This window comes from Vombatus ursinus, unplaced genomic scaffold (assembly GCF_900497805.2).
Source record: "Vombatus ursinus unplaced genomic scaffold, bare-nosed wombat genome assembly UNPS02014180.1, whole genome shotgun sequence".
In the NCBI taxonomy this organism is placed as follows: Eukaryota; Metazoa; Chordata; class Mammalia; order Diprotodontia; family Vombatidae; genus Vombatus; species Vombatus ursinus.
In genome coordinates this window covers 777,604-849,692 of record NW_020953958.1, presented here as the reverse complement: position 1 = coordinate 849,692, position 72,089 = coordinate 777,604, and the positions used below count along the sequence as shown (strand labels likewise).

Sequence of the window (72,089 nt, the reverse complement as noted above, 5' to 3'; positions counted from 1 at the left end):
AGTATTGCAGATTTTATGTGCTATAAAAAGTGAATATTGTCCAAAAACAATGGTTTTTTTTTGTTATTGTTGGTGTTTGTTTCTTTTTAATTGAGATGTTAGCACAAAAAGTCACAGAATTCTAGGGAATTATTAGCAAGAAAAAATGTTTTGCATGTTACCAATTTTATTATATATATATATATATATATATATATATTGCCATTGTATGGGTTATTTCATAGTTATGTTAGGAAAAGTACATATCATCAGAATTTATGTTTTGTTAAAAGAATTATATGCAGAAAAGTATATTTTCAGTAATCTCTGTGACAGATTATAGTTTTTGGTGGTTACAGGAGCCTAACCCCCTATTTCCCGTTGGTTCAATTAATCAACATTCATGTTTTTTTACTTTCTCTGTTTTCTAGCAACATTACCCCCACAAAAGTTGTGGATTGACTGTACATATATATGTGTATTGGGCAGCTAGGTTGCGCAGTGGATAGAGTACCAGATCTGAAGTCAGGAAGACTCATCTTCCTAAGCTCAAATCTGGCCTCAGACACTTACTAGCTGTGTGACCCTGGGCAAATCATTTAACCCTATTTGTCTAAGTTTCTTCATCTGCAAAATGAGCTGGAGAAGGAAATGGCAAACCACTCCAATATATTTGTCAAAGAAAACCCTACAAGGGGTCACAATCAGACATGACTGAAACTATTGAATGACATATGTATATTATATATATATATGTATGTATGTAGATATCTAGATAGCTCTCCAAGTATATATGTGTTTATATATGTATGTATGCATAAAATCTGTATGTACTCCCTGCAAGGTTCTCTTTCTGAAAGAAACTAACAGTAAAAACCAATAAACCCTCTTTAATTACATTTCTGATGATGTGTTACTCGCTTAGTTTTGCTTCGTTTTATATCCAAATAAATGTTTTATCTAGCATGAGAGAGTAAGTACTGTAATTCTGGATGGGAATAGACTGCTTTATACTCAGTGGGGAGGTTTTTCCAATGGAAATGGAAGGAAAAGCTGCTGGGGCAGTAATACGCATAATGTACCATTTCCTTAGAGAGCCTCCTGTGTAATTCACTGCTCTTATCTTCCCTAGAAGAAACTGCTTCCAATTATCTGTCAGCTTCAGTTATCTGAAATACTTCTCTGTCACCTATTCAACTCAGATAATTGAGTTAAACCTTTATAATGGGTTTATAATGGGAGAGCTAGGCAGTGGGGAATAAGCCAGACAATCAAAGCTAGGATAATTAAGGCTTGAGTACATATGTGAAAAGAAATACTTTTATGCTTTACTCTAAGTAAGCAAATACCTTAATGACACATATTTTGGTACACATTTACACATACTCACAAATATATACATATATACATATGTATGGGTGTGCATATATATATAAATATATATATGTTCATACAGAGCTGTATATTATAACACAGGCTACATCTAATAATCATAAGAACCATATATGGCCTTGACATATGTGGAGACTATTCATTTAGTAAAACATAGGGTAGCATAGTCAGTTGAATGCTGGAGTTGGAGATCTGATATTAATTCTTGCTTTGTCAATTACTAATCTGCCAAGTCATGCGAACTCTTTGAGATTCAGTGTCCTCACATACATAATATTTGTAGTACCTACCTCACAGGCTTATTGTGAAGTTCAAAAGATTACTGTATTGTGAAACATTTTAAGAATTTTCAAGTACTATGTAAATGCCTGCATTATACTTCAGTTACTTGTGGCGCTAAGTGGACCAAAGCATGGATCACCATTCCCAAGACTAAAAGAAGGGAGAGTGCCACTGTATTAATTGTCCAGCAAATAAGGGCAATAAGTTAGTTGTCCACATGATGGCTCTCTACTTGAGCCTTACCTCAAATAGTCTCACCAATCTCTGGTTAATGAATGGGATAGCTTTCCTAAAAAAATTTAATTTAAACAAAATTGCAGTGCTTCCTTTTGCCATTAGAGAGCATGCATTCTGAAGACATGGCTGAGTCATAGCTTCAAGTGGTGCTAGCTTGATTGAGAATTTAATCTATGTGATAAAATGGAATGATATTCAAGATTTGAAACCTGAGATCTATACATAGTTATAGAGTCTCTATGCCATATCTAAATGCTCCTTTCTCAGGTCATGATGTCCCTTTATCAACAGGGCTCTGATAATTAGCACACTGTGATCATATATTCTAAATAATAGAGAAAAAAGGAAAGGAAATGATTACATACTTCCATAGGAAGTATCTATTCTGATCATTACATAAATGCTTGCCCTCTGAGTTGTTTGGGAGGGGTAGAAAAAAATTCATGAGTCTCATATTCTTGTATGGAATCTCCGCCATGCAAATTGACAGTTCAAGTCTCTCTGATGGAAGCTCCATAGTCCCGCGTAAATAATAGCCGTCTCCAGCTCCAGATGACTCTATGGCAATCACTAAATGTGTTTCAATAGCAGCCTCCACTTGCCACAGATAATTACATGTTGACCAGAAAATCCAAATTTCAAGGCCAAAGGAAGAAAATAAAGAAGAAAATTCTGTCTCTTAGCATATAGTTCTTGTCTCTTCTACTGCACAAGTTCATGCAACCTGAAGTCCTTGGTAAAAAGAGATCAGTCTTTCATTTGGATCAATATAATAAATAATATCTAACAGTTATGTAGCACTTCAAGGTTTGCAAAGTGATTTATATTATCTCATCTGAGCATCACAACAACTGTAGAAGGTAGGTGCTAAAATTATCCCAATTTTACAGAAGAGTAAACTGAGGAAGATAGTGGCAAAGTGACTCACCCAGGATCACAGTGTCTGAGGCTGGATTTGAGCTCAGGCCTTCCAGAAACTCTTCCCCAGTTCATCATGACCATGTACCCAAGATAAAATTGTAATTTAGATAGATAAGAGGACAAGACCTGAGTATGAATTATATCAGTTATTGCTACTGAGAATGAAAGCTAACAGATGGACAGCCTGAGGGCTACATGAGCACTCAGGAGAAATGAAAGGAACCAGTAGGCCCTTTATGAAAGATGCATAGAAAAAATAGACAAGTAGAGAGATTGAGAAGCAACAGAGGGATTAATATCTAAATCAATAGAGAGAGAATCCATGCCCCCCAAAAAATCCTTGATCCACCAAAGTTCAATTCAATTCAATGAGCCTTTGTTATGTGCCCACTGTCAGATATTGTATTAGTTACGTGGACATAGAAATAGAAATGCAAAAATTCCTACCCTCAAGCACCTTGATTTCTACTAGACAGAAACAAAGGAATGTATGTAAAACACATCAAAATGAATAAGAAATAATATTTAGGGGGATCAGGAAAATCTGGGTGAATTAAAAAAGGTTTCTTGTAAGTGGTGGCATGAGCTAACACTCAAATAAGGATTTTGGTGCTAATAATCTAGTAGAGCCTTGAAGATCAACTCTTACAGTCCCTTCTGATGAGCTTAGATTTAGAGTTACAAGGGACCTCCAGCACCATCTAATAAAACTCCTTTATCTTACAGAATGAAAACAGAGGAAGACTAAAATAACTTGTTCAAGTATATGCTGGATGTTGGGATGAGGGCAAGTCTCCATGCTCATTACAAATCCTCTTTGACCTTACGATAATGGATTAGATTTTATGTGCAGTTTTATAGCCCTTTGGGCTTTGTCCCAAATTGTACTCCAGAATGGTTAGACCAGTTCACAATTCCACCAACAGTGCATTAATGTACCTATTTTTCCACATAGCCTGCAGAATTTTTCATTTTACTTTTCTGTCATGTTATCCAATCTGATAGATGTGCATTGCAATGTCTGAATTGTTTTAATTTGCATTTGTCTAGTCAATGATGATTTAGAACATTTTTCTTTCATACGACTATTGATATCTTTGATTTCTTCTTCTGAAAAGCACCTGATCATATCATTTGACCACTTATGAATTGGGCAATGGAGCTTATTTTTATAAAGTTGGCTTAGCTCCTTATATATTTCAGAAATGAGGCCTTTATCAGAGAAACTTGCTGTAATCCCCTCCAGCCCAGTTTCCTGCTTTCCTTTTAACTTAGGCTGCATTGCTTTTATTTATGCAACCCCTTTTTAAATTTTATGTAATCAATCAAAATTATCCATTTTACTTCCTATGATCCTCTCTATCTCTTGTTTTGTCATAAAATTTTTCCCTTTTCCATAGATCTGAAAGACATATTTTCCATGCTCCCGTAATTTACTTATATCACTTTTTATATCTAAATAATTTACTTATTTTGATCTTATTTTGGTATAATCTGAGATGCTGGTCTTTGCCTAGTTTCTGACAAACTGTTTTCCAGTTTTCTCAGTCATTTCTGTGAATTGTTGAGTTCTTGCCCCAAGTTTGGATTTGGGGGCTTATCAAACACTAGATTACTGTGGACATTTATTTTGTGTGCCTAATTTATTCCACTGAACCACCATTCTATTTCTTAGCCAGTACCAGATTGTTTTGATGATAACTGTTTTGCAATATAGTTTAAAATCTGATACTAGTAGGCTGTCTTCCTTCACATTTTTTTCATTGATTTCCTTGATATTCTTGACCTTTTGTTCTTCCAGATAAATTTTGTTGTTATTTTTTCTTGCATTATAAAATAATTCTTTGACAGTTTCATTGATATAGCACTGAATAAATTAATTAACATAATAGTGTGTGATCTTTGTCATATTTGCTATAATCTCCTTGCTAGTGTTTTGCTGAAAATTTATGCATCAATATTCATTAGGGAAATAGGTCTATGCTTTTCATTCTCTGGTTTTGTTCTTCCTGGTTTAGGTATTTGTGTTATAAACAAAATTTAGTAGGACTACTTCTTTACCTATTTTTTTTAAGTATTGGGATTATTAGTTCTTAATGTTTGGTAGAATTGTTTGCAAATCCATCTGATTCTGAGGATTTTTTCTTAGAAAGCTCATATTCGGGTTCAATTTCTTTTTCTAAGATAGAGTTATTCAAGTATTCTATTTCCTCTTTTGTTATTCTGCTCAATTCATATTTTTGTAAATAACTTTTGCAAATAATTTTTATAAATAATTTTGTAAATAATTTTTGCAAAATAACTTCTAATGATTGCTTTAATTTCATCTTCATTGGTGGTTGTTGATCAGTTGTTTCAATTGCATGACCCCATTTGGAGCGGTTTGTCATTTCCTTCTCCAGGTCATTTTATAGACGAGAAAAAAACAGAGGCAAACAAGATTAAATGATTTGCTCAGGGTCACACAACTAGTAAGTGTCTGAACCAGATTTGATCTCGGGAAAATAAGTCTTCCTGATTCCAAGCTCTGTACTCTCTCCACTGCAACACCTAGCTTCATTGATGGTGCATTCACTCTTTTCATTTTTGAGATTGGTAATTTTGGTTTTCTTCTTTCAAATTAATCAATGGTTTATCTATTTTATTTTTTTTAATAAAACTAGTTCCTAATTTTATTTTTTCACTTTTTTACTCTCAGTTTTATTAATCTCTCTTTTGATTTTCAGGATGTCCATATTTAGTTTAATTGGGATTTTAATTTGTTTTTATTTCTAGTTTTTTTTAGTTGCACACCCAGTTCATTGATCCACTCTTTCATTCTTTTATTGATTTATACATTTATAGATATAAATTTTCCCCTAAATACTGCTTTGGCTGCATCCCATAAATTTTAGTATATTGTCTTGTCATTCTCTAATGAAATTATTGATTGCTTCTATGATTGGTTCTTTGACTCACTAATTTGCTAGGATTATGTTATTTAGTTTCCAATTAATATTCTAAGATTCCAAGACCTTCTGTTGAATGTAATTTTTATTGCATTATGATCTGAAAAGGATGCATTTGATATTTCTGCTTTTCTGCCTTTGTGAGGATTTATGTCCTAATTCTTGGTAAATTTTTATGAAGGTGCCATGTGCATCTGAGAAAAAAAAGGCATACTCCTTTATTTTAAAGGTTTTTTTTAATAGTATTTATTTTTTCCCAATTATATATCAGAACAATTTTTAGCATTCATTTTTACAAGATTTTGAATTCCAAATTTTTCTCTCTCCCTTCCCTCCCTTCTTCCAAAAATGTTGGGCAATTGGATATAGGTTATACATGTGCTATTACATAGAATATATTTGCATATTAGTCACAGTTGTGAAAGAAGAAACAGATCAAAAGAAAAAAAACATGAAAAAGAATAAGTAAAGAATAAGTAAAAAAAGTATGCTTTGATTTGTATTCTGAGTTCATAAGCTCTTTATCTGGATGGGCATTTTCCTTTGTGAGTCCTTTGCACTTGTCTTGGATCATTGTGCTGCTGAGAACAGCTGAATCATTCATAGCTGATCCTTACACAATGTTGCTGATACTGTGTGCAGTGTTTTCTTAGTTCTGCTCATTTCCCTTTGCATCAGTTTGTATAAGTCTCTCCAGGTTTTTCTGAAACCTGCCTATTCATCATTTCTTTTTGCACAACAATATTCCATTACATTCATATACCACAGCTTGTTTAGTCATTCCCCAATTGATGGCATCCCCTCAGTTTCCAATATTTTACCTCCACAAAAAAGACTGCTATAAATATTTTTGCTCATGTAGGTCCTTTTCCCTTTTTTATGATCTCTTTGTGATTCAGACATAGTAGTGGTATTGCTGGATCAAAGGGTGTGCACAGTTTGGTTGCCTTTTGATCAGAGTTCCAAATTACTCTCCAGAATGGTTGGATCAGTTCACAACTCCACCAACAGTGCATTAGTGCCCAAATTTTCCCACATTCTCTCCAACATTTATCATTTTCCTTTTTTGTCTTATTAGCCAATCTGATTGGTGTGAAGTGGTATTTCAGAGTTGTTTTAATTTGTATTCTTTAATCAAAAGTGATTTAGATTACTTCTTCATGTCATTTGAAAATTGCCTGTTTATATCCTTTGACCATTTATCAATTGGAGAATGACTTGTATTCTTAAAAATTCAGTTCCCAATGTATTTGGGAAATGAGGCCTTTATCAGATATACTTGCTGTAAATATTGTTTCCCAGCTTTCTGTTTTCCTTCTAATCTTGGCTGCATTGGTTTTGTTTGTGCAAAAGCTTTTTGATTTAATATAATAAAAAAAGTATTTATTTTATATTTCATAATGCTCTCTATTTCCTGTTTGATCATGAACCTGTAACTAACTTAACTTCTCCTTTAAGAATTTGGGTGCTATACCACTTGGTGCATATGTGATGAGTATTTATGTTACTTCATTATCTATGGTACCTTTTAGCAACATGTAGTTCCCCCTCTTATGTCTTTTAACTAAGTCTATTTTTTTTCCCCTTTTGCTTTGTCGGAGATCAGGATTGCTACCCCTGCTTTTTTAAACTTCAGCTGAAGCATAATAGATTCTGCTCCAGCCACTTATCTTGACTTTGTGTGTGTCTCTTTGTTTAAAGTGTGTTTCTTGTAAACAAAATGTTGAAGGATTCTGGTTTTTGATCCACTCTATCCACTTCTGTTTTATGGGAGAGTTCATCCCATTCAAATTCACAGTTATGATTACTAACTGTGTATTTCTCTCTGTCTTATTTTTCCTTCTGTTTGTCCTTTCTCTTCACCATTTCCCTTCTTACCAGTGTTTTGCTTCTATCACCTCCCTTGATCTGCCCTCCCTTGTGTCAGTCCCACCAACTCCTCTTTTACTTAATCTCCTTCCCTCCTACTTCCCTGCCAGGTAAGATAGATTTCTATATTCAGTGTACTATGTATATTATTCCCTCTTTGAACCAATATTGATGAGAGTAAGGTTCAAGTGATGCCCATTGCCCACTCTCCCATCTTCCCCTCTACTGTAATAGGTTTTTCATGCCTCTTCATTTGAAATCATTTAGCCCATTCTGCCTCTGCACCCAGTATACTCCTCCTTCTCATCTCTTAGTTATTTTTTTTAAATGTCATTCCTTCAAATTCACCTTATACTCATACCCTCTATCTATGTATATTTCTTCTAGCTGTACTATTAGTGGTACAATTTTTAAGAATTACAAGTATCATCTTCCTGTGTAGGGATATAAATGGTTCAGCTCTATTAAATTCTCTCTCCCTCTCTCTCTCTCTCTCTCTCTCTCTCTCTCTCTCTCTCTGTATGTGTGTGTGTGTTTACCTTTTTAGGCTTCTCTTGGATCTTGATATTGGAGATCAAATTTTTTGTTCAGTTCTGATCTTTTACTTATGAAAGCTTGAGATCCTTCTATTTCATTGAATAGCCATTTTTTCTCTTGAAGTATTATACTTAATTTAACTGGATGGGTGATACTTGGTTGTAGTCCTAACTCCTTTGCCTTCTGGAATATCATGTTCCATGACCTCTGATCCTTTAATGTTGCAGCTGCTAAGTCCTTTGTAATCCTGATTGTGGCTCACCAATATTTGAATTGTTTCTTTTTGGCCACTTGCAGTATTTTTCCTTGACCTGATAGTTCTCTAATTTGGCTATAATGTTCCTTGGAGTTTTTATTTTGGGATCTCTTTCCTAAGGTGATAGGTAGATTCTTTCAATGCCTATTTTGTCCTCTGGTTCCAGGATATCGGTGAGTTTTCCTAGATAATTTCTTGAAAGATGCTGTTCAGGTCCTCCTTTTGATTATGGTTTTCAGGTAGTCCAATGATTCTGACATTGTCTCTCCTGGATCTATTTTCCTGATCAGTTGTTTTTCCCATGACATATTTTATATTTCCTTCTTTTTTTATTATTTTGAATTTGTTTTATTTATTCTTGACATTTCATGGTGTCATTAGCTTTCATTTGCTCAATTCTAACATTAAAGAGTTGTTTTCCTCACATAGCTTTTGTATTTCCTTTTCCGTTTGGCCAACTGTACTTTTTAAGGAGTTGTTTTGTTCAGTAGGTTTTTTTGTGTCTCATTTTCCATTTGGCCAAATCTACTTTTTAAGCAGGTGTTTTCTTTTTTCAACCAGTTGATTCTTTTTTTGTGATTCTCTTATGTCACTTTCATTTCTTTTCCCAATTTTTCTTCTATCTCTCTTATATGATTTTTAAGTTCTTTTTTTTTTTACTTCTTCCATGAGTTCCTTCTGGACTTCAGACTACTTCCTATTTTTCTTTAGGGTTTTGCCCATAGGTGTTTTGACATTGTTGTCCTCTTCTGAGTTTGTGTCTTGATCTTTCCTGGCACCATGATAACTTCCTTTGGTCAGATTCTTTTTGTTGTTGTTGTTGTTTTTGGTTTTTACTCATCTTGTTTGGTCTTTTTTCCTTTCTTTTAAATTTGAGCTCTGCTCCTGGGGGGGAAGGGGTACCATCTCAGGCTTCTTCTTCCAGGTGCTACAGGCCCTGGCTAGTTACCTGGTGCTACACTGATGTTTCCCTTAGGCCCACAGGGGACCCTCATGTGTTAGTGCCATGCTAAGGGTTGGGGTGGGGGTTTGCTGCCTCTGCTGGAAGCCATAGGGGTCTGGCAGCTTAGCTGGTGCTGAGCCAAGGTCCCAGTGCTGGTGTCGGGCATGTGCTGAAGCCAATGGGGTGTTTTTGCATTTCCTTGGGGCTACACTGAAGCACATAACTGTCTGGCTGCTGGAGGTTGCTTGTTTGCCTAGAGATATGCTGAAGCTTATGGCAGTTCTTGAAACTGGAATCTACCCATTCCCCTGGCTATGTTAAGTCACATGAGGGGTCCTGGTACTGGTGTTTGCCTGTTCCACCACACTGGGGCTCAGGATCTCCCACTGGTTTACTGAGGGGCGGGGCTTGCTGTGGGCTTATTGGGATGCTTCTGGTCCTGGACTATGTTCTTTTTTGTCTGAGTGAGAAAGACCTTTCTTGGTTATCTTCCAAGTTTCTTGGGCTAAAATATTGTTTCACCCTGTCTTTTTGCTAGTTTTGCTGTTCCAAGATTTGTTTTGGGGTGCTACTTTATGGTTGCTTGGAGGTGAATATGGGAGAGTTATAATGATTTACTGCTTACCTTGCCATCTTGGCCCCTGAAAGCCCTTTCAGGCATATTCCTTTACAATCCCATTCAATTTTCTACAGAGGTCTATCATATCTAGTTTTCTTAAAATTATTTTTATCTCCTTAAATTCTTTCTTATTTATTTTATAAGTAGATTTATTTAACTTTGAGAGGATACGTTAGATGTCTTCCACTAGTACAGGTTTACTGACTATTTCTTCCTATAATTCATTTAAATTTTCTTTTAAGAATTTGGATGCCATGCCTTTTGATACATATATGTTCAGTATTAGCATTGATTCATTGTCTATGTTGCTTTTCAGCAAAATGTAGTTTTCCTGCTTATGTCTGTTAATTAGATCTGTTTTGTTTTTGTTTTGTCTAAGATCATAATTGCTACCCCTGCCATTTTTTACTTCAGCTAAAGTATAATAGTTTCTGCTCTAGCTCCTTATTTTAACTGTGTGTCTCTGTTTCAAGTGTGTTTCTTGTAAATAAAATGTTATTGGATTCTGTCATTTTTTTGGGGGGGGGAGGGAGGGTTTTTTTTTAGTAGATATTTTATTTTTTCCAATTACATGTAAAAATAGTTTTCAAAATTCATTTTTATAAGATTTTGATTTCCAAATTTTTCTACTTTCCTCCTTTCTACCCCACCTCCTCAAGATGGCAAGCTATCTGCTAAAGGTTATATATGTGCAATCATGTGAGACATATTTCCACATTAGTCACATTGTGAAAGAAGAAACAAAACAAAAGGAAAAACCACAAAAAAAGTGAAAATAGTATATTCTGATCTGCATTTAGACTCCATAGTTCTTTCTTTGGATGTGGATAGTATTTTCTGTCAAGAGCCTTTTGGAATTGTCTTGGTTCATTGTATTGCTGTGAAGAGCTAAGTCAATCATTGTTAATCATTGCATAATGTTACTGTTACAGTGTATAATGTTCTCCTGGTTCTGCTCACTTTACTCAGTGTCAGTTCATGTAAGTCTTTTCAGGTTTTTCTGAAATTGGATTCTGTTTTCTAATCCATTCTGTTGTCTGCTTTATGAGTGTCTGTTATATTGTCTGTTTTATGGGTGAATTACTCATATTCACAATCACATTCACAGTTAAGATTACTAACTGTGCATTTCCCTACATACTATTTTCTTCAGTTTATCCTTCTCTCTCTCTTTTTACCCTGTCCCTCCTCAAAAGTCTATTTTACTTCTGACCACTGATTCCCCTAATCCACCCTGCCTTTTATTACCCCCTTTTTCACTTATCTTCTTCTCCTACTATTTCTGTGTTGGTTAAGAACGATTTCTATACACAATTGAATGTGTGTGTATATATGTGTGTGTGTGTGCATGCATGCGTGTGTGTGTGTGTGTGTGTATTCTTCCCTTTTTGAACCAATTCAGATGAGAGTTAGGTTCAAGCATTGACCACTTCTCCCCCACCATTTCCCCCTTCACTATAAAAGCTCTTCCTTGAGTACTTTTCTTATGTAAGATACTTTTTTCTCATTCTCCATGTCCCTTGCCCCTTCTCCCAGTACATCCCTCTCTTTCTTGCCCATCAATTTTGTTTTTTAGATCATCCCAACATAATTGACTCACTCCTATGTCATTTTTCTATGTAGAGCTTTTCTAACTGCCCTAATGATGATAATGTTTTTAAGGGTTACATATATTATCTTCTCATATAGAAATGTAAACAGTTTAACCTTATTGAATCTCTTTCATGTTTGCCTTTTTATTCTCCTCTTGAGTTTTGTTTTAAAAAGTAAAATTTTCTATTCATCTCTGGTCTTTTCATCAGGAAAGCTTGAAAGTGCTCTATTTCATTAAATATCCATTTTTTCCCTGAAGGATTATATTTGGTTTTACAGGGTAGGTTATTCTTGGTTATAATCCTAGCTTTTTTGCCTTCTGGAAATTCCAATGCCCCCACTTCTTTATCATGGTAGCTGCTAAATCTTGAATGTCTCCCTAATATTTGGATGGTTTATTTTTAGCTACTTGAAGTACTTTCTCCTTGACCTGGGAGCTCTGGAATTTAGCTATATTTCTAAAAGGTTTCATTTTGGAATCTCTTTCACAAGGTGATTGGTGGGTTCTTTCAATTGCTATTTTACCCTTTGGCTCTAGGATATTGGGGTAGCTTTCCTTTGTGATTTCTTGAAAAATATGTCTAGGCTCTGTTTTTGATCATGGCTTTCAGGTAGTCCAATCATTCTTAAATTATCTATCCTTGATGTATTTTCCAGGTCAGTTGTTGTTTTGGATGAGATAGTTCACATTTTCTTCTATTTTTCATTGTTTTTACTTTGTTTTATTCTTTCCTGATATCTCATGGAGTTATTATCTTTCACTTGCTAAACTCTAATTGTTAAGAATTAATTTTTTTCAGTGAGTTTTTTTAATCTCTTTTTTCCATTTGGCCAATTTCTTCTTTATAAAGAATTTTTCATCAGTGAAATTTTATATCTCTTTTATCATTTGGCCAGTTCTTTTTTTTAAGGTGACATTTTCTTCAATAATTTTTGTTCCTGTTTTACCAAGTTTTTAATTTTCTTCTCATAATTTTCTTGCATTATTCCCATTTTCCCCCAATTTTTCTGCTACCACTCTCATTTGATTTTTAAAACAATTTTGTTTAGCTCTTCCAGGAATTTTTGTTGAATTTGTGTCAAATTCACATTTTCCCTTCTTTGAGGCTTTGCTTGTAGCTAGTTTGTCTTTTATTGAGTTTGTGCCTTGATCAAACTCTAACCTATTGCAAAGAAAAACTGAAATGTTCTGACATGGGAGAGAATAAGCTCAGTAAACCTGGAGATGTTCAAGTGGAAATTGTACATTCATTTTTCAGGGGTATTTTCATGGAGTCATCAAATAATAAGAGTTCTAAGGAACCCTAGAGACTACACAGTCCAAATCCTGCATTATATAAATCAGTTGGCCAATAACCACTTATTAGACACCAATTATGTTCTAGGCCCTGTGCTAGGCACATTTGGATACCAATACTAGAAGACTCGGAACCAGAAAGGCCAAACTAGGAAGTGGCAAAGTCAAGATTTGAACCCTAGGTCTTCTGACTCATTCCAAATGTTACCAAAAATCCAGTTAGAGGTGCAAGCTCTTTGTGAGATAAGTAAAGGAGTATATTGCTGCTCTTTATAGTAGACTACAGTGAGAATATTCCTACACACTTAGCAAAATCATCTGATGTTAGGGTTGAAAGGGACCTTAGAGATCACCCAATCTAAAACACTAGGCCTAGAGAAGGGAAATTAATTAATTATCCCCTGACAAATGATCTGAAAGAGTTTTCAGAGAAGCGAGGTGGTACAGTGGATACAGCTCTGGCCTTGGAGTTAGGAGGAACTGAGTTCAAATCCAGCCTCAGACACTTGATACTTACTAGCTGTGTGACCCTGCCAAGGCACTTAGCCTCAATTGCCTCACTAAAAAGAAAAAAAAAGAATTCTCTATATTATTAATTATGAGAGAAATGCAAATCTAAACAGCTTTTGCCCTTCCTCCACCAGCTTCTCCCTCTTTCTCTCTAAGTAAACATTTGTCAAAGTTTATTTTCTTTCATGAGAATGCAGGAATATCTGAAGGGAAAGCAGATGCTAAAACCATTGTGGGTTGTGACACAATTTTCCTATTTTCCTTAGAAGGGCAATGAGCTTTCTCCTCATACCCAGAAAATTGGCAAAAATGACAAAAGGTGGTAACAGTAATATAAGGGTTGGGGCCAGATGGGCACTCTAATAAACTATTGGTGGAGCAGTGAACTGTTCCAACCCTTCTGAAAAGCAAATTGGAATTACACCTAGAAAATGATTAAAATGTCCATATTCTTACCCAGAAATAGATCATTGTTAATTGTCCAGAATTTTTTTTGAGAACTATCTAGTATGCAAGGATTTCTATTAGATAATGTCTTTTTTGGTCTTTGCATTAGTTGTCAATACATTTTGCATATGCAATACAAAAATTTCCCCCCTCAAGTTCACACCTTCTTACTTTAGTTGGATTAATTTATTTGTACAAACAACTTTTTAGTTTCATATATCTGAAATGATTGGTTTTATCTTCTATGATTGCCTCTGTTATTTGGTTAATAATTTGCCCCCAGGCAGACAGTGGCATTTGATCTGGTTCTCATCTACTTTTTTTTTTTTAATAGTATGACCTTTACTATTTAGACCATGTGTCCACTTTGAGTTTATAATGATGTATGGTATAAGATACTGATCTAAAGATGGTTTGCTTTTGACAAAAATGGAACGTGAGGGAAACAGGGAGTCTGCCTTTGCAAATCACATAGTTTAATGCTTGTGTAATCACTGATTGAACAATAGTTCATCTAATTAAACATTTAAGAGGAAAATAGGAAAATTGTGTCACAGCCCACAATGGTTTTGGCATCTGCTTTCCCTTCAGATATTCCTGCATTCTCATGAAAGAAAATAAACTTTGACAAATGTTTACTTAGAGAGAAAGAGGGAGAAGCTGGTGGAGAAAGGGCAAAAGTGGTCAGGAGACCGAAGTTCTATCAACACAGGCAGCATTCGGTAGTAAAGCAATTGCTCCTAGCACCTTCTGCCAGCATTCTTTGTAGAACAAAGATTCAAGTCCTGAGTAAAATTTGATTTGCATGCCTCAGGGAATCATAAAAGAAACCTATTATGGAAAGAAGTGGATTGTAATCACATTGAGAAAATAGAGATGAGTGCATGGGGGAGGCTACTGCATGGCCAATGGCCCGTTGCAAAAGAAAACACAGTCATGTCCAAGAAAAAAGCCAAAGCAAAATTTCCAGAATGGTGCTAGCAAGTGTTTCCCAGTGGTTCTGTGAGACTGGGTTCCATCCAGCGAATCTGAGTGCTAAGCTGTCAGGAGAGAGACTCCTAAAATTCATGGAATTATAGATTTATAACTGCTGAAAGGTCACCAAATCCAATCCCTTCATTTTAAAGGTGAAGAAACAGGTTAAGTGACTTGGACAAGTGACATATGTATTTTCATACTCCAGAGGTGGGATTCAAACCCAGATACTTCAATGACAAAATTAGTACTTTCTCCACGGTCCCCATTGCCATGAATAAAATAGACGTTATTCAAAAGCCCAAGACCTAGCAAAAGCCCAAGTACAGCAACAAACTAGAACCAATATTGTCACCATTTAATCACCTTCTGGGGTCTCCAAAAAAGTACCTATCTCATGCCAAATTTGTGTATGGCCCACTCATGTCAGCTTCTTGAAGAGACAGTAATTTAAACTGTCAGGATTTACACACTGACTGTATTTACACGCTGACTATATGTTATATACTCCTTTAGAAGCCACCTGTTCTCTTTGCCAAGGTACAAACTAGGTCCCTCTCACATGCTATCTATAGCAAAACAAGAACAAAAATGAATTGTAAGGTAAAGTAGTTTTCTAAGAAAGACAGCTATACCCTGACAAACAAGGAAGTTAGTCTCTTTGCTCTTTCACTTTAAAAACAGTAAACAAATAGAAGTTTATTAAGACTTTGTGAATTACAAAATCATTACAAAATCTTGACAGATTAGAGCCAGCGAGGTGGTGCAGTATATGGAGTTCTGGGCCTGGAATCAGGAGGACTAGTTTCTGGTTTTAGATTCTTAATAGCTGTGTGATTTTGGGTAAGTCACGCCACCTCTTTCTGCCTCAGTTTTCTTATCTGTTAGATGAGGATAATAACAGCACTTACCTCCTAGATTTATTGTGAGGATAAAATGAGAGAATATTTGTAAATTACTTTGCAAACCTTAAAGTGCTACATAAATGCTAGTTGTTGTTGTAGTTGTTATTATTAGGCTAGATGGTTGGGTTGAATCTAAAAAAAATACAATTCACCAGGGATAAAAGTAAAATCTTGCATTTGAGTGCAGAAAAAATCATCTTCACAAGCGTAAGATGGAGGAGTCATAATTAGATAGCAGTTATTTAGAAAATGGCTTAGGGTTTTTTGTGACAGCTTCAAGGTTGATGTGAATCTGTAGTAAAATGCAAAATCCAAAAAAGCTGGTATGATGTTGGTCTGCATTAGAGGGATATCTAACTTCCAGAAATAGGTCCGTGAGAGTTCCCCACTGTACTCTGCCCTCATAATTAATAACTCTTCTGGAGTACTACATTCAGTTCTGGAAACCGTAAATAGCTTAAGAAGTACATTGATATATGAAGAATCTTAAGAGGAAGACAACCAGGATGGCTAAGAGACTTAAATCTTTGTCATAACAGGATCAGTTACAGGAACCAGTGATGTTTAGCCTTAAGAAGAGAAGACCCATAGGGGTTGCGGGGGAAGGTATGATAGATAACATTATATATATATATATTTTATATCCTGTCATATGAAGGAGTTTCTGTTTGGACTTACAGGGTAGAACCAGGAGCAAAGAATGGAAGTTATTACCAAGAGACAAATTTAAGTTCAATATCAGGGGGGAAAACAAGTAAAAAAAAAAAAGGAGCAGCAGCAATAACAGTAACAACAACAACTTCCTAACATTTAGAGCTATCCCAAAGTGGAGTGGGCTACCTAGGGATGTGATGGGTTCCCCCTTCATGGAAATCTTCAAACAGATGTTGGACTCTTATTTGTTATGTGTGGCATATTGAGTATTACTTCTGCATATGGACTGGACTATATGGCTGGTGAGGTGGGTTCTAACTCTCAAATTCAATAAATTAAATGTCATTAAATGTCAGAACCCTAGACTAGATATCCAGATCTGAACACAAAACTCCAGATGATGTCTAATGAAGGAAAATACAGTAGCACTTTTATCTCTCTACTCCCAGATGCCCCTCCTAATGGAACCCAAGATTTCATTACTCAACTCATGTTGAACTTGCACTAACAACACAAGATAATTTTCAGAACAATTCTACATATCTTTTCCCATTTTGGACGTGTGAAATTGATTTTTGGTACACAAGTGCCAAGATTTTGAATTTATTGAACTTATTTTTTATTGAATTTCATCTTATTAGATCCAAAGCAATGCATCCTGTCATGATCCTAGCTCTGTCATCCACTGCGTTACTTATCCCTCCCAGGTTGTGTCATCTGAAAATTTGATGAGCATACTATCTATGCCTTTATCAAAGTCATTTAAAATGTTAAGCATCACTGGGCCAACCACAGAACTATTATTCTACTGGAACCTTCTGTCACAGCTAATGCTGTTAGCACCTTCTCTTCAATTGGTGGTCAAAGAACTTTCTAAAGCACTGACAGGTAAATAGTATGTGTCTACTGGGCAGAATACTAAGCTCATTAACAAAAGTCAGTGAAAGAAGAAACTGACTTAGACCAGGAAATAAGCTGGTTTAAACTGTCCTTTTTGCCTGATAAAAACCACAGGCATTTGAAAAGAAAATTGGATATATCTATGTCCCTTTTTCTTTCCCTAGAAAACAAAAATGTGAACTATGCTTCTCTATATATTTTTCTATAGTTTGTCTTTTTATTGAAATTGTGTTTTTGGGTTTTTTTTGCTTTTTGGTGAGGCAATCGGGGTACAGTGACTTGCCCAGAGTCACACAGCTAATAAGTGTCAAGTGTCTGAGGCTGGATTTGAACTCAGGTCCTCCTGACTCCAAGGCCAGAGCTCTATCCACTTTGCTACCTAGCTGCCCCTGAACTTGTTTTTAAATTTTAGTTTCAGGTTAAGTAACAGCTAGTATTTTCTTTGATGAACACACCTTCTTCATATATAATGCTATTTCATCCTTCCCTCACTACCCACCCCTTTTACCTAACCTATTTCTTTTGAATAAGGTATATCCACCCAGAGTTATAAATCAGTCATGGGTTGCATTGCAACATTTCTCATTGATGCCATCGAGGTTGTTTGCCTTCTTGTGTTTGGACTTTCTTGCTTCTTGTCCAGATTTTGGGCATTAGTGTTTAGACAACTCAGGATGTGGGTTTTTACTACTGGTTTTTTTCTTGGATTTTGCCTTCTGTAAATGTTAGAACATAGGGCAGAGCATGTTAGACCATAGAATATAGAATATTAGAGCCAGACAAAACCCTTGAGCATAGATGTTGAGCAGCTAGGTGGTGCAGTGGAAAGAGTACTGGGCCTGAAATAAGGAAGAGTCATCTTGAGTTCAACATTGATATAGATTAAAACAGCACAGTCGAACATTACCAGTCACTCTTTATTCCAATTAGTCCCATTAGTTCTGTCCCTATCTGATTGTATTGTTGTCTAATTCACATTTTTCCATTTTCACAAGAATGCCGTGAGCTATCTTATCAAAAGGATTGCTAAATTCTATACAAACTATATCCATATCATTTCCCTCAACCACTACTTTAGTAATATTTCCAAAAAAAGGAAATGAGATTAGTCTGACATGACCTGTTCCTGGTGAAGCCATGATAGTTCCTTGGAATGGCAGCTTCCCTGTATAGTTGTTAATCAACATCATTTGTTCTAGAATTTTCTCTGGATTCAAAGTCAAGTTCACTGACCTAATTTGCACACTCTTTTCTCTTTCCTTTTTTTGAAAATTGTGACATTTTCCTTTCCACAATCTCCTTTTGCCTCCTCTGTTTTCCATGATCATTCAAATATTATTGAGTGACTCATCAATCCCTTCCTGCATTTCTTCCAGCATCTGAGCATACAGTTCATCTGGATCAGATGACTTAAATTCTTCAAGGACATTTGGTGCTCTCTTAAACCCTCCTTAGTTTTCTTGGCTATCAACTGCTTGGTGGTCATTTTTGTTCTGTAATCTCTAGTTTAAAAGGATTCTCATCTGTGGAGGAAAGCAAAACAAAATGACAAACAGTCCAGCCTTCCTTCTGTTATCACACATCATCATCACATCCTTTTTGAGTGAGACCCTATTCAGTCTTTGTTTCTTTTCTCTAGTTTAAAAAAAAAGTTAAAAAGTCCCCTTATTCTGTCCTGACCTCACCATGCTCAGCTCATTCTGAGTTTTGGAGCTCTCAGCATTGTTTTTTTATAGGACCACATCACACTGTTAAATTCACTCTCTATTATCTAACCTTGTTTCTAGCTTCCATATATTTCTTTTTAAAATTTAAGTTAGTTGGTGGGTTTCCATGCAGTCACAGTGGTCTCTTCAGACAAATCCCATTTTCTCTTGGTTTCTTCGGAAACCCATTCTCAAACATTTCCCATTCCTCTTAAGGTGATTTCCCTTAAAATATTTTAGTCCACAAGAGCTCATCTATTTTTCTTTTGAACCCTTTGAAATTTACTTTTCCCAATGCCAACACTATGTCCAGCTTTCGTCTTCTCTATCCTAATCTCTAGCACAGAGAATTCACTTGCCTCCAAAGTTCCTATCATTTTCACTTCAACATACAGTTCCTGTTAGTAAGAGTCAGATCTAGAATAGAATCCACCTTATTGATTCCTTCATTTCTTATAGGAATCAATAAAGGGGAGTTCTGTTCTAAAATTTTGCAGGAAGGAATTTCCTTTTGTAGGAAGGAATTTTCACCAAGGCAAATAAAGACATTATTTGCTGCTTTGTTTTTAACAAAGAGTGAGTGAGCTCCAGCAGACGTTTGGATAATTGCAATCCCCATCATTACTCTATCATGTCTCTCTGCTTCCCAAACTTCTCATCTATTTTTTATTTCTATCCAATGACAAAATCCCTTCTGTTTCTCCCTCCTTTGTACTTTACTTAAATCATCTCTGCCATGCTTCACTACCTGCTCCTTCCTCTTCTCTCCTGTATTTCCTCACACGCGTATATAGAGAGGGACTCTAGCTGCAATTTCATTGATATAACGATCTTCCAAGTGAGGAAACTCCTCTACAGATGCCATTAGCACCTTCTCTTCAATTAGTGGTCAAAGAGAGCTTCCTAAAGCACTGACAGGTAAGTAGTATGTGTCTACTGGGCAGAATACTAAATTCATTAGCAAAAACCAATGAAAGAAGAAAGTGACTTAGACCAGGAAATAAGCTGGTTTAAACTGTCCTTTTTGCCTGATAAAAACCATTTGCATTTGAAAAGAAAATTAGATATATCCATTTCCCTTCTTCCTGCCCCAGAGAAAAAAAATGTGAACTATGCTTATATATATTTTTTCTGTAGTTTGCCTTTTTATTGAACTTATTTTTAAAGTTTAGTTTCAGGTCAAGTAATAGCTAGTATTTTCTCTAATGAGCATACCTTCTTCATATATACCTCATCCTTTCCTCACCACCCACCCCTTTTACTTAATCTATTTTTTTTTTGAATAAGGTATATCCACCCAGAGTTATAAATCAGTCATGGTTCACATTACAACATTTCTCATTGACACCATTGTTGGCCCTTCTTGTGTTTGGACTTCTGATTCCTCTTGTTTCTTGTCTAGACAGGGTATTTGTGTTTAGACAATTTAGGACCTGGGTTTTTACTACTGGCTTTTTTCTTGGATTTTGTCTCCTGTGAAAATTAGAACCTAGACCAGAGCATGTTAGAATGTGCAAAATAGAATGTTAGTGCAAGACAAAACCCTTGACCATGGATGTTGGGCAGCTAGGTGGTACAGTGGATAGAGTGCCAGAGAGTCACAGAGAGTCAGACATGACTGAAATAACATAGAATATTAGAGCAAGAGAGGGTCTTGTATAAGACCTAGAGAGGGAATTCAACTTGCCTTTGATTGTGTACTTCATGAATGACCAAAGCTTGACCCTAGACCTTCTGCCTTTCATTCTGATGCTTTTTCCACTATATCGTACATTCTCATAATGCATTGTTATCAATTTCTAATTTAGCATACTTATTGTACTTGTCAAGTGTTTTTATTTTGTTTCATGAACTATACTGCAAGGTCTGAGTAGTCAGGGATTCTGTCTTAAGTTTCCTTTCAACACACCTTGTGCCTAGCACAGAGCTTTGCATGCAAACCAAATTTTGCTCAGGATTCATTGTCCTACAAAGAATATTGACAAAAAGTTGAAGGGGAGAAGTTACTTCATTTTCACATTCTAAACATTTAATAAATGCTTGTATATTTACCAAATTCATATTTCTCAGTCTTCTAATCAACTCCCACCCATAATTTGGACTTTTTAAAAATTAATTCAACTTTTTATCTCCTAGTCCTCCAAGCATGTGGGCAGCTAGGTGGTACAGTGAATAAAGTGTCAGGCCTGGAGTTAGGAAGATTCATCTTCTGAGTTCATATCTGGCCTCCCATGCTTACTGGCTGTGTGACCCTGGGCAAGTCACTTCACCCTGTTTGTCTCAGTTTCCTCATCTGTAAAATGAGCTGGAGAAGGAAATGGCAAACCACTCCAGTATCTTTGCCAAGAAAACACCATATGAGGTCATGAAGAGTCAGAAATGACTGAAACAACTAAAAAAAATCACTCCAAACATAAACCCTCAACTTGTGTCCTTACTCTCTGCACCATTCCAGTCACATACCACTCTCATTCCTGGCCCCAAATCTGAAATATCCTCATCTCTTCTCTGTGCCTTTCCAAATTCACCTACCTTTCAAGGCCCCACTTAAGTTATAGATTCTCCATGAAGTTTATCCTCAATTCACAAACAGACAAAACTATGTGACTTGGAGTCATAGGACCAGATTCAAATCCTCTCTCTTACATTTACTAGTTATGAACCATGAGCAAGTAACAAACTCTATGTATCTCAGTTTCATCACATGTGCAATGATAGACTGGAGACAATGGTTATCTCTAAGCTGCCTTCAATCTCTAAATCTAAATCTAAAGTCCTGTGATTTAACTACAGTTATCAAGGACATTTATCTTATCTGACTTCCTGTAGCATTTATTATTCCTGCGTTCCATTATTTATTATTTTGTAATGTTTTTTGTGAGTTGCCATGGCCAAACATAATCTATCACCTCATGTCCAATCAATGACAAGTACTTCTGCACTTAGCTTAGTTAGTCTTTAGACAATATATACATTGCACATTGTCAAGCCCATGTTTGAAGTCTTTCCAACAGAAAGAACCTGCCTGCACTTGTAATATGTGGGCTTAGCCTTTGAGAACTGTGAGTCACTTATAACACATGATGCATCAGAGAGGAAATTGGTTGTGCAAAACCTTTCTCTCCAAGGCTATTGAAACCAGAGTCAATATCTTCTACTTAATATATAATGAAAATCATGATAAAAATAATGATGATTATATTAATAATGATAATAATAATGTGCCTACACTATATCATAGCACATTTAGAAACAGAGTTTATCAATCATATGTAAGGGTTTTATATTATTTTTTGTGAACAGTATCTTAAGTCCTTAGTCACACAGCACTGTACTGGTAAAAACATTCAGGATAATCATCAGAAATAACTTCACCCTCAAGCCTAGATCCTATGCAAAAAGACATCAAATCAAGAAATACTAAAATCTGAAAGGGAGAAAGATTTTTAAAAACCTAGGAAGGATTGAAAATCAGCATAACTCAAATTCTAGGAGTCATCCCTAATCATGAAATGGATGACAAAAATAATCCTAATGCTTCAAATGCTTTAATGAGGAGATGGGCTTACTTGGGCTAGAATTTTGCAAAAGTCTTTTTGAATTTGAGGGAGCAAATCCAACTAATAAATAAATTACACCAATACAGAGTAATCAAAAATGCTAGTATCTTCCATAACTATCATGAATAAACACATTCTCTCACAATATTTGATGAAAATTTTAAAACATTTAAGGACCTGAACTATATATATATATATTATAAATGCAAACATATATATATATATATATATACACATGTGTATATATATATGTGTGTGTGTATATATATATGTATATGAACCATTATTATCTTAAGAAGCATATGAGCCAAGGTGAAGTTATTAAGAAATACTCCTAAGGATAGGTGTCAAACATCATTACAGAGGAAGCAAATTGAGAGAGCTCAACAAAAAAATGCAACATGGAACTACTATTGTATACTATTGTATGTCTGAAATTTTAGATTACTTAAGTCAACAATAGAAAGCAAAATGCAGAATGTTAAAGAGATAAAAGGATTCAATATAGTGGAAAGAACAATTTTTTTTAAATCAACAATAATTAAACATTTCCCTATAGAAACAGAAGAAACAAAGACATCAGAGGAGAGAGTGAACCCATGAAAAAGGAGGATGTGGAAAATTTCTGATCATCTATATGGTCAGACAATTTTTATTTCATTTGAAGAAACAATAAAAGGAGGTTCTTGAATCAAGCTTTCTTGTGAATTAAAGCAGTGAGGCTAGATAATATCCATAATTGTTGGCTTCACAGCGGTGCATGGATTACTGACAACACCTAAGTTTCCTCCTAGATATAAATCTGACTAAATCTACATTTTTTTTTTTTTTTGGCAAGGCAATTGGGGTTAAGTGACTTGCCCAGGGTCACACAGCTAGTAAGTGTCAAGTGTCTGAGGCCAGATTTGATCTCAGATTCTCCTGACTCCAAGGCCTGAGCTCTATCCACGGCGCCACCTAGCTGCCCCTAAATCTACATTTCTTAAAGAAGAAATTTCATACTGTCGACCCAGAGATGAACATGTCAGTGAGCCTTCCAAATATAGGCCAATTAATGTTTATGTGTTTTGTACAAAAGGTTCAGGGTTTTTTAAATCTATAAATAAAAGAAAAACACTATGTTGGCTAAAGAACAAAATATATGTACCAAAAAATTTCCAGGGGTATAAAGATCAACTTGTGATCAGTTCTATAATTGAACAAGTTGCTCTAAAGTATCTACACTTCCTTTATTATTGCCATGTCTTTGACTTGATTTTGCCCTCATGATTTGTTTGTGTACTGAAAATACACAAAATAGACCCATGTAGAAAGAGAATGCTAGAGTAAATATTTACAAGGAAAACTTTTCCATTTAAAACATGCCACCAACATAGTAATGTCAAAAACAATTTATATAAAATGCGACATTTCCCAGGAAGATGGGTTAAATTCATTATGGTCATTTGTAGCCTTAAATCCATTATTTCTATGTAAAAGTAAGTATGACTTCCAAATTAAAGAAGGTACTGAACTGAAACATCTTTTAATCATTCAATGCACATGTATGACATCAAGCTTTGTGGTTCCAAAAAAAACACATTACAATTGCCTTCATCACATTAAATAATTCTCTAATGATATCAAAATTTCATATGAATTTGCTAAGTGTAAAATTCTTAATTTACTCTTAGGAAAGATAAAGATTGAAGAATTTGAGTGTGAATCTAGAGGTCACATTGTACCAATAAAAAAGGTGATACCTTCAAAATGAAATGGTCTTCTCTAGTCAAGATGCATCAAACATAATAATATAAAAAAGAAGACTGTAACTAAATGTATTTGAGACTTAAATCAATGCTGAAAGTGAATATTACATGAAAGTAATTAATTCCTAGGCACTACCAGTATTATTGTACAATTTCAAAACTATAAAATGGACCTTAAGAGTTTTGCTAGGTATCCTGTCAAAAACCTGTACAATATTAATGAAACACAGGGATTATCACCCTAAAGCATCTATAGGATGATCAAAACTTCCTCACTGAAATAGAGGAAGATTAATAGACATCCTTTGGATATTCTATAACCAGATCAAAACCCTACAGGAAAAACTTTGGGAACCAGATAAGATATCCCCATGAAAAAGTAAAAGTTAATTACATATACATGCCATTGGATTTGTTCAAAATGACCAAAAATGTCTTAACTCCATATAGAATTTATAAAATAACTAAAAATGGAGTCAAAGGGCCTTCTGTGGAAGACATCCACCTGACTTTAGCCAACAATATGTTGAAGAAAGAAGCATCAAACAAATGGATGAGTTATGTGGATTTGTTGGTGGAAATGTAGGAGTTAATGATGGCAGTAAAGAAAATATCAAATCAAACCCTGATTGCCTTTTCAATTTCTGAAGTATCAATGCTCACTCTGGAAATTTAACTACAGGCTCTATTGGAACAGTTTGAGCTGATTCCAGCACACTCCTGAGTATATCTAATTATTATGAAGTTCTTTTCTCACCACAAACTTACGTTTGCCTCACTGTAACTGCCATCTATTATTACTAGTTCTACCTTCTGGGAGAATGTGGACTACTACAGAAAAAATGCCTGTGAAATCCTGGTCATTGCTTTTTGATGTTTTCTTGAAGGATATACTTGCTGCGTGTATACACCATTCCCATGATGAGTTTGTAGACATAGAAGCAAAGACATTTATAGGTCGGTAGAGACTGATGTCTCCTTTGCTGTTTCTTCCTTTGGTGTTAGTATCATCCCTATATTTCTATTCTTTTGGAATTTTCGACTCTGAAAACTTGAAAAGCAATTCTTTAGTGATGTTAAAATTGTATGGCCCTATGTAAGACCAAATGTCATTCCCCAGTGGATGAATGGTCAAAGGACAGAAACAAACAGTTCTCAAGAAGAAGAAATGTAACCTATTAATAACCATATAAAAATGCTCCAAATCACTAATAACAAGAAAAATTCAGATCAAAACAACACCTATTCTTCTTCACACCCTGAAAATTGGTAAAATTGATTAAAAATGGAAATAGCTAGTGCTGGAGGGGTTTGAGAAGATAGGAACACCAGTGCATTCTAGGCAGCGCTATGAATCAGAACACCAATTGTGGAAAGCAGTTTGGAATCATGCAAATAAAACAAACTGTTATACCATTTGACCCTGAGATTCCATTATTAGGGTTATACTCTGAGAAGGCCATTGTTAAGAACATCCCAATATATCCCCAAAATATTTTTATTATTACTTTCTGTGATAGCAAAGAATTGGAAACAAAGTAGATGCCCATTGTTTAATAAGTGACCAGATTATTGTTCAGGAATGGAATAGGATGTTACTGTGTTGTGAGAAATGATGAATGTGATGAATATAATAAATTATGAACAGATCTACATGAAGTGATGCAGAGTGAAGTAAACAGAGCCAAGAAAACACTATATGCAATGACTACAAAATGTAAATGGAAAGAACAACCAGAACACCAAATCAAAAGTAAGTATCGCAAAATTATAAAGTACAAAGATGGCTTGAAATAGGAGCTATGCGAAAACACCCCCACTTCACTCCCTTGCAGAGGTAGGAGGTTCACTAGTGTTCTACATTGCACATATTTTCAGACTTCTTGATATATTGATCGGTTATGCTGATTTTTCCTTATCTTTTTTCATTTGTCTCTAAAAATACCATTTGTTATATGAGGTGACTCTATGGGAGGGGAGAGAAAATAATACTGGGGAAAAATTATAGTGATATAAAAAAGATGTCAGTAAGATGTATTTAAAATAAATTCTATTGCCTCCAGCAGGTATGTTAGCGCTCATTTATAATTCCTGCTTGTTGGATGAGGCTGAGGCTCGTGAACTGCTTTAACTCAGGAGTACTGAGATGCAGTAAGGCTAAAGCAGATTGGGGAGAGGGAGACAAAACCAGAGACCTGCTAAATGGTAAATCCAGAACTCAAATGCAGATCTCATAGTTCCATATCCAACACATTTTTCCCCTGGAGCATGTTACCTCTTGTATTTCCCAACACAGTGTGGCATAGCTGGACATATAATAGGTGCTCAGAGCAGCAGGGCACACAGTAGGCACTGGGTAAGGTCTTGTTACATTTATTTGACAGAGACATCCATCTAGAAAGCAGCCATTACATGAAGAACAGTGAATAAGTAATTCTAGGAAAGGGTCTTTCTGATTCGTGATACCTTTTTTTTTTCCATCCCCAAGATCCCTGGTGGGTAATTGCAAATGACAAGTTTGCACTTTATGATGGGCATTATGTCACTCATCTACTGTCTTGATGATATGTTAAACCTAAACTCCTTAATTCAAGGCAATTGATGTCATATTATAGCCCATGTTGTGATCTCAAGTTGAAGCTTATTTGTGCATGAAATACACAGAAACTTTGCAGGGGAAAGAAAAGGAAAAATGAGGAGGCTGGAGGCAGATGAAGCATCGGATAAAACTAGGGCTACCTCCCAAAAAATGTCTGACAGATGCATGCTGTTTGACTGATGAACCAACTCAGTAAAGTAGAGAGAACATTGGAGGGACAAGTAGGAGACCTGCATTCCAGGACTGGCCCTGTCACGGGCTTGCTATGTGGCCTTGAACAAGCAACTTAATGTCATTAGGCCTTTCCTGTAGGATGACTCGACTAGACTAGGTGTTCTCTAAAGCCCCTAAGCATGAACATACATACAATCTTCAAATCTCAGAGCTGGAAGGTACTTCAGAGACTAGTCCAAAATACTGCCCGAAATATGAATTACTCTGATAGCATCCATAGCAAGGGGGTATCTTGCCACTACTGGAAGACCTTCATCAGCAAGACACAAACAAACATGGCAGCCATGTCTCACAGCACACTCCACATTCTGCACCTAAAGTCTGTTGGTGTTCATCCTTTGTTTTCGAAGAGGACCAACGATATCATGGGGTGAAGTCTTGACTTGTGTGTGAATTGGGTTTAAGTGAAGCAGAGTTGCACAGAGTCGTCAGCCTACTCTGTCTTCCAAAGTTATCAAAGGCTAGTGGAAAGACAAAAGTCCAGATGATTGGTGAGGCCAGAGAATGCAGTGGATGACCTTGGTGTCTTTTCTGCTGGGTACAGTGAGCCTTGCTTTGAAGCAAATAGTCAATTGACTCCTGCATTGATTAGCGCCCTGGTATATTTCAGTGTTGTTGTTATTGTTTTTCCTTTACATTATTTTGGCTGATGTTAAAATTGTTTATGCAGCTAGCTGGCATAGTGGATGGAGCACTGGACTGCGTTTTAATCTCACCTCAGTCACTAGCTATGTGTGTGACCTGGACATGTCATTTAGTTCCCTCAGCCTTGGTTTCCACTTCTGTAAAATGGGGATGATAATAATAACACTTACTTCATGGGGTTATTGTGAGGATTAAATGAGGCAATATGTAAACCTTCCAAGCCTTAAAGCACTGCGCACACACACACACACACATATACATGCATATATATATGTATGTATATGTATATGTATATGTATATGTATATGTATATGTATATGAAAAAAACAGTTTGGGGCAATGGACTGCTGTGAGATGAAGGGAAGCTTAAGAGTGGAGGCTATAGTTACTTGAGTTTGTGAGATTCTTGTCCATTGACTGATGAGTGGATGAATGATGAACTAAGAGAGGAAATGAACAAGCATTACAGGAGATGGTCAGGCATGGAAGAGTTAAAAATCTATATTGTTGTCATTGTTTAGTTGCTTCCAGTCGTGCCCGACTCTTCCTGACCCTGTATGGGGTTTTCTTGGTAGAAATACTGGAGTGGTTTGCCATTTCCTTTTCCAGCTCATTATACAGATGAAGAAACTGAGGAACATAGGGTTAAATGACTTGCCCAGGGTCACACAGCTAGTAAGTTTCTGAGGCCAAATTTGAACTCAGGTTTTCCTGACTCCAGGCCTGATATTCTATCAACTGAGCCACCTTGCTGCCCAGTGTGATTTATATTACTGGAGGAAAAACTCACATCCAGGAGAGTGAACACCCAGGGGAGCATTAGTATATAAGATGTTTTATAGTATACTCCATGTCTAATGATCTATGATTATGTTAAAAAAAGAAATATAAAAACAAATAAATAAATAAGATGCCTCACTATTCCTTAATGAATCTATGATCTGAGCTTTGTAGGCATTCCCTTCAGTGGGGCTCATTGCAACCCACTCATACTTTCTGATCCTGCATGAATCTTTTCTGTGTACCAGCTGTAGGTGAGAAGCCTGACAGCTGCATTCTTACTTATAAAAAGAGCCTCCAGCATGTTGACAGAAAAATAAACAAATTAATGAATTAATAGTAAACAAAACATCAATCAAAACTAAAGATCTAATCTGTTGAGGTTTGACTGTGCCTGGTTTAGAAATGGAGAAACTTAATTCCTGGAGGCTACTGTCTTTTGATAGAGTCAGACTGGGGAACCAAGACAGTATCTGAAAGTTTAAATAAGGTTTTGTCACATTTTTTCCCTAAGTGTTTTATTTTCTAACACTTATCATTCTTACTAATGATTTCTACAACTAAAGAACATTATCACCTATCTGAGTGACTTTTATTGAAAATCCACTAGGTTAGCTTACTAGTTTCCCCTCCTCTGTTTTCATGATTAGGATATTTCTCTACCAGCTGCTGTTACTTTAATTCCGTCTATATCACTCAAATAACAGAATCATAGAATAACAGTATTAGAGTTTTACAAGTGATCCTCTAGTCCAACTGGGCCAGACATTCCCCCCACTTAACAGATGAGAAATTTGAGGCTCAGGGAGGAAGGAAAGAAGGAAAAAAGGAAGGAAGAAGGAATGAAGGAAAGAGGGAGGGAGAAAGGGGAAGAGAAAGAAAGGGACAGAAGAAAGAAGGAAAGAGGGAAAGGAGGGGAGAAGAAGGAAGGAAACAGTTACTAAGCGCATAATATGTTCTAGGCACTGTGCTAAGCACTTCACAAATATTGATACATAACAAAATGCTGGGTAGTTGCTATTATTATTTACATTTTACAGTCAAGGAAACTGAGGCAAACAGATTAAATGACTTGCATAGAGTCGCACAGCTAATAATTGTCTGAGGCAGATTTGAACTCAGGTCTTCCTGTGTCCACAGTCAATGCTCTATCTATTGCACCACCTGGCTAAGAAATAGCAAAGCAGGGTTTTGAAACCAAGTTTTCTGACTCTGATTCCAGCCATCTTTCCGTGATTCCATGCCACAAAGAGGGACTTTAGAAGCCATTGCTATTTCATTTCGTTTAGAAGCCATGCTATTACCTTTCAAAAGAAAGCTATGCATTTTAAATACAGCTCCACGAACACTGCAATGGCCTTATATTTAGTGATACTATTGTCTTTTAAAGTCTTTATTTCCTATAAAATCTACTGATTTAGCCTTGGCATTAAACAGTAGCATTGATAGAACTTCAACAAAATGTATAGAGTTATTATTTCTGGATGCCCCACCCCCTTAACAAACAGTTATGGGAAAACCTCTTTAAAAATCTCTGTACAGCCGAAGATAGAACTTAGTTAAAAGAAAATATGGCCTGTGGATTCTCAGAAAAGCATAAAAGTCATCATTGAATTAAGCAATGATTTAATTGAGAGGCAGCTTGGTGTAACAGAACACTACAACTGTTAGATCAGGTAGACCCCAGTTCTAATCCTATTTCTAATTATTTGAACATGGGCAAATCATTTCACCTTGCTAAGCCTCAGTTGCCTCATCAGCAAAATGAGGATAATACCCTTAAAACCTATTTTATAGGGTTGTTGAGAGACTCAAATAAAATGATGTAACATACTTTACAAATCTTAATCCACTGGATAAATGCCTGCTATCATTATTATTATCATCATTATTAGACTTCTATTCATGTTGTCACTTGGAAGCTTAGGGTACAATGATTATTAGATTTTTATTAGTTTATTATCAATGGCAATTGTGTATTTGCTACCTTGTAATGGAGGATAAGATGTTGGGCAACCCTGGGAAAGACCTTAGCATCCTTAAAATTCAACATGGGAGACAGGTAATGAAATTATTACTATCCCCATTTCAAAAATAAAGAAATTGAAGCTCTAAGAAGCTAAGACCCCATGGTTTCAAAAATAGATTGTTTAATTTCATTATTTCAGTTTTCTCCATGTTTTCTGCTTCCCTCACATAAAAGAAGTGAACTCTGACCCCAAACTGCCCTATACATTACTCTGTAAGTCTTGTAATATTACAGCTCTCTTGAATATTCTCCATGTTTTTTGATTTCAAAGACATAACATGGATAATTGTGTTTTCCCTTTTTTTAGAGTTACCATGAAATTGAAATAATTATAAAAATATTGTGAACTCTTTCTCAGAATAATGCTTTTTAAATGCATAAAATAAAATCCATGGATTATAATTATATATATAGACACACATATTTAACCTCTGGAATGATCTCTAAGAACTATTCCAGATGGAATCCTATCTTGCTATGATCTTTGGAATTGATGGTTTGTGTGTTTTCAAATTTTCTCCCTTTCCCAAAGCAACTCTTACCTTGGAGCCCACCAGAGTCCTAATGATTTTTCCTGTTATGTTCAATTGAACTTAGATCATTCCTTCTTCCTTTCTGCTAGCTCCCACCATTAACTCCCCCCGCCTCCTTTCTAAATGTAGGTGGGTCCCAGATAAACCAAATCTTGTGTCATATAATCACGGTTTCAGAGTTAGAAAGGATCTCAGCAGGAATCTAGGCCAACCTATGCTCAAAATGAATCCCTTTATTACAATATACTTAACAAGATATCATCTAGCTTCGATTTGAACTCCAGGGAGGGGAAACTCCCTACTTCCCAAAGCAGCCTATTCCACTTTTAGTCAATGTTAATTGTTGTTGTTTTTTTTTTCCGACCAAGTCTATATCTGTTACTTTGCAACATCCATTTATTCTTCCTGGTTCTGTACTTTGAGACTAAACTAAGCGGAAAAAAATCTATTCTTCTCTAGCCCTTTAAATATGCTAAGACAGCTCTCATATCTTTCCCCTTGTAGATGGCCATTAGCCTTCTTAAACCATGGGGTACGGAACTAAACATAATACTCTAAATGTGGTCTGACCAGAGTGTAGAGAGACTATCACATCCTCACGCCTGGAAGCTATGCCTGTCTTAATTCATTTCAAGATCTCCTAAGATTGTTTACGAACATCCCTCACAAATCACTTGGACCCAGAGCAGATCTCAGAAGCCATGCGGATATTTGCATAATTCTTTAAGAATTTCAAAACTCTAGGTATCCATTATTTCATTTGCTTATCATAATACTATTTTACAGATGAAGAAACAGTCTCAGAGAGGTTAAGTGGTTTGCTCATGGTCATACAGCCAGTTGATATCTTTAAGAACCTATGATAACTCAATCCAATCCAGTGTCCCAGCTCATGATAGCATCAAGTGGCCTTTTGTGGAAGAGAAATTAAGCTTAAAAAACAGAGCTGAAAAGGATCTCAGACGTTTTGTCATCCAACTCACTATTGAGTGCACGAATACTGTTTACAACAGGCTCCAAAAACTGACAAGTAAGCAATAAGCCTTCGCTGGAATGCTTCAGTGGTAGGTGATAATAACAACAGCTGACATTTCCATAGTGCTTTCTGTAGGGTCACCCAACATCTATAATGCTATCTCATTGAAGCCTCACACAGGTGCTACAGTCTTCATTGTTGTAATATTATCTCCAGTACTGTTGCTAGCCATACACCGCTAGGCTGAGGCCATAGGGGTTGGCAACCTTCCCCAATCTCTGTCCTTTATTTGCTTTCCAGATTTGCCCTGGGTTTCTTGTCCTAGAGTTGTCTGTCTCCACAATGGGGAAGGAGGCTTCCAGGGTTTCATTTTCACCTTTGCCTCATACTCTCTTGGAATGATTCTATTTTGAGCTCTAATCTAAGGGGTCCTGTCCATCAAGGGGCAAGGAAGTTAAAGAGGTACCCAGAGTACAAACAAAAATCGGGTATGAAACAGTCTGTTTTATTCCTTCCAAGGAAGAATACTAAACAAGAATCAGGGAATGATTACAATCAGTTGAGAAGCTAATAGTCAAGTCTCAATGGGATATTTTCAAACCACTTCTTTCTGAGAGATGCTTATTAAGTATTTTACATTTCATTTTGCTCAATACAGCACTTTCATTCAATGACTTTGCTCTCTATGGGCAGCCCTTTCCCTACCCCTTCTTTTGCTGCTGCTTTTGCTAATGCAGTTGTCCTGGTGGCTGATAATGTGTACCCCAGGAGCCTAGGAAGGGGTAAGACTCCAGCCGCCTTTCAGGATCTCATAAGGCCCAGTACCAATGAATGGAAGACACAAACAGGAGGTAATCCCATCCCAGATGCAGACTTGTCTAGGAAACCATAAGCTCACAACTTGTAGCCCCGTATCTGGAAGGGCATTCTTCCCACTAGGGTAACTCTGAAAATCATCCTTACCCCTTTCCAGGCCAATTGGAGGGAGAGGCATGAGGGGTAAAGATTAACCTTTTAGTAAATCTATGGAGTCCTGGGTCAGCAGTCAAGTAAGAGCCCTGAAGAAAAATAAGAAAGAGGGAAACAAGATTTATTAAACATCAATTGTGTGCCACGTACTATGCTGTACACTTCACAAATATTATCTTTTCTTTTTTTATCCTTTACTGGGAAGTAGATGCTTTTGTCTATCCACATTTTACAGGAAACTGTAAGGCAAACTGAAGCAGACAGATGTTAACTTGCCCAGGGCTGCACAGCTAGTAAGTGTCGGAGGATGGATTTGAACTCAGGTCTTTCTAACTATTAGCCCCTAGTGCCCTATCCATGGATCACCTGGTAGTGCCTGCTCTAAAGGGGATTGAGGGTTAGAAAACCCCCTCCATCACATATGCCCAAGAGAGTTGTGCATATAAATCACTCCATGATCCAGACAAATTATTATTCTCAGTTTGTTGAACATACTCTGAAATTTATCACCTTACTCCCTGAATCTGGAATATCCCATCCATCCCCCCACCTTTTGCCTATTGATAAACTGGAGAGATATAAAGGAGAGAAATCAAGTGGTATACCTTGAGTTCATGCTGTATGAAGACCAATTGAAGGAACCTGGGTTGGTTGGCTTTGAGAAGGGAAAACTCCTGGGGGAATATGATAGTTATTAAGGATTTGAAGGGCTATCTCCTGGAAGAGAAATTAGACTTACTTGGTTTGGCCTCAAGAAGTCAAAACCAGGAGTACTAAATGCATGGAAATTACAGAAAAAAAATAGAAGCAAATCAAGCTTTATATCAAGGAAAAAGAAAAGCCTTCCTAAGAATTAGAACTATCTTAAAATGCAACAGGTTTCTCCATATGCTTCCCCTGGTCCCCCATTAGAAGTTTATAAGCAATAGTTAGATGTTCACTTGTTAGGGATGACACCATAGGGTATAAGGAAGAAAGAGAGAAAGAAGTTGAAATAAGAAATTATTTTGGGTACAGGTTAGATTATATGGCAACATATATATATATATATAATATATATATATATTTTACTCTTGTGTATGCATATATATGTATGTATGTGTATGTATGTGTGTATATATACATAAGTGTATATATAATATATATGTATACACACATAGATATGGATATACGATCCTATTATCCTTTAAAAAGTGATTCAAATTCCACTTCTTTTCAGAAGCCTTCCCCAACTCCCTAGGTCAATAATAGCTTATAATTGGAACTTCCATAATAACATCCTCTTGTGACTTCATGTAGTATTTTGCATTCCTCTAATGGGCTTATTCTATATTTTTGTAAATTATCAATATCCTTGTGTCTTATCTCCCTACTAGACTATAAGCACTATGAGGTCAGAAATTAACTTTATAATTTAACCAACACTTAACCTACTTTAGGTTTATTTACTAAATTGTATGCAGAACGCTCAGCTAGGCACTGTGAAAGATATATCGATTAAAATGACCCCTGAGTCACTGCCAACCCAATGTCATTCAGTATAGGAATCTATGACTCTTTGGGCTGACTCCTCCAGCTCTCCCAGGTCTGAGTAGTCTACTAAGCTGCTGTAGCCTTTCTTCCTATTATCTTGAAAACTTCACCCTCTCCAGAAATACTGCCAGTTTGGAGAAAAGTGAACCTGAAGAAAACGTCTAATGAAGTGAGAGAAAGTGGTGCTGCCCTGAGAAGAAGAAGATTTCATGGACTACTCCTCCAACCCTTCAAATGGAGGAGAAAACAAAAGAAAACAAAACAAGAAACAACTTCTACGAATCTCATTTGTGTGTTTCTCAGAAATTTTGAGTCCATTTCTCATCTTCAGCATGCCGACTTAGATGGTTAACTACTGTTCCATAAACAGGAAGATGGAGGCAAGAAATGAAAGGAATAGAATTAGACACGTTGTGATCTCGTTCTTGGAAACAAACAACAGCAGGTGTTGTCTTTGGAAGTTGGGGAGGCAATTGCAACAACAACAAAATCTTAATAGGAAAAGATCAATGTGTTATATGGTCGTGTGGTCCCATGTCATGCGGCCTGAAATCTCCACGTCCCCAGGATGCACCAAGCAGTTATGAACCCAAAGGATTTAGACTTGTTCAGAAAGTAGAACTAGGAGCCATGCATGAGAGTTGCAGGGAGGCATATTACAGTTGAATATAAGGGAAACCTTCCTGAGAATCAGAACTATCTCAGAGTGAGATGGGGGTTCCCCTCTTTGGAGGTTGTCAAGCAAAAGTCATAAGGCCACTGGTTACCAGGGTCACAGAGGGCATCTTGGTGGGGTTTCACTAGATGATCTTTGAGGTTCCCCCTCTCAAGCTGAGAATATTTGATTTTCTACAATGATGTAATTTGATTATATGATCAAAAATAAGAACACATATTCCTTTAGTGTTTTGGAATTTACAAAGTGCCTTCTTCCCAACAGCCTTTCACAACAGGAAGTAAAGGTTAATTTTCCTTCCATTTTATAGCAAGCTAGCCAAGCTGGAGCAGCTTTGGCAAGTGGAAGCAAACCACCTAAAAGCACTTTGACCTCCTCATCTCCTGGAAACTGACTGGACCCATTCCAAGATCCTGAACTCAAGAACTTTGGGAATAGCAGTGTTTCTATGATCATGGGCCTTTCTTCTAGCTCATTCCCCAGATCTATCGTCCAGGGAAAATACTCCTGTGGAAAAGGGATCAACCATCCTCAGCATCTGAGTATCAATACCATCTACAGGAAAGGTAAGCCAGTTTGACTGAAACAGGAAGCTACCCTGTGCCAGCAAATCAAAGCATCATTACCACCACAATCACCACCCTGCCTCAGACTTACATGTTGGTAAGCCAGGTTCCTAAACTCAAAGGCTTGGAAATAGTGGTAGCTCCCAAACCAATGACTCTGCTTCCAGCCCATATGTCACAGCCATTATTGAAGAGAGCAATCACTGTGGAGAAGGGGCCTGTGTTCCTCACCATCATCATTAACTGTTGACCCACTGACACACAGACAGGTAATTCTAAGAGCTCTGGTGGTGGCAATGACCCTTCCCCTCCTCCCAATACCATGTGCCTTCCTTTTTGTCCAACCTTCCCACCCATCATCCAGTGAAGCAAATCCTATGGAGATATTTCCTGGAAACTACTTCTTTTAGTGCTTTAGTCACAGCCACTGAAGACCCAGACAACAAAGTTGTCATCACCAAAGAAATTGGCATCGTCAAATGAGTCAACAGCAGAACATGATGTGGTTTTTATCAGTGGAAATGACGTTAAAGAAGAGGCATGACCATTTGTTTTGCTTCTGCACCCTTAGGACCATGGGACCTTTCCATCAGCCTTGCAGCTGAAAATCTTCCACATGAGGTGTCTCTCCATTAAAATGAAGATTCTAAAAAGCAGGAACTGCCTTTTTTTTTTGTTTCTATGACCAGCATTTATTATGCGGGGTTGGACTCCCTCTGAAACAAAATGAACTTGGAGTTGCTAAAGGCAGCTCCATTTCCTGACATCCCTATACCATTAAAATAAGTTGAATTAGCAGCAGAGGGAAAAGGTCATAGTTTTTCTTCCCCTATACTGTGGCTCAGTCCCTTGCTGGACCACTAGCTTTAAGACCACACGCAGGATCTTCCTTCTAAGAAGCTGAGTGGTTCAAAGACCCTGCCCTACCTTTTAGAGTTTGGGTTCTGGAGCTCTCGAGGAATTTGGTATTGTTCAGGGATCTCCCTCCCCTTTTCTCCATCTAGAATATTGAGCCACCTTGATCCATTTTATTAATAATAGCTAATAACAATAACAAACAATAATAACACTAATAACTAGTATTTACATAATGCTTTGAATATTTAAAAAAGCACTTTGCTAATATTATCTCAATCAGTCCCAACAATAACCATGTGAAATGAGTATTGTTAATATTCTCATTTTACAGATGACGAAACTGAAGTAAATAAAAGTTAAGTCACCTGTCCAGGGTCACATATGTACTAATTTTCTGAGGCTATATTTGAACTCAATTCTTCCTGACTCCAGATCTGGAGCTGTATCTACTGTATCCAACTACCTCGTAAGTCATTATATTGTTTTTTTTCTTCCTGTATTTTAAATATAACAACTTACAGTTCTTGGAACCCATAAGTGATTGGGTTTGGAAAGACTGATTCATTCATCTTGAGCACCTGTGAAATCTAATCAACCCACAAGCATTTATTAAGGGTCTGCTATGTGGCAGGATAAGCAAGCGCATGCAGTTGCTTTCTGAAGAGCCTGCTGTATAGTTCAAGATCTGAACTCTCAGATTCACAGTTAGCCAGAAGCCCTTGCTCAGACCGAGCGGCTGTCCTCCATGGCAATAATCATCTGACTGGCTAGGGCTGCTGCCTCCTTAGACACCTACAGTCATGTTGAATGGTTTGAAATGGTTGTTAAATAAACATTCAGGCTTTCTCCTGCCGTCTCCGCTTAGGATTCCTCCCACTTCAGCTCACTCTATGATAGCTGTTCAGGTAAAACAAGATGGAGCAGGCAGTCTGAACCATTCCACTATATCATTAGATTTAGACTTTCTGCTATTGTTCTCCACATCATGATTGTAGGAGTCTTGTCAAATAAAGTGTCATTTCAGGAGGGCAATGACCATGCCTTCAATTTGTTTGTGTTGGGACCCTGTCTTTTTCAAGTAGCCTCAGAAATTTGTTGATGGATTAGAATTCTTCATTGCTAGCCTTACATTTCCATTTGGTCATTGCAAATAAAAAGAAATTGAAAAGAGTAGTTGACTTAGCTTCAATTGGGTGAGAATCTTTTCCTCAAAACTGTGTAGATTTCTGGATTCCATTCAAAATACTTTGGACATCAGGACACTTTTCAGACACTCTTAGTCTCTTCCCATGTTCCCTTCTTCAGTTGTCATGACAGGGAAAAGGGGGGGGGGGTCAGAGACAAAGGAAGAGATGGGAAAATGGGAAGGATGATCTTTTGCACCTGTTCAATTTCTCTTATGCTCTCCTTTTACCACCTCTTTTCCCCTCTTTCCACATCATTCTCTTCTTTTGAATAATCAATTGAGCAATAAGCATTTATTAAGCACCTGATATGTGCCCAGTACTGGGGAAGCCAGTACCAAGAATGAAACAATTCCTACTCACTGGGAGCTTACAACAAACATATAAAGAAGTGAATAGAGAAGAAGAAGAAAAATAAATACAAAATAGGGAGAGAGAAATAGTAATGGGGGGGCGGTGACTGGAAAGAATTTATGTAGAAATTGATGCTTGAGCTAAAGTTTAAGGGAAAAGAATTCTAGGAGGCTGAGATAGGAAGGTGGGCCATTTGAGACATGGAATGGTCTAGGTAAAGAATGGAGAGAAAGCTAGTTTGTCCGGATCATAGCTTGTGGGAAGAAGAGCATCCAATGATGCTGGAAAGATATGTTAGGGACAAACTGTGAAGGACTTTAGAAGCTAAACGGAGGAGTACATACTTCGTTCTAGAGGAAATAGGAAGCCACTGAAGTTTACTGAGTAGGGGAGTGAGAGTCAGAATTACCATTGAGGAAAATCACTTTAGCAACTGTGTATAGGATGGCTTGAAGTAGAAAAAGATTTGAGGCAAAGAGATTAAGTTGGAGACCCTTTTGACAGTCTAGGCAGGAGGTGATAAGGGCCTGAACAAAGATGGTAACTGTATGAATAGGTGATAGAAATGCCAAGATTTGGTAACTGATTGGACACGGCTAGGGGAGAAGACTCAGTGACTCAATATGACACCAAGCTTATGAAGCTAGGAGACTCAGAGGATTGGGTTATCATCAGCAGAATTGGGAAAATTTGGAAGAGGAGTGCCATTCTTTCTTTCTAAATTTACCAGTGATCTCTTAATTGTCAAACTTGATGGTGTTTTATCATTCCTCATCCATCCTGACCTTAATGAAGAATTTGACATTCTTGACCACCTTCTCCTATTGCATACTCTCTCTTCTTTGAGTTTTTATGATGCTATTTTCTCCTGGTTCTCATCCTACCTCTTGAACCTTCCTCAATCTCCTTTTTTGGCTCATCATCCACACCATACCCCATAACTATTAATACACCCCAAGATTCTGACCTTGGCTCTCTTTTCTCTTTATGCTGTCAGAGACTTGATCAGCTTTCATGGGCTTAATTACCCTCTCTGAGCAAATGACTCACAGATCTCTGTAATAGTCCTAGTCTCTCTCCAGTCCCACACCACTAATTACCAATTGGGCTTTTCAAAAATAGATGTCCCTGAGACATTTCATACTCTACAAATCCAAGACAGAATTCATTATCTTTCCTTTTTCTGAACTATTATTTCTGTTAAGAGTACCAGCATTCTTCTGGGTTCATAACTACAACATCAAACTCAAATCCTCATTCTGCATCACTCTCCATATCCAATCAATCGACAAGTTTTGTCATTTTACTTTCACAACATCTCTTTTATCTGATCTCTTTTGTCTAATCACAAGCCACTATCTTAAGTCATGTTCTCATTACCTCTTTCCTGGATTATCAAAACTATCTTCCAACAGATCTCTCTGCTTTATGTCTCGCCCCACTTTAATCCATTTTCTACACTGCTAAAATTATTTTCCCTAAATGTAGGTCTGACCACATCAGTGCCCGATTTAGTAAACTCAAGTGCCTCCTTATTAGCTCTAGAATAAAATATAATCTCTTATATTTGCCTTTTAAATGCCTTCATGACTTGATCTCAATCTATCTTTCCAACATCTCTTTACATTATTTCCTTTCCTGAACCCTCTCTGTTCCTCACACACAAAATTCCATCTCTCTCTATGCTTTTATACTGGCCATCTCCCATGCCTGGAATGCATACATTCCTTAACTAGTCTCATAGAATTTCTCAGTTGCTGACAAGAGTTGTGACTCTCTGAGTGAAATAGTACAAGGCATAGCTAATGACCAGTTGGCCCAGCTGTCCCTCTATTCTGAAGGATATATGGAGACAAGAAAGGGACTCTGTGAATTTTTGCCTTATGGTCCATTTAAAGATCACATCATGAGGAGGGAATGATACAAAAGGCCAGGTGTTGCCAAATCCCTATGCTAGTTGCCTTGAGAGACACTGGATGTCTTGGCTTGTTATTTAGAGATAAATATGAATACTTCTAGTTTGCATTAGGAGCTGGGTCATTAGCAAAAGTAATATCAATCTTCTCTCCATTCTATTAGGTATAATCACTGTGAGAAATAATAGCAGAATACTAATAGCATCATGTTTCACTTACTTGTTTCTTTGCTCCCTAAACAGAAAGCTTAATGAGGAGTTGGCTGCCAATGACCCGAAGGAAGAAAGCTAAAGGGACCCACACAAGCAGTCGGTAAAAAATGGTGCACATAAAGGCCTCCTCAATTACAACATCTATCCTACCTTTGAAGGAGAAATCATTTATCTGAAGAAGCGGCACCACATGGTGAATAGAGCTGTCTTCAGAAACAGGAACACCTGGGTCCAAGTCCCACTTAGGACATAATTTTAGGTTTGGTTCTGGGCAGATAATTTAACTTTCCATTGCCTGAGTCAACTCTCTCAGATTCTAAGAAGTGCTAGAAAGCTGATTGGCATTTTAGAGGGAATTTCATCATTGTAAGTTTCCTACACCAATAAAATCAGAGCAACCCACCCTGCCCCACCCCAAGTCCTTATCCTGGAAGATAGGTCAGCTCAGGAAAGCAGCACGATTCAATGAGGGCCTAGACTTCAACATTACTGATATGACTAAATCAGAAAAGGGCATGTGATAACCATTGAATGGGGGCTATGCCAATTCAAAGCAAAATAGGTGAGCAGGATGCACATTCATAACAAAAAAGAGCAAAGCCAAAGGGAATGAGATAGTCAATTTGACAATCCTCCTAGAAGTCTATATACTTGTCTCCATATAGACCTTGTTGGTTTGAAACTCTTGTTCCATTTTCTAGTTTCTTTCTTTCATCTCATCCCTTTAGATTTAGCATTGTGAAGATCCTCTGTCATCTGACCTAGATAAGCCTCTGTTTTAATGCTCTTACTTGAAATCCGTTTTGCTCTCCTTCTATGTACCCTCCAAGGGCTTTTTCTAAAAACTTATTAATAGGATGGGGAACTATAGGCTATGCTTCAGATTATCAAAGTTTAGAGAGCATTCTCAGCATTTGTATTCCTTTAGCAGGTGAAAACAACTGTTCTCGTCCTCTAGTAACAAGATTGAATAAAGTGGAAGATACAAGTTGATATGCTTCCTCCACCATCCCCCATTCCCCATCTCTTAGGTATCTGTGCTTCTGGTGAGCTCCTACCTCATCTGGCCCTCTCTTCACCTTCCTCCAGTAGCAGCCTTTCCAGGAGTGTCTTCACGAAGTTTATCTCCTTCTACCACATTGAGCAATGCCCCAGTTTCTCTCTCCCCTCATTGCATAAAAACTCTCCTCTGATCTCTTGCTCCACCAGCTAGTGATACCTTATTTGGATGTTGTGCTGAGACAGCCTCTGTGTCCCCTTTCATTTCTTTTCATCAGAACCCTGAATTAGAAGTTAGGATGTTTTTTTTTCCTCTTCCCATCTCCACTATTTGCCATCAATGAGACCTTGGTCAATTCTGTTGACCTCATGGTTCTTCAAGTTTTCTACCTCCCAAGTAAAGGCCATGACGGTAGTCACCTGCCTTTTCCAGGAGACTTTTGGAAAGTCTAATGGGTTGCTTTATACAAAGCACTCAGAGCACCTCCAAGGGAAACACATAAATAGAGAGAGTATTATTAGCTGTCTCATATCTAGAGTGCACAGAAATGACTGGAGCCAGACTCCTGTCTGCCGTGCCCTTTCCAAACAGCTACTTTGTATGTTAATTGCACACCCTTAACATTTATTATCAAATCTGTTGGTTTAAATTTCCAGGATGAAGGGTAAAAAGCACGCTCCACTCTGGGGACCTATCTTCCCTCATATTATGGAAATGAAAGTTTGCATTTGTTTATTGCCGGCCTGTGAAATCCCAGATGGAGGAAATGTAGATTATAAAGGGTAGGCAGGATGAAACTTAAACCTGAGCCAAATGTGTGTCATCAAATTAGACGCCCAGATCTTTTTCCTCTGCCCACCAGAGTCATGCTAGTCACAGAAAACCTTTGTGCATGCCAGGTACTTATCATGTTGCAATGCCTACATGACAAATATAATGTGCTGTAATAAATATTCAGTGATATTGACACCTCCTTTACTTGTAGCCCTCTTTCTTGGCAGCCTCAACTATCAAAATTCCAGTTGAGATCAGAGAAGGAAACAAAAAAAAGGCATTGGGACTGCTAATTTACTTTTATTTCATATATCATTCTAATAAAATGGACTAGTAATCTGCTCTCTAAAGCCCAGAGAGGATTACAAGCAGCTAAGGGGGCTGGGGAAGAGTGATATGACTGATTACTAAGGAAGCAGAGTTACTAGAAGAAACAGTGACAGGTGATAGTAATTTTCCTAATACTGTTGAAGAGACCACCATCTTCCCAAACACCTAGATTTCCAACCTGATCATCATCATCTACTCCTCCCTCTCTCTTACCCACTATATTCCACCAATCGTCAGGTCCTACAGATTCTACCTTTCTCAAAATCTCTTCTCTACATCTACGACTCCTCTCCTCTAACACTTCCATCAACCTGGTTCAGGGCCCCATCACCTCATGCCTGGACCATTGCAGTAGTCAGCTGGTTGGTCTCCCTGCTTCAAGTCACACTTTAATCTGATCAATACTACACTCAACTGTTGAACTGATCTTCCTAAAGTTCAAGTCTGACAATGGCCTCCTTCCAATCCCACATCTCCATTCAATAAAGTCCAGTTGCTCCCTGTTACTTCCAGGATCAAACATAAAATCCTCTGTTTGGCTTCTTAAAACTTTATTTTTGTCTTTTTTTCCAGTTTTCTTACACCTTACTCTTCCAAAGGATCTATGATCTAGTGACATTGGTCTCCTTGCTGTTCCTTGAAAAAGACACAGAATTCCCTGGACTTTAGGCATTTTCTCTGGCATTTTCTCTGGCCATTCTCCATGCCTGGAATTCCTTCCTCATCTCTGCCTCCTGGCTTTACTGGATTCCTTTAAGTCCCAACTAAAATCCCATCTACCAAAAGTAGCCCTTTCTGATCCCACCTTAATTCCTTCCACCTTGAGGTTATCTCCAATTTATGCTGTATGTATGTTTTTTTTTAATATATTGTTATTTGCATGTTATCTCTCCCACTAGATTCTGAGTTCCTTGAAAGCAGAGACTGTTTTTGCTTTTCTGTATCCCCAGCATTTAGCACAGTGTGCAGCACATACAAGGACCTTAATAAATGCTTGTTCCTTTGAATAAGAGAAAGGATAGGAAAATTCTAAGTGTGAGGCACCTCAAAACAACCTGTGGGGATTGAGTTTAGCAGTGAAAAGTTCTCCTAAATATCATAATGGCTTTGACTATATCACTGTATTACAGAGTAATATAATATTTGATAAAATATTGATAATCCTTGAGTCACAAATAGAAGGCCAGAACATATTCAGAATTGGCCATTTAGAGTTTTTTTTTTCCTCTTTTGGTCCAAACCTGTGTTGTCCTTGGTACAGGAGACTTTCAGTGTACAAATTTTTTGTCTCAATACAAATGATACCGGCTTGTGATTTATATTATTAAAGGGCATTGAGAGGTTAAGTGACTTGCCCAAGGAAACACAGCCAGTATATGTTGGAGGTGGCACTTGGGTCCACTCCCTGTCCACTATGCCGTGCTGCTTTTCATTTTGACTGTATGTGAAAAGATAATGAGAGAGACCATGGTGTAGTGGTGAGGGCCAAGCCTTTTGGTCAAGAAGACCTGACTTCTAAGTCCTACTCCTGAATGGCATTTGTTCAGCTGTCATCTTACAGCTCTATATTATGTTCCTATGTTCTTTTTAAATTGAGTTCACATAAAAATAGTACTGGGAAAAGTCAATATCCTGAGATTATTCTTTTATATTTAATGTCCTGCAGATTAAAGGAAACCCATCTGCAATTTCTGGTAGCAAAGGCTTTGTCCTGGAAAAATCATCATGCACCCCTTTATCTCTGCAAATAAATATATATGTCTCAGTCATTTGTTCAACGCATCTTTGTCAATCTATTGTTGGATGAATTCATGTGTCACCAAAGGAAGGCCTCTTGGATTTTATTTATTTCACAGATCCCATTTATTTTTATTTAATCATTCTTTTCTTATTGTTAGATGAAGTTCAGATAGAAACAAGCACTATACAGAGCAAGGCACTATCTTGCTCATATTATCATTATTATTATAATTATTATTATTATTATATAATGTTTGTGGACTATTAAGCTGATTGATAAAATAACTGATTTTTGTAGTTTAATAAAACTATTAAGATATAAACACATTTTCTATGTTATTGTTGTTCAGTCGTTTCAGTCGTATCTGACTCCTCATGACCCCATTTTGGGTTTTCTTGGCTAAGATATTCATGTGGTTTGCCATTTCCTTCTCCAGTTCATTTTACAGATGAGGAGCTGAGGCAAACTAGGTTAACTGATTTTCCCAGGGTCATACAGCTAGCAATTGTCTGAGGCTGGATTTGAACTCACAAAGATGAATCTTCCTGACTCCAGGCTAGAATTCTAACAATTTTCCACCTAACTGCCCTACATCTTGTAGAAGCTCACTGAAATCATCTTCAATAAAATAACAACAAAGTAGATATGATGATGCAGATGATATGTAACTCATCCTGTCCCCACATCATTTTGATTTCCGCTATATCTCTATATCTGGAAAACTTTTTATTCCATTTAACTTATAGATTATAAGTTTTTTGTGTGACTATATATGTTTAAAATGTTATTTGTAAATTTTTATCAATCAATGTAATGTCCAGGTGATTGTGGACAATTTTTTTTTCTGGGATAATTTGGTTTAATTTCAATTTCTTTGGTCAAGTTCTTTAGGATATTTTGAGGTCAGTATTTGTAATATTGAGATTTGTCATGTGAGTCCATGAAATATAACATGAATATTCTTATGGATAATTTTAGCCACTAGGCAATGTTTTGCTAAATTTTTGCAGTAGGTACAAAATGCTTGCGGTATGCTTTGATTGTTATATAATTTCTGCTGCTTCCTTGTATAATGTACATTGGTGCATGTATTTGGGATGTTATGAGATAATGAGGAGGAGGAGGAGAATGGCAATTGTGATGATGATGATGATGATGATGATGATGATGATGTAATACATCTAATTTTATTATTAGGTCCAGGCTGCCCATGACTTCAGGCAAGCCCTTGTCCCAGCAGGTAGCAGTACTGAATTTGGAATCAGAATTTTAAAACAGAGGATCCATCACAAATTAATGTTGTGTAATCTCAACTGGGCTCTTAGTGGAGTAGGGCAATCAGTCTATACCTTTCTGGGTAATTCATTGTCCCACTCTCCACAATGGCTGTTTCTAGTATCCTCTTCTCTCCTCAAGCCTATTTTAGCATTCCCTCTCACCATCTCTTCAGTTCATTTAATGAGAACTCTGTCTTCTCCCTGCCTCTTCACTTCACCTCACTCAGATATGTTTCCCCGCTATCTCCTCTTCTCTTTGGTCTTGGATAAAAAGGTAATATTTCTCCTTGCCATGGCCAACCTCTCTACATGCATACTTGATCCATATCCTTCAATCTTCTTCAGCAGATTGAGTCCACTATAATCCCCAGTCTGTCTCATCTTCTGCTCTTCATTGTTAACTTCCTTAAGAAAGACATTTGCCTTCTAGGGTCTCTAAGATAAGACTCTAAGATATACTGTCATTATGCTAAACCATTTCATCCTGGAAGGGAGTTATTTGATTGACTCAATTTAATAACAATTTGTGTTTAACTTACAAATCACCTTATATATATATTATCTCATTCAATCTTCAAAAAAAGTTATAAGTTCTACAAATATTATCCCCACTGTGGATGAGAGAAATGGCTATTGAATTAAAGCACTTACTCAGAATCACATCAGCTAGTATGCGATTGACCCAGAATCCTAACTTCAGGCTCTTTATCCTTAAATATCAGAAATTATCAGAAAAATCAGAATTAAATATCACCATTTCACTTTTGAAAATCTGGAGAACAATGAATGTGAAACCCTGCTATATGCTTCCTATGTGGCATATGCCCAACATTGGATTTGAATATTACTGTGCTTAGATAATTCTTTTTATCCCAAATTTGGAATCAGATGCTACTAAAAGTATTATGTAACAAGATGTGAGATTATATGTTAAGACAAAAACCTGAGGATCTATAAAAATTATTATTATTTCATTGAACTGCCTCCCCAGACCACTATCTGGGAAGGGGCATGCCCACGCCTCACTTCTTTCATGACTGCACACTACAGACTTCTCTTTCTCCTTGCTAACCACCATGCCCTTACATGGGTCAATCTAAGTCAATAAGCATTTATTAAATGCCTACTATGTGCCAGGCACTATACTGGCTCAATTAACCTCCAGCTTTGCAATTTACCTTCCTCCATTAGAATGCAGACTCCTTTAGAGTAGATTCTATAGTCCATACTTTTATTTGTATTCCCAATGTTTTCCCCAGTGTCTGGTGCATTGTAAGTACTTAATAAATGTGCACCTCTATTCTCTTGTCTTGTCTTGTCTTCCATTCATTCTCTCTTCTTCTTTCTTCTTCTTCTTCTTCTTCTTCTTCTTCTTCTTCTTCTTCTTCTTCTCCTCCCCCTCCTCCTCCTCCTCATCCTCCTGCTTCTCTTTCTGTCTTTCATCTATTTATCTTATTTATCTATCTAAACAGAGTTTGTGTGAACTTTTAGAACCTGAAGGTGCAAATAGAAGGGAAAACATTTTTTCACCCAACTAGACATTTAATCTAAGGTTCCCAGTTATTATGGAGTTAATCTTCACTGCAGTGTATTAATTTAAAAGAAATAGAAAGCATGCAGACATGTAGAAATTTCTGTGAATTTCTACCATAATCAACTTATAAGCCTGCCAAGGATTACTTCTTGCAGGAAAGCTTATTCACAAGGCAGTTTCCATTAAAAATGGTCTATTTATCTTATAAGAAAATAGAAATAAATTTTGGGGGTGGAAACATTTTTATCGAAGCTGTGATTCATAGTGTGGGGAAGAATGGCAGAGCAATTTTACATAGGCACACCATCAGCAGCCTGGGACTTTGGCTCCACAAATGTCTTCTCACCACGATTTAATGCCATATTTATTGTCCTGTCATTAGCTCATAAATAATGTGCCAAGATCTATAGTGCAAGAGATGCCACTGATGCCCCGATAGTATCATTCAAAAAAGGAAAAGATGTCAGAGTTAATATCTCCCATGAATGCTCTGGAAGTAAACTCTTGCAATTATGAAGAATCATAAGTTTCCCCATAAAATCAGTCTGAGCAAACCTTAAATGGGGCTTAAAATAGCATTTCTAGCCCATATTCCCTCATAAAATCTCAGAATCCAGTTGAGATAGCTATATCTGTCACAGGCCTTCAGGCAAATAAACCTCAAATTGATGGGGATGATGTAAAATGAAATCCCTTTGGGCTTCAGATTCACATTGAAATTCTGATTCAAAGTACCAAATAGGTACTGAAAGTCAAACAGTTTACCAGTTATATGTTTTTCTAAGTGAGATTTGGGAAACATAAAATAATCCCCAAAAGCCAAAGTCTGGAATTACACAATAGCATTTTAATACTCTAGGTGCAATGTAGATTGTTAGGGAATCTGCACTGAGATCATGGATAGTTGTCTTGTTAAGATTATTTACTTACTATACAAAATCATTGTTTCTCCTCTATTTTGTTTGCTGGCAAAGTTACTTTTTTCTAACTGCCATCATTAAAAAATGGAGTATTGCTATAGCAAGGCTTTGAAGACATTAGTAGGATGTAAAGGTGGTTTTCCTATCATTGTGACCTCTTAGAATAAGCCTCAGCATGGGAAGGTATTATAATACAATCATAGGATTATAGAATGTTTAAAGCTAGAAAAGAATTTAGAACATAGAATGTCATAACATATAGAATAGAATGTTAAAACTGGAAGGAAGCTTGGAATAGAATGATCTCTACATAGAAAATATAACATCACAACTGGAAAGGAATTACAATTTAAAGTGGTAGAGCTGGACATGATCTTGGAGTAATCTAGTTCAGCTCACTAATTGGATAAATGAGGAAACTTAGACCCAGAGAGGCTAAGTGACTTGCAGGTGCTCTCCTCTAAATCATATCACAATACCTCTCCAACCTTTCAATCTAGTGAGGGTTGGCCAAAGGCAAAACAGCAAAGCAGGAGAAATCCATCTTAAGTGTTCTGGTATACTGTGCTTGTTAGCCTAATATTATCTTTGATTACCTATTCATTTAGCTGATGGCGGCCATCTGAGGAGCATATGCATGTCCAGCACATAAGGATCAGGTGAATGAGACAGTGAAGATACTTTAAGGCTTGCAGGTGCTCACTCCCTCCTGGTTCTGACTCTCTATATTTAGTCTTTCAAACTCTGGATCTGATGTATGTTGTTTCCCTGACTACTTTTAATTCAGATCTACAATACTCTGGATTTAGAGTTAGGAGCCTAAGAAGCAGCTCCTATGTTTCTGTTGATTTTACTTTATATTTACTGTGTTGTGGGAATTGTCATTCATCCTTCATTTTTGAAGAAAACCAATGATTTCATGAGGATCATATCTTGACTTGTGAGTGAATTGGATTTAAGTGAGGCAGAGCTCAAAAAGTCATCAACCTCACTCTTTCCTCCAGAGTCATCAAAGTCTCAAGATGGCCATGCAGTGGTTGACCTTGGCCTTTCTAAATGAAGTATCAGAAGAAGGACTTGAACTCAGGTCTTCCTGCCTCCAGGCTCAACTCTCTACTTTGCCACTTAGCTCTAGACTTGGAGAGAACGAGTGGTTTGTGACAGCAATCTTTAAGTATCTGAAAGGCCACCATGTAGAATGGGGACTAGTCTTGGTCTACTTTGGCCCAGAGGATCAAGCTCCTGATACAGATCATGGTCCTACACAACTTCTCATGTCGGGTGATTCCTGATTGTATTTTCTTCTACATTGTCTATGGAGGATTCAATATGGTAGAGTAGAAAGAACATTGTCTTTAAGACATGGGATCTGAGCTTGAATTCTGGCTTTCTCACATAGGATATACATGTGTTCACAAGTGAATCATTCCAGCTCAGTAGGTCACAGTTTCCTTATATTTAGAATGAGAGCTTTGGACTTGATGCCTCCTACAATTCCTTCTACCTCTGTGATCCACCTTTCAAGCTAGAGGCTTTTTCTTGGTTCCTTCAATATTTTAGAAATATCAGGGAAGTGCAAGCTCTCTCCACTTCTCATTTCTCACTCTCAATATATTATTATAATCATCAGCAGCAGCATCACCTAAAACCTCCTCAGGGAACCGAGGCTCATGGGTGCTAAATTACATGCATTTTATCACACAACTAGAGAGTGAGTTTCTGAGGCAAGATTAAAACCCAGATGTTTCTGACTTCAAACTCAATACTTTATAAAAGTTTTGTAATGCTGACTCTCTGTCTGGAACCAACTCTCTCCTTTTCTGGTGATACACACATTCGATGATGTTTTTAGGACACTTCTGGAATGAATATTTCCATTGACTTTTGATTTGTCTTAAGAGGGAGATAATTAGACTTGGAGTCAGAAAGACTTCAATTTGAATTCTAATTCAGATACATGCTAGTTTGAGTCCCTGGAGACTTCTTTTAACCACCGTTTTCCAACCCATAAAATGGGAACAATAACTGCTTACTTTGCAGGATTGTTGTGAGAATCAACTGTCATTATCTGATGCTTTGCAAGCCTTAAAGTGCTATGTAAATAACAGTGACCATAGCTGTTGTTGTCATCTTTGTGATAATTTATTTCTTTTCATAGTGAACTCAGCTGTCCTCAACAAGCACAAACACCCTAATACAGAAAGAACAAACAAGAGAATTATGCATGAAACTGTGAGCTTCTGTGACATGCAATCTGTTCTTTTTTCCAAACTTTATTTTTAATTTAACGAGGTCATATCAAAATTGTTGTCTGTTTGTGTCCACTTCTGAACTTTGTGTTTCCTTCTGGTATTTTTGTGTGTGTTTCATTGCTCTTTTGATTTTTTTTTTTGCATCTCTATCATTTAGTCATTGTTATTCTCCTGAGATCTTGATGTTCCAAGATTCACAGCCATAACACATCCCTTGCAGAAAATACACATTAAAGGGAGGGGTTTTCACACTGATGAGCATCTCAGGACCATTGAAAGCCCTGAACAATTTTCAAGTAATGGACATGCTCATTTACCTGGAGATGCACACAGCAGATGTTATAGTCAAATGTCAGTCTGGCTTCAGAGTGAGGGGATATCAGCTGTGTTGTCCTATTCATGAGTCAAGCAGGAATATGCTCCCTATGTGTCAACTACCTAGAAAGCAGTCAGCATTCATGCCAGATATTTGTTTTTAGCTCAAAAAGCACCCAGAAATTAGTGTTTCTAGTGCACAAAAGCAGGTGGGGGAATCCACTGGTGAATTCCAAACCTGTAACTTTTCTCACCTCAGGGGCTGATGAAGACAAGCAGGGAAGGGGGCAATGATTGATAGGTATGCTGACTCAAATAAGAATTCCATTAGTGACAAAGTAGGAGGCATCAACTTGATGACTTTGACATTCACAGGAGAAAGCATTCGTTCACTCTGCTGCAAGTGAGTCTGTAATAGCAGGGGTTTGCCTGGGGGCCCAGGGAAGAGAAGAACAAGTGACTCCTGGGTAGCACTATGAATGGATCTGCTTCATGGAATCCAGAGGGAACTTTGCTTCAGGTGATTTCCAGGAGAGACACTGGAGCAACACAATCTGAATCAACTCATAGTCAATCTGAGTCAAATCATAGGAGCAACACGATATAGTGGACAGAGAGCTGGCCTTGGAAGCCAGGAAGACCTGTCACATACTGGCTGTATGACACTGGACAATTCATTTAACCTATCTAGGCAATTCTTGAAATTACAGATAATATGCTGAGCTACATTGGTAGAAGGATTCTTTCACCTAGGGGTTCTCTATTTTGGTGAAATCATGGTTTTATTCACAATATCCATAGAATGTCAGAGCTAGAAGGACTTCAAAGGGTCATCTAATACAACACATACTCATAATGGAATCTCTTCTACAACATTCCTTAACGAGTGATCAATCAGCATTCAAATGCCTCCTATTAGAAATAACCCACTACCTAATGAGGCAGCCCATTTGACTTTTGGAGACCTTTAATTATGAGGTTTTCCATCGTCTTGAGGTCCAAGGTCTTGTCCAAGGTCGTCCCTTAAGTTGAATCTAAATCTGCCTCTTTGTGAGTTTTGCCCCCTAGAGCTGAACAGAGCTCATCAAATGTCCCTTCCACATGACTGCCTTTCATACCCTTGAAAACAAATAACATCTCAGTTAAGTCTTTTATTTTATAGCATAAAGATCTTGCATTTCTTCCATTAATGATCCCACAATGTCTCTAGTTCTTTCATTCTGGTTGCCCTCCTCTAAATGTGCTCCAGTTTATTGATATGCTTCCTAAGACCTGGTGCTGAAAACTGAAAACACTAATTCAAATGTGGTCTGATAGGGCAGAAGACAATAGAACCATCCTTTCCCTTCTTCTGGATATTGTACCTCTAAGATTGCATTAGCTTTTAGGCTACCACATCACTATTGACTGCTACTAACTTTGCAGTTTACTATAACAGTAGCTCTTTGAAAAAAAGTTATTTACCCTTACCTACCCAATCTTATTCTTGTACAATTGATTTCTTGTACCCAAATAAACATCTTTACATTTATCCCTATTGAATTCTATCTTTTTAGACTCTATATAACATTCAAGTCTATAAAGCTCTCTTCCTAAAAGAAAAACTTCCTAAAATTTGATCATGTTACTCCTTTATTCACTAAACTTCAATGACTTCTTATTCCCTCAAGGATCAAATATAAGTTCCTCTGTTTGGTTTTTAAAGCCTTTTACAGCCTGGTCTTTACCCATTTCCAACCACATACATTAATCCCCTTCCAGGCAAACTGGCCTTTAACATTCCATGATCTGTGTCTTATCACCATGCTTTTGCACTGGCTGTCCACATTGTGCAGAATTCTCTCCTCTCCTCATCTCTACTTCCTAGAATCCCTTATGTTTTTCAAAACTGCTCAAGAAACATTTCCTACATGAAGCCTTTCCTGATATCATTAATTCTTATGCTCTTTTCCCCAAAATATTTACTTATTAATTTTGTGTATATTTTATATGGACTTTTTCCATGTGTGTGTTGTCTTTCCCAAGAAAATGTAAACTTCTTGAAGGAAGAGATTGTTCAGTCTTTATATGTATACATGTATAGACATACACACACACACACACACAGAGAACCTCAAAAAGTTGTTGATTTATATGTATTAGCTAACACTCCCAATTTTCACTATTTGAAAATTGGATAAGACAGCAATCTATAACTTAATTCAAATCAGGGATAGAATTATCCAACAACTCAGATCAATTATAGTGGAATGAGATTTGGCTAAGCACAAAGATATTGTTGTTCAGTCATTTCAGTCATATCTGACTCTTTGTGACCCCATTTTGGGGTTTTCTTGGCAAAGATTATTTTCCATATGATAAATTGAAGCAACCAGGCTTCAGTGACTTGGCCAAGGTCACAGAGCTAGTATATATCTGAGGCTGGATTTGAATTCTTGAAGATGTCTTTCTGACTCTAGCCTCAGCACTCTATTCACTGCATCACCTATATCTAGCTGGTCCCAGGTACAGAAGACTTGTGTTTAAATCAGTTTCACTATGTATTATCTGTATGACTACAGGAAAATCACTAACCTCAGATTTCTTTTTCAAGTATGTAGAGGATTGGCAGAAGAAGTAGGTTTGGGTTATGATTTTGCCATTTGCTAACCATGTAACCTTAGGTGAGTCATTTCAGGTACCCAAGCTTTTATTTGCTTATCTGTAAAAGAGACAGAGATTAGACCAAGGGTGTGCTTGAACCAGATTGTTAAATTTTCAGGTGAGCATTTATACCTTGTTAATTGGTAAATTATAAATCAGGGCTTTATTTGTTATGTTTGCTGTATAGACTTAAGAAAGTGATGGAGGGGGCAGCTAGGTGGTGCAGTAGATAGAGCTCTGGCCTTGGAGTCAGGAGGACCTGAGTTCAAATCTGGCCTCAGACACTTGATACTTAGTAGCTGTGTGACCCTGGGCAAGTCACTTAACCCTGATTGCTTCACCAAAAAGAAAAAAAAAGTGATGGAGAAAATGCTAATCATAAAGATTAATTTTTTTTTTCAGAGAGCTAACCCATGATTTCATTGGTATATGGAACTTGCAAGTAAAGAAGTTTCCTCATTAATATAGATCAGCAATATGTAGTGTTAGAGAGCTGCCTAGACTACTGAGAGGTTCAGTGACTTTCCTAGGATCACACATTTATTATGGATCAGTGGTGAATCTTGAACATAGGTCTTTATGGCATTAAAGTTGGTTATCTATCCACTATACAATGCAGTCTCTCTGATAAAAAGGCCATAAAAAAATTACATAACCTGACATAAAATCTTCCGTTCAACAAAGACTTTTTAAATTTTGGCCCCAAATATTAGACAGCACTTTCCTCCTTTCTTTGCAGTGAATCTGGGTAAAGAACACTACAGACAGTATCAGATTATTACAGATACGGATAATTATTTTGATGTATTAGCTAATTTTAGTTAATCTCTCTTTCTTTCTTTCTCACTTATTCTTTGCTGTACAGAATGACTCTCAGAAATATACTATGGTTGATAGAAATATAACATTACCACTGAGTTTCTCTATGATTTGCATTCCTACTCATGGGTTGGGGGGGTGGGAAGGAGAGTGATATAGTTATTACTTTGTTTAAAGAGAACACTCTTTGGGCAACCACTCCTAACATCACAGCTTACAATTACCCACTGGTTTGCTTCCAATGAAAAGTCATTCAGTAGATACAATTAGCTCTTAGTAAAATTGTTTACTAAGGTAGAGTTGTGTGCTGCCCATATGAAATTTGTATGTCCATGTGAGTTGTCTAAATGCTGCTCATGGGGAGGTATGGATAGACATCTCTGAAATATGGCTTACCCCTCTCCAAGAAATACTGATTCCTGCCTGGAGAGAATCAAGAGAAGAATCCACAAGACGACCATTCTATTCTCCTCTAAGAGAGAGCGAGGGATGCTGGACTAGAGTTGTATTTCTCTGCTCCCCTCAATATTCCTGTTCTAGGAGCACATTTTTTATGTTCAACCTGCTTTCCTGGTCATTATCTCATAATGAGAGAGGTTGCCCCAAGCTTGTATCTATAGACTTGACTCCTTCCCACCAAATACTAGTTATACAAAAGACCATCATAAATAGTAAAAATATATTTTCTGGCATATTCTAAAAAACTCTTAGGTTGGGAGCAAGAGGAGATGTCCCACTCACTTAAGAGGAAAATCTGATATCATTCAAGTGGAAATTTACTGATGACTCAAGGGAAACAAGCTGAAATTCAAGGACATCTGGAAGAGTTAGTTTCCCTCTTTATTTTTGCCTTCCAAAGTTTACCTCTTCACGTGTTTGGAGTTGGTTCCCAGGAAAATCTGCAACTTTATTTGTTTCTCTCAAAGAAGGTGAGAAAAACTGTCTCTTCTCCAAGCTCTCACGCAAACTCTTTCCCTCACACAGGCATGTAAGTGTCAAGTGATCATCTCTCCATCAACCTAGATTGATGCTTTTTCTTCAGCAGCATGCAACATACCTGAGCCTTGAGAACATTGTTGCACTAAGATGACACAGCAAAGACAGTACTGAAAACAAACATCCCAATCCCCAAACCTGGGGTGCACTTTCCCACAAATACAAAACATCTGAAGGAAGAGTGAATACAAACTTGGAATACAATAGTAGTGAGGCATCCATGTAGGGAACACATGTGTCAATGCTACTCCCAGCTTGGAACTTCATGGCCAGGGAATTCTTACTACCTTATCTAGGTGATTTGCATTCTGTGACAACATCAACCTAGCTAGGAGTAATATGGTCATTAGATTACCCCCTCAAACTTATACCCCCCAAAAACTACTTAGAAACAAAAAAAAAGCAAAGATTTTTTGTTTTGTTTTATTTTGTTTTTTGGGATTTTTTTTTGAGAGAAAGGAGCTTCCTAATCTACAAACTAAAAAACAAAAACAAAAACAAAAACACAACACTATATATAAGTTATTGTAGTTATTATTTAAAGATCGCTTGTTCTCTGCTCAGCTATGTGGTAAATACAATAGAAGACATAATCCCTGCCTTCTAGAAGTTTATATGTCTTAAAGTTAAGATAAGCATGCACAAGAACCAGTTAAATAACATTAATAGGAGAGTTCATGTTAAGGGCCCAAGGAATATTAACAATATTAAAAGAGGTAAAGAAGAGAGAAACCTTAAAAATGATTTTAAGCTACCTTCTAACATCATTATATGTCGTGACTTTTATGTTGCTCTCTTTTCCCTCTTCTTCCTACTCTTTTTTTCTTTCTCTTCATTCTTATCCTTTTTTTTTTTTTACTTTTTTTCCCCTATGCATTGTTCACAAACAGAATAATGAAGTAAAATTCAAATTAGGTTCCTTGGTCAAGAGCCCAGATGAAAGGTAAAGTTGCAAAGGTGGCTAAATCATTTGACTGAAACACTTGGATAATCTGTGGATTTCAATTATTCATTCATCTCTTTCCATTAATACCCAAGATTAATCATGTGGTAGAAACTTAGATTGGGTCACTGATGGGTAATCAAAAAGGCTTAGCACCAGAGAAAGGACTGTCCTTATGTGTCAAAAGACTATAGAGCTTTAACCCTATTTAAGTAAAAAGCAATAACTAGAGATTTTTAGTACCTTAGTGGAATTGGCGTGGGGGAGGGGGAGAAGGAGTATCAGGGAAGATGTCTGCCATCTGGTAACTTCTTATTTTAATTAACTATTGCTCTTAAATATATGCTAACTCATTTGTTTCTGAAACAGTTCAAGAACTTTCAGCACCTTATAAATTTTGGTATCAGAGAGCAAAACTCCAATTATACCACCTCAGTTGGCTTTGCCTATTATGGCGTCAGGCATTTGAAAACATTCCCTACTCCCAAATTACAGCTAGCATTAGTATGGCCCTCCAAATGATTAGAAGTGCTCCAGCATGGGACAGCCTGCTTTGTGGAGATAGTGGGTTCCCTACTGCTAAAGACATTCATATAGAGGCTGAATGTGTACCTGTCAAAATGTTGTTGCAGAAGGAATCCCTGCTCAGGTGGCTTTATACAGCATCACCTCTGAGATCCCCTCTAATGGAGATTCTGTAATGCTCTAATTCAAATATTTCATTATCTCTTTAGTAGAGCCTTTGAAACCTTCAGACTTCCAAATTTACAAATGCAAAGCTCAGGGTGAGAAAATATCAACATGCTTTGAGTGCTTCCTAGTCATGGATTTTTGGCACCTCTGACCATATGATCAGCAACATTGTCCTCCACGGGGTCTTCCATTTTCTGCCCAGCATACTTCCTCAGGTTCTGCTGTTAGGAAATATTCCTGGAATATTCTATGCTTAAGTTTTCCCTCAACTCAATCTAATCCTTTCACTCCTACAGAGTTCTTCCCTTATGGTTTATTTTTGATGCTAGGCATCTGGCCAATTTGCTTTTATAAATATCGCAGAAATGGTTCCCATGACATTTGCATGCATTTGCCACAAAGATACCTTTGTCAAACTCAGAATGCTACACTGGGGAGTTGAAATGCAGCTCATATTTCATGGAACATAGGAAGCTTTCCTCATGGACGACATGATTAGAGCATTTATTTTAGAGTGTCCATATGTCCTGGATACCTAGCAGATCCTCACAAATACCAGCTGACTGACTGGAAAGTATTATGGTCGGATTATCACCACATCAGTATCAATATAGCCTCCCCTTGTTAGCCAGGTCAATAACAAATTACCTCTTTAGGCCTAACCTGAGCCTTTTTTTTTTTCTTATATGCTTATGTAAAATCTATCATTTGGTCAGTCAACAAGTATTTGCTATGTACATAGTCATTTATATGTTGTTTCCTCAATTAGATTTCAGACTTCTTGAGGGCAAAAACTGTTTTTCCCTTTCTCTATATTCCCAGCACTTAGTACCAGTGCCTGGTACATGGCAGTTAATTAATATATGCTTGTTGATTTATGAAGCCTTTATTATATGCCAAGCATAGGGCTGAGTGCTATGAATACAAATAAAGACAAAAATATAGTCCCTGCTCACATGAAGGTCATGTTCTATGGAATACAACATGCAAATAACTATATACATACAAAATATATTCACTGTAAAAAGAAAGTCATCTCAGAGGGAAGACACTAGCAAGAATGGAGGTGGGATTAAATTGAGAAAGACTTCCTACAAGAAGCAGGATTTGAGGAGAGGCTTGAAGAAAGATGGGAGGTCAAGAGGCAGAAGTGAGGAAGGAGGGCATGCAAAATTGTTAAGGGGGGGAGATGAACTATCTTACACAAAAAATAGCAAATGACCATTGTATTTCAATCAGAGAGTGGGTAGAGAGTACAAGAAGACTGGAAAGGGAGGAAGGGACCAGGTTGAGAAAGGCTTTAGGTCTATAAGTGGAAAAAGCATGTGTGTCATCCTCACCCTAATACAGAGATCTGAACACAGGAGGTGCTTGATAAATATTTGGTATTGTAATTATTTGCATAGTACATTTTGGTTTCTAGATGTCTTTGCTTGCATTCACATGTTTGAGCCTCAGAAGTGCTCTGTGAGATGAGTAGTAGAAATGTCATGGCTTATATTTTATAGATGAGATTAAAGTGACTAGTCCTGAGGTCCTCTGAATCTTTGTCCATGTGTAGCCTCTACCTCCATATGAGTCAATAGTGTGACATGGCAGCCAAAAATGAAATGAAAACCACCCTGGCATGAATAATGATGCATAAAGAAAGGTTCAGTGTCCAGAATGAAGGAGGTGATGGTGCCTGGCCAGAACTCTCTGAGAACAGACAGCTCAGTGCTAGTTTATACATAGAAAAGCCATTGACAAGCTGGAGAACATATTAAGGTAGATGAGCAGGATGGTGAGATGATGACAAACAAAGACTGGTCTAATTGGTGACCACCATATAAGATAAGATTAGATCCCTGTTTTCAAATATTTGGATCTCTGTCTTGTGGAAGAAGAATGGTGTGCTGGAGCTGGTTTGTAACAGCTCACTCCCAGAGTCAATTGTTAAATTTCAGTGTGAGTCTTGGTCCTCAATAAACTCAATAAACTAAATAGCTTGAGAATGTGAAAAGAGAAAAGAAGGGGACTCGATCAGAGCTGATGTGAAGCAACAACCTTTTTTTTTAAGTTATAATGACTGTTTAAGTAGGGACTAAGGAGAGCTGTAACCTACATGATTAGATTTAAGATACACTGGGCAAAACCTGTGAATAAATGTCTTCCTCACACCTAGGTGGGTACTGTGCCTAGAGTTCAACTTCTTGATATATGACTTTGGGTAAAGCAGTCATCTCCAAGAGGCCTTTTTTAAAAATGCAAAGAGATATAATAGTAAGTCAATGACTTTGTTTCTATTCATTTCTGTCTTCAACCCCTCCTTCCTACCACATTCAGAATAATCTTCTCACTACATATACTACATCACTTTATTACCCTGCTCTGAATTCTTTAGTGATTTACCATTGTTTACTTAATGGATGGATGGATGGATGGATGGATGAAAAAGCATTTTTAAGAGATTATCATATGCAAAATAGTATGTTAAGTATTGAGGATACCAAAGGAAAAATAGATCTAGATGCTGCTCTCAAGAAGCTCATATTCTAGCAAGGGAGACAATACATAAAGGAAGTTTCAACTACAAGTCTGATTGAAAGGTCTTGTGATCCTTAGGGTACAATGACAAAGCAGATGGCAAATCAACTTCTTTAATGTAATTTCCACTGATAAAATATTACCATTTTCTCATGTTGAATTATTTGAAAATATCAGGGACTTCGGTGGTAAGAAACTTCTTTTCTGTGTCTTCAGTAATTGTGACTACACCATCCACAGAAACAATTGCCACGTTCACCTCCACATGTCTTGTTTTCCAGGATGATTGTGGTGGGTGCTGAGCTGGAAGTAAAGCAGGAGGTCATCCCACCTTTCTTCGCTTCATAGACTCATGGAAGGAGAGTTGAAAGGGAACTCCATAGCCGTCTAGTTTACACGTGTATTGATATCAGGAATTCTCTCTTATCATCTCTGACAGACAGTCCTCTGGCCTCCACTTGGATACACCTGGAGTGGGGAACTGATTTTTCAAAATAACTCTAATCTTTAGCCTTTCATTTCCTTAGCTTGATCTGAAATCTGGTTCTCTGCAACTTCTATCCGTGAATCCTCCTTTTTTTCTAGGAAAAGAAGAAGCATAGGCACAATTCAGAGAAGCATAGGCACAATTCAGAGATTTGCTAGTAAATATTTAAAAACCAGCTTTCTGGTTTTTAAAGTGCACGCAGGGTACGCTTCTAAATTTATATCTGTATCATCAATGTTTTCCCCATCACTTTATTAGGTCTGGACAATCAACAAAACAATAAATCAAGGCCTAATGGGTAGCATTTGCCAATCTCTGAAGTATAAATGCTTACACTGAAATTTGACAAATGACTCTGTGAGTGAGCTGGCTCAGTCTGACTGTAGCACACCATTCCTCTTCCATGTGACAGAGCTCCAAATATTGGAAGTTGGGGATCAGGTCTTCTCTTCTGGCTGTCACCAGTCAGATCTATTTTTGTTTGTAATCATCTCACCATCCTATCCATCTTCTTTAAGATGTCAGTGACCCTTCTGGTGTATAAACCAGCACTGAACTGTCTGTTCTCAGAGAATTCTAACCAGGCACTATCACCTCCTTCATTCTGGACATTGACCCTATCATTATTCAAGCCAGGGTGGCTTTTGTTTCATTTTTGGTGGCCCTATTACACTGTTGGCTCAAATTGCAAGATCTTTGGTGGGGACAGATAAGAATACCGGGCACCCTTGCAGGATGTGGAAAGTGCATTAAATAATGAATGACACAACTCCAAAGAAAACAACATAATTTATTTCATGAAATAGCATTTCTATTTTTAACATCAATTCACACCAACTGGTGAAAAGACCAGCTGTAATTGGTGAGAGGTTTAATTTATAGGAGTTTTTCAAAGGGGCATAATTTCATTTCTTTTAATCAAAGGACCAGAATAGGGTACTAGAAAACAAAGATATAATATCACACAATTCTTGCCATGTTGTGTCTTCCATGTGGAGCTCCAATATTTATGCACTTTTTCCAAAGCACCAAATCTCAGGAAACTCAGAATGTTGACCTTTTAATCTGATGGCTGGCTCAGTTTGATTTTTCTAAAGCTGAGTAAAAGACAAAATATCATCATATCAGGTTTTGCCATATAATCTAGAGACCTCTTATGAATAGTAGCTAGATAATATATGATTTATAAAAATAAAATAATATATTCTTGTGTATATATACATATGTATGTAAATATGATATATGTATGTATATATACATATGTATTTCATATTGGGCTTGTATTACATTAAAACCTCAGGGTTTTTTTCTCCAGAAAAATATAAATTTTTATCTAACCATATGTGTGTGTGTATACACACACATACATATGAATTTATACACACACATACATATATGTACACTTATATATGGTTTCATTAAAATATATACATATATAGTTAGATAAAAATATTTAGAGTATATATCCACATATATGTATATATACATACACATTAATATTTGCATACATGTATAACAACCCTGTGATTTCATTGGCATACCTAACAACTGCTGGGGAAGAAAGTCCTTCTAACAATGTAGATTGGTAATAAGTCTGCACTTCATGGTTTTCAAGAGTAGCCTATGGTATTTAGAGATTAAGAGATTTACCCAGAGCTGCATCTTCAGTATGTGAGAGATCTGACCAGAACTCATCCCCTGCTGCTGAAACCATCTCTCTCTCTCCACTACTCCAGACTACCTGCTGGTAATAGAAAGAGCTCCTACTCATATAGATCTGTATGGTCATGCAGCACTTTACACATAATATTTCTCATTTGATCCTCATATCAACCTTGTGAGCAAGACAGCACAAATATAATTATTTCTACTTTTACTAGTGAGGAACCTAAAATTCCAAGAGTTTGAAAAGCTCGTCTGTGGTCCAGAACTTCAGCCATTACCTTCAGACTCTAAGTCTAGTATTCTTTCTACTATGGCAGACTGAAAGGCATTGCTAAATTTAATGTATATCTATCTATCTATCTATCTATCTATCTATCTATATATATATATATATATGTATCTATGGTGGGGGAGGGGAGGATTTATTGGAAGGGTGAGGATCTTTCCATCACTGTTCAATGGATGGCTTAGTTGACTTCTGCAGCCACAAAGAATTGGAATATCTAACCTCTCTATCTCCCAACAATGACTCAAGTCAATGTCAGCTGAGGTGGTAACAGCCCCTTTAAAATTCAAACTTTGCTACTATAAATCTATCTTCAGTTACGGAACACTTACTGTCATTGGAAACTGCTTTTGGTAATAATCAATTTAATTTTCACTTTGCATAACCTTGACTCATAAGTGACAGTTCTAAACATATGAAAAAGTCAGAAAGGGTATTTAAAGTCCCTTAGACAAAGTGACATGATTCTATAGTGAACCAGAAAAGTGTTTGATGAAGGGCTTCCCAAATTTGAGTGACATTGTCTATTGACATAAAGAGAAGTGGGCAAGTGAAGTGAATCTCAAAACAATTCAAGAAAATCAACTACCTGGACTTCAAATTATCAGGTTATCGAACAAAAAAATGAATATTTCGGGATATTGGGGAACTGAAGGTTGGAATTACATGGGAAATTGCCTCAATTATCCACTTGACTTTCTGGGCATGCAATTTTATTCTTAATCCAACTTCCATTTTGGATGAAGAATTTGTTATCACTCAATATTGTCATTATATAATTTGTATTGTGCTCTACTGGTGAATAATTCTTTGGCCAGATCCATTGAAAGATGTTACTCATACCAAATCAATAAAAATAATGATACATTTCTATAGTACTCTACACATAGTTTACTAAGAGATACAAGTATTGTTCTCCCTGTTTTACAGGGAGGAGAAATTGAGCCCCAGAGAGACGAAGCCAATTGTCTAAGTCACACAGCCAGGTGCAGAGTTGGGGCTCAAACCTAGATCTTCTTCCTCCAAGTCAGAAAATATCAGGATCCCAGAATCTCAGAGTTTAAAGGAACTCTAGAGGCCATCTGGGACAAGAATCCAAGATGCATCATCCCCTACTAGTTACCATCCACCCTTTTCTTGAAGACTTTCAGTGAGAAGGAACTCTCTTCTTCCATAGGCAGACCATTCTACTTTTGGGCAACTGGTACTGTTAGCAAGCTTTAAAAATCAATCAATCAATCAATCAATCACCAATTAAGTCTGAATTGGCCACTTTGCAACTCCCACCCCTTGCTCCTAGTTATATCTAGGGCCAACAAGAGCAAATCTAATCCTGTCTTCATATTACAGCCTTTCAAATTCTTGAAGATAGTGATCACATTTCCCTTTCAAACTTCTCTTCTTTAGGTTAAACATTACCATTAGCTTCCATTTATCTTCATGTGGCAAGAAGTGCAGGACCTTCACAATATTGGATGCCCTCCTCTAGATATTCTCCAGTTGATCAATGTCCATCCAAAACATCACAACCAGAACTGAGAACAATATTCCAGCTGTGGTAAAACCAGGGCGCAATAGAGCAGGATAATTACCTTCCTAAAATTCAATATCATGCCTCTTAGTGTAGTCCAAGACTTCATTAGCTTCTTTTGGGATGGTATGTCAGACTATTGATTTATATTGAGCTCACATTACATTAAAACCTCAGGGTTTGCTTTCCAGAAAGAAAAAAAAGAACTTTTGTCAAATCAAGTCTATCCTATCTTGTACTTGTGGAGTAAATTTTTTTGAACAAAAATGTAAGACTTTGCATTTATTCTATTAAATATCATCTTATTAGATAGATTCATATGCATGCTCTAGCCTTTCAATCTATGTTTAGATGTTGATTCTGCTATCCACTGTGTTTGTTATCCCTCCCAGATTGGTGCCAAATGTGGTAAGTATGCCCTCTATGCCTTTAATCAAGTTCTGTGCTATTGATCTTTAAGAAGACTGGGAGATAGGAAGAGCTCATGTGTAATTTACTCTCATCAATTTATAGCCTCTGGTTTTTAAATATGGTAGCAAAGGATCTCCTTGCCTCCTCTTTAATATTTTGTTTCAATGTAAATTAACTGAAGCAAGGTATGTGTTCTGTGGCCCGAATACAAAGTCCATACTTAAACAAAGATTCTATTCTAAACCTTGCATTTTCTACTAAAATTTAAAATATTTCTACTTGGGAACATTTAAAATATCCTATGTTAACAAGACTATTACTAGAGCTAAATTTAAAGAAATGACTCCCTGTATACAATTTGGCATCTTCATTTTTCTAAACACGCAATAACTCTTAGGCATCTTTCCTGTTCCCCCCAAAAAGTTATACAGTAGTCTGACACTAATTTACATGAGTAAGCACAGAAAAACCCAGGTTTATCAGTGGCTTAGATCAAAAGTCTTGCCTAGAGTTAAGGTCCTTGGAAGATATGTGTTGGAACGGATAGAACATTGGGCCTAGTCAGGAAGACTCATCTTCCTGAGTTCAAATCTGGCATCAGACACTTACTTGCTGAGTGACCCTAGGCAAGTCACTTTACCTCTGTTTGCCTCAGTACCTCACGAGTAAAATAAGCTGGAGAAGAAAATGACAAACCCCTCCAGTTTCTTTGTCAAGAAAATTGGGGTCACAAAAAGTTGGACACAACTCAAACAACAATTTTGTGGGGCAGCAAGTTGGATAGGGTACTGGGCCTGAAATCAGGAAGACATGAGCTCAAACCCAACCTCAAATATTTACTGGTTGTATGTACCATGTCATTTAACCCTGTTTGCCTCAGTTTCCTCATCTGTAAAATGAACTGGACAAGGAAATGGCAAACTATTCTAGTATCTTTGCCAAGAAAACCCTAAATAGGGTCATGAGTCAAATACGACTGAAAAACAACTTACATTACCATTAAAATCTTTTTCTAGTACTTCATGGTGGCATGGAAGTAACCCTCAATCCTCAAAAACTGCGTCAACTAAGGACACGCTCTAGCAGTTCCTACCAAACCAGAAGAATATTGGCCATAGGTGTTAATGTGTTGGTTCTATGTATGTCTGCCCTGTGAAGTCCAGTATTTTCAGCTCAGAGAGGCTCATCAAAACTCTTGGCCCCAAGGAATTAACTATGTATCCACAACAGCTCCAGGACAGGTGGCTCCTAAAGTATAAAAGATCTGTCTCGGTAATGAGAGACCTGGCATCTATAAAATGATGGATCCTCAATATAAGTAAGAATAAAGTGGTTTTATATCAGGTCATGAGTGGGAACTTTCTCTTTCTCTCCCATGTTAAGAGAAAGCCAAGGTCATCCAAAGCACACAGGAGTCAATAATTCCCAAGAGCCCTTGGAATAAGGTTTATATAAAATGGGCTTTATAGTATCAAGGCTTTCCATCTCATGGATTGTTAAGGGCACTGCAGGATTTAGGTTTCCAACCTCTATTTCCCTATTGACTGTAGCTACTACTCTCCATTCTGATACTTGAAACTGAGGATATGTTTATAGTGTGAAGAAGGCACCTAAAGTACATGTACCCACACACAAAATCACCCAGTACTTCATGCACTTTCAAGGGTTAGTAACTAGGAAGTGTGTGTGTGTGTGTGTGTGTGTGTGTGTGTGTGTATGTGTGTAGGGGGTTCAGTGTGCCCCCGATGATTTAGAGCATAGGTCAGGTAAAACAACAACAAACTTAAAAATGCTTTATTTCACTCGTTTAAACTATGGCATGGAGAAACATTAATGGGCCCTTAGAGAGGGGAATTCTCTATGGAGAAAATAGGTTTCAGAATAAAAGTCATTTCTCCAGAATTTTAGTTACAAAAAGAAAAAAAATCATGCTGAGTTCACAGTCTGCCATTAGCCATGAGACTCCTTCAAGTCCCAACTAAAATCACACTATCTATATGAAACCTTTTCTGAGTTCCATTAATACTTGTGTCTTTCCTCTGTTGATTATCTCTAATTTATCCTGTCTGTATCTTGTTTGTACATAATTGTCTGCATGTTGCTTCCCACATTAGACTACGAGCTGCTTGAGAGAAGGGACTTTTTTTTCTTTTATTTCCCTGGCACTTAAGACAGTGACTGACAGGAAATAGGTGCTTAATAAATGCTTGTTGACTTGATTTGGCTAATGTGCCAATTTTGTGGGTCTGGCCTCACCTATGAGTTGGGGTAGAGGAAAAGAAAAAAACATTAGGAAATGGTCATGACTGCTTGAGCTTTTTCAGAAATGAAATTAGTTTTGTCAAGAGAAGGAAGATACAGTGCTCCACTTTCTCTACCATCTCACTAGTTAGGATGAAACATCTTTTAAGGGCCATGAGATGGTATTCCAACCTGATGCTGTTCTAGTTTATTTACATGAATGAGTTACTCCTTGTGGTTACTGAGCAATGTCTCACTTCCTACTGTACATGCTTAATCCATAATACCACCATCCTCTTTGCCTAGTTGTCTTTTCTTGGATTTATATCTAGGGAATAAATATTCCCAATAATAATTCATAACTTATAAAAAGAATAACTCAGGCTCCTATTCCCATAGGAATCTTCTAACCTGGTATGCTCCCCAAAGGATTATTCATTCATATGTAGAGTAAATGGCCTCTTTACTCCAGCAAAAGCAATGTTAATAATGTCAACTTTCAAACTCTCCAGTTGTTGACAATACACAACTCATAGTAAGGTCTGAAATCTGAGTTTCTCCCCACCCAGGCTTCTGCATCAGGTTTTCCTCAGGCATACCCAAAGATTTTAATACCAAGTATCCTTGATCTCAAAATAACGAGGAGGATTGGGAAAGTGTTGGCTCACCATTGTCCCATTCACTTTGTGTCACTGCCTGGCTGATGGCTGATTATCTACTCTAGCCACTGTCGTAACAGCATTTTCTTCCAGACTTGTTGTGAGGCAAACATGCAGGTTGATGTTTCAGCAGGCTGGAAATGCTGTGATCGGGTGTCATCTGGACCTTTTCATCCACAGTCCCTGACTGGAAATCTGCATCTTTTGGAGGCTTTTGATGTGGCAGTGGGGTCTAAGAGATGGGTTACCCTATCAAACTGAAAGAGTGATCACATTAGTCACATTGCAGGGTTGAAACCCTCCAGCTTTGCCCATGTGGATGCTATCCCATAAAGGCCAGTGACTGATGATTCTTTTTGAGATGTTTCACTCATAGTATGATGTTAAAAGTCAGGCACTTTTGTCACATTGAAGCTGATGATTCAGTGGAAAGACTATTGGCTTTGGAACCAGAAGACCAGGCTTTAAATTCTGGCTCACTGCCACATTTTACTTCTCTCAGGGCCTTGGTTTACTCATACTTTGAATGAATGGTTGAAAAAAGATGACCTCTAAGTACCTTTCCAACTCAAAATCCATGATCCTTTGAATTGACCCTACAGTCTTTCAAACCTGTCCTTCCTGACTCCTAAAAGATCCAGGAAATTGTAGAGAAAAAACTCAAACTTTTTGAACATTTTTAATAGTTCTTTAAAGTTTTTGCCTTTTTAAAAATTTAAATTATTTGGTTTAAAGGCAGTACAGGTCCTTGTGGAAAAGTATAATATTTGCCTCATGATAAACTGTTTGTTCTCAGGAAAAAATATATATTTACTTAATGAACTAAGTGTTTCTGGCCTTTGAGACCTTTTTGTATTTCCACAGAGTTTATTATGTTTGTTTCATGCTTATTTTTTCTTCCTAATGCTGCCTATATACATCTGTCTTTTGAATAAAAGAGTCTAGAAATAAAGGACTCTTAGCTTCCTGCTGCTTAGACCAAGGAAGTCCTTTTATTTTTAATGACAACATAGAGCTTTTGTGAGGAAAGGAGGATATCAAAGGGGAAAGTCCTATAAAAGGTTCAGAGGATCATAGTGCATGAGCAGGAATGCCCTCATTTTACAGATGAGGAAACTGAGGCTCTCAGGGAAGAATTTGCCCAAGGTAATAAATAGCAGAGCTAAGATTCAAACACAATTTCTCTGATTCAAAACCCAGTGTGCTTTCTAGTGCCACAGTCATCTTTGTAATTATAGATTCATAGCCTTGAAGGACTCTCAGATGCACCTCCTTAAATGCAATCTACCTCCTACCCAAATCATGAATCTTTGTGACAACATGTGACAGGTGGTCATATCCAGCATCCTTTGCTTAAACATCCTTAGTAACAAGGAAGCCACTACCTTCCCAGACATCTCATTTTGATTTGATATATATTTAATGAGAGTTAGTATAGACAGAGGCAACATTCTCTCCTTCTTCTCTACTATGTTTTGATTTTCCCCTTCTTCTATCAGACAGATTTGTATTCAAATCTCACTTCTGGAATTTACCAGCCGTGTAACCACCTAACCTGTTTAGATCTGTTTCCTCACCTATAAAATGAAGGGGTTGTACTGGATAACCTCTTAGTCCCCTTTTGGCTCTAAATCTATGATCATAGAATTCCATTATGACACATAATGACATAATAATTTATGTCTTCATATTACTTTATACGTATGATCTTTTAAAAAAAATAGAGTTTTTATTATATCATCATCAAAGTTACCCCAAAAATCCCTCCCAGAGAGCCATCCCATATAACAAATAGTATTCTATAGAGAAGGAAAAAAAATCAATACAACTAGTTGATCTATTGAAATTGCCTGAAAGGATGTGCAGTGTGTAACACCTGTGGACTTCTCACCTCCATGAAGAGGTAGGTTGGGGGAATTCATGTATATCTCTTCATTTGAGACCTTCTTGACCTTTATAATTTTTACGTTTACTACTTTTTTTTTGGTGTGTGTGGTTGTTTCTTCCATTTACATAATTATAATTACTGTATGTTGTTTTCTAGCCTCTGTTTACTCCATTCTTTTATCAGTTCATGTATATCTTTCTATGCTTATCTTTACATATCACACACATAACTTCTTACGGCAGAATAATATTTCATTACATTCATGTATCACAATCTGTTTGGCCATTCCTTAATTGTTAGGCATCTATTTTGTTTCCGACTGTTTTTATTGTTCAGTTGTTTTCAGTTTTGTCTGACTCTGTGACTCCATTTGGATTTTTCTTGGCAAAGATATTAGCTTGATTTGGCATTTCCTTCTCCAGCTCATTTTACAGGTGAAGAAACTGAGGCAAAGAGGGTTAAGTAACTTGTCCAAGGTCACGCAACTACTAAATGTCTGAGGTTGAATTTGAACTCAGGCAAGTGAGTCTTCCTGGCTCTGGGTCTGTCACTCATCCACTACACCACCTACCTGCCCCTTTCATTTCTTAGCCATCATATAAATATTTTGGAGTATATGGGGACTTTCTTATTACTGATCTCTACATACCACTTTTAATCTCCCTTATCAATCACTACATTTCTCTGTTTCTGTTTTGCTTCTGTGTCACTCTGTCTGTCTCTTTCTCCCTCTACCCCTCCTTCGTCTCTCCCACCCTCTGTTTCTCTGTCTGTCTTTCCCTCTATCTCAGCAAGTACTATTTCCCCACAACTGTGCTCTATGCTTTATGGACCTCAAACTGCTGGTTTCCTTATCTTAACTCCAAAAGGTGTTTAGTGGTGTAGCTTACATGAAAGATACCCCTGAGAACCGAAGTCAAGTCCTCTTTGGCAGCAGCCTCCTTTCTGGACAGCAGGGTGCTTCTATGCACAGCTCCTCAGGAAGCCCATCTGCCTCCACCCTCTGCAGCTTTTGTATTTAATCAAGCTCAGCCAAGAGCCCTACTTTCATCCCTGATCATTGTCACTAGGATTGCTTGCATGTGATATAATGCCAGGTGCAAATCAATGTTGACTTGGAAGCAGGAGGAGAGAAACAAATGTTCCCAATTAATTCATCCCTGGCTTTAAAACGAACAATTAATATCTTATACGATGGGGATGCCTCCTGCAGCGTAGAAGCGAGTGCACTGGATTTTGACTCAGAAGGTCTAATTACTTCTACTAGCGTTACGCTCTGCGACCTGAAGAAAGCGAACCGCTTCATCTGAGGTTTTCTACAACAGGATCTCTTTCAAGCCTGAAGGGATATCAGCAGTCACTGAGTACTAGGATCATAGATGCCAAACTGGAAGGGGTCTTACAGGTCATCCAGTCCAAATCCCTCTATTACAGACAAAGAAACTGATATGGGGAGAAGTAAAATGATTTGACCACAGTCACACAGAGAGCGAGATATTTGAGATTCAAACTCAGATTTGGGGATTCCAAGTTCAGAACTAAAAGTTGAACATTCTTTATCCTATACCATGTTATCTCTTAATTTATATTTAAGGAAAATTGAGCACTAAGAAATTGTGCTTTTTTTTCTATGTCACCCACATACCAAGGGTCAGAGACAGGATTTGAACCCAGTTCCTTTAATTCCAGTTCCAGTCCTGCACTGTGCTCTTTATACTTCAGTTTTCTCTTGGATGAGAGTAGGGCTAGGATGATTTTGGCAGGACTCAAGGAGCATTAATAGCTACTGTCAATTCAATTAAACAAACCATCTGTTAAGTTCCTACTAGTTGCAAGGCACTGTGTTAGGTGCTGCAGATAAAAAAGGTGATAATTAAACAGTTCCTGACCTCAAGGGACTTATATTCTTGGGGGAGACATGACAAGTAAACACATAAGCAAATAAAACTTATTTGAAAACGAGAATCAACATGTAGGGGATTATTTAGTCAATACACATGTATTAAGTGCCTACTATGTGCCAGGCATGATGTTAGGTGCTGAGAATATAAGGAAAGGTAAAAGATAATTCCTGTCCTTGAGGAACTCATAATCAAATAGAGGATACAACATGCAAACAACTATATACAAATAGGCTCTATACAAAATAAATTGGAAATAGTCAACAGAGGAAGGTGTTGAAATTAAGAGAAATGGGATGGTCTCCTGTAGAAGGCAAACTTTTAGCTGGGACTTGAAGGAAACTAGGGAAGCCAGAAGATGGAGATGAGGAAGGAGAGCATTTCAGGCATGTTGAATAGAAAGTGGCTCCAGAGAGGTCTCTAGAGGAGTGCCCCAGGGAACAATCTTTGTGCTTCTTCAGGAGTTTTATCAATGACTTAGATGAAGCCATGTTGAATAAACTTATCATATCTACAAATGATATGAAGTTGGAATCCATAGCTGAAGCACTGGATGACAGTCAGATTCCACAAAGATCTGGATGTATAGAATGAAGAGCTATGTTTAGGAAGATGGAATTTAAAAGATATCAAAGTCCTACATCCTGTTTAAAAGCATCAGCTGCAGTAGTGTAAAGTTAGGGAAATGTTGCTAGCTATATGAACAAGACATGGGGATTTTAGTGGAGTAAAGGCTTAGTACGGCTCACCAGGGATGAAGTAGTCAAACAAAATCATGTGATCTTACCAGAAGAATAATGTGCAGAACAAACTTGTTGATGATCCTTCCTCATTCCACCCTTGGCTACAATAAACTGTCAGAATGAGGCAGAGGGGGTTAGGAAAGAATACGAAGAGCAGGAGGGATCACATAATTGGATCACAGATCTAGAGATGAGAGGAATGGAAAAGGTCATTGAGACCAACCCACTCACTTTACAGGTGAAGAAACTGAGGTTGAGGGAGATTGTGATTACTTTAGTTACTTAAGAGCTAGTGGGGGTCAGAGGCAGGTTACATGTCTGCTTCTTAGGGAATCAAGTTCCATACTCAATTTACTGTGGATTGTATGGGGTGTTCAAAGAGGACTAGCACTTCTGGTGCGAAGGCTGCTGAATTCTTTTCAGGGCTGCTCATCTACGTTTGCTGTCTACCTGCCACCCACCTGTGGTTCTGAGACACTGTGGCATGTGCAGAGGCCATACCCTGGTAAACCATCTTAGTAGAAGATCTAAACCAGGTTGAGGGCCTCAAACTCATCCAAGCATGTGAACAGTTCTCCCTGGTGGAATGAGTAGATGAGAACAACTTGTTCCATGCCTTACCATGAAGGCAGCTGAAGCAGGTGCTGTGGAACATTTAGAGTATGGTCACACATTAAAGACCCCAAGGTCATCCACTGCAACCTGGACCATCACCAGTCATCCTGATTTTTGCCTTGCCACAGGAATTCAATGACTCTGGAAGAGAGATTGAGGTTGACAACTTTGGACAACTCTGCCTCATTTAAATCCAATTCATATGCAAGTCAAAACTTTGCCCCATGATGTCATTGGTCCTCTTAGAAAACTGAGGGGTTAGCAAAAGGAGAGCATTCTGTTTTTGTATCCCTAGTGCCTAGCACAGTGCCTGGATTGTAGTAGATATTTAACAAATGCTTGTTGATTGATCAATTAATATTATTGATTTAGAAAATAAAACAAAAACAGTAGAACACAAACTCCAGATCTAAGCAAAGAATAACTTCACAGTGAGCCAGAATGATTCAGTAGATTTTAAAATATTATAAAAACTTCAAATGGATACCATATAGAGCTTATCTAATAATATATATATATATATATATATATATATATATATACATACACACATTTAT

General features: G+C 37.2%; 1 long non-coding RNA gene across 1 annotated transcript; it reads right to left on the bottom strand.

The window, feature by feature from the left end:
* Positions 1 to 18,724: 18,724 nt before the first annotated feature.
* LOC114041796 lies at positions 18,725 to 41,444 on the bottom strand. The gene is made up of 3 exons (XR_003568944.1): positions 41,401 to 41,444; positions 33,038 to 33,132; positions 18,725 to 18,787 (listed from the first exon to the last, which is right to left on the bottom strand). It is a non-coding gene; the product is annotated as an uncharacterized LOC114041796 (long non-coding RNA).
* Between the last annotated feature and the right edge of the window lie 30,645 nt (positions 41,445 to 72,089).